Below are 72,089 nucleotides of genomic sequence, written 5' to 3'. Positions count from 1 at the left end.
TAAAGAGATGTGATGGCTCTCATCCATAACCCCAGCACCATGGAGGCTGAGGCAGGAGGATCACACAGTTTGAGGCTTGCAGGGCCACAAAGTGAGACTTCTCTAAAAAAACAAACCAAAGTCAGTTGTGGTAGCACACACCTTTAATCGAAGCACTAGGAAGGCAGAGGCAAGAAGATCCCTGTGAGTTTGAGGCCAGACTGGCCTATACAGTGAGTTCCAGGAAAACTAGAGCTACATAGTGAGATCCTGTCTCATAAAAGCAACAACAACAACAACAAACATAACCAAAACAAAGATATAAACATTTGCCAGTGTGATAGTGTGTACCTGGGATTCTAACACTCATGACAGGAGGTCTAGCCTGAGCTACATGAGACCCTGTATCAAAAACAACGTCAAAATACAAACAAAACAAGGCAAACAGACAAAATAATGAAAACTGGATGTGGTTAAAAACACACCTGTGATTCCAACGATTGGGAGGATAAGGCTGAAAGGCGAGGAGTTCAAGACTAGCCTGGGCTACCTAGTAACACCCTATTTTAAAAGTAGTAATGAATATAGGTAAAAATGTAATATCATATCTTCATTGTGGAGAATTTAGAACAAAAGAAAGGCTATCTCTCTCAAATGCACCACTCAAACAGTTAATATTTTACTCTGTTTCTGAATGTTTACATTTATTCCATGCATAGTCGATTTTGAAGGGCTTAGTGCATTTTAGACAAGCACTCTACCTCTGAGCCACACTTGGCTACACACAAAGGCACATACTCATGTGTTAAACTTTACTTATTTATCTGTGTGTCACGACAGGCATATAGAAGTCAGAGGACAACTTTAGGGAGTTAGTGGGTCCTCAGACTTGGTGTCTGTAACATTTACCCACTGAGCCATCTCACCAGCCCTGCGTGTGTCTTTGGAGACAGGGGCTCACTATGCAGCCCGGGTTACCCTTGAACTTGTGATCCTCAGACTTCCATGTTGCATCATTTTCTGAGGAGAAATGAACAAACACCCGCTCACTCTCAATAGAGTACCCATGACAGAACCAGAGTCTATTGCACTTACTAATAGGAGTATGTGATCCCCAAAATGGCTGCATCACAAAAAAAAAAAAAAAAAAAAAAAAAAAAAAAAAATTCCCAACCCAGCATCAGTGATGACCTCTGCAAAGCTCCGTAGACAAAGTTTTCTGTGTTAGTTACTTTTCTCATTGCTTCGACGGATACCTGACAAAGCTACTTAAGCAGGAAAGGGTCTATTTGGTTCACAGATCGGAGGGAAGATGTGATGGCTGGAGAGTGAGGTGGCTGGTCACATGGCATCCATAGTCAGGAAGCAGAGAGAGAGCTCGCTCTCTGTGGTCTGGGACCCCAGCCAACTCCTTCTGTGAGGGGATGTTAACAGGTTAGATACAGTCACCTGGTGATGTTGTGCCTCAAGCCCATGGTACTTCTCCTTGGCTCTCTCAAACGCTGGGATTGTGCGTGCCGCCGCACCCAGTCCTGCCTATTTTCTGTTGCATCTTATGAAAATCCTGTAAAAGCGCCATTGTCCTTTCTCTGCACGTGTATTCCAGCCTTTCACATCAGTAAATGATGAACTGCTACACGATTCAGTATAAAACCTTTTAGATGGGCATTAGGTGGCCTTAAGAATAGTGACTACAGATAACAACACGAAAATGGTGTGCCTGTCACTATGGCTTCTGGCATATGTTTTCAAGCTATTCTTTCTTTCTTTTTTTTGTTGTTGTTTGCTTTTTTTTTCTTAACAGAGTTCTCTGTGCAGCCCTGGCTGTCCTAGAACTCACTCTGTAGACCAGGCTGACCTTGAACTCATAGATTCACCTGCCTTTGCCTCCCAAGTGTTGGGATTAAAGGCATATGACACCATAGCCTGGCTTCAAGCTACTCTTTAGCTGCGTATTTGAGACCAAAAGAATGGCCACCAATATCATAGCATGCAGAGATAGTCAGCCATGAGTAGTGCTCCAACCTGCCCAGTGTGGGTGCTGGGAGCTGAACTCATGTCCTCTGGAAACACAGGATGTGATCTTCATCTCTGAGCCATCTCCCCAGCTCTCACACTGCTTTTTGAGACGGGGTCTCTATTGGCCTGGGCCTCCCTAACTTGGCTGGGCTGCCTGGCCAGGAAACCTCTGAGATCACCCTGTTTCTACTTACCTACAGCTGAGATTACAAGTGTGAGTCACTCATCTGGCTTTTATTTATTTAACACAGGTCCTGGGGCTCAAACTCAAGTCCCCATAGGGCTGAGTTATCTTGCCACCCCTATTTGTTTGTTTGCTTGTTTTGAGGCCTGGTTTCCTGAAACCCAGGCTTGCCTCAAGTTTGCTGTGTAATTGAAGATGACCTTAAACTGCTGGTCCTGATACCTCCACCTCTCCAGTTCTTAGGTTACAGGAATGTGTTGTCAAGCCTGGCTGCCAGCGAGGATCGAGGATCGCCAGGCTTGCATTGACCAGCTTTGTTTCCTGGCAAGGTTTATTTACTTTTCTCACTCTCAGAAGCTTCTTGGCTGCTTGTGTTTCTCTGGAGGAGAAATGTGCTTTTGCAGCCAGGCGTCTTCCCCAGAATCCCTGTAGTAACAACCCTCAATGTAAGGAATAGAGAGAAGAGAGTCCCTGGAGCTCCAGGGTCAAGCAGTCTGAAGCAATTGAGCTCCAGGTTCAGTGAGAGACCCTGTCTCAAGACAAAACAAGGTGGGGATTGGAAGAGGAAGACATCTTACGTTAACCTCTGACCTCTGGCCTCCACAGACATATACACAAGCTAGCACACCCTTACATGCAGGAGCATACACCCCTACACAGACACACACACACACACACACACACACACACACACACAGGCGAGGGGCTTTGACTGACTGCCTTCCTAAGGCAGCATGCTGAGCCTTGGAGGTTGACCTGGGGGGACTGATTTTCCTGCTCTGCCCCATGCTTGGATATAACCACCTCTCAGAAGCCAAGCTAGGGAGAGTCTGATTCTTTTCACACAATGCCCTCATCCCCTGTCCCTTCTCCAAGGGAGTGAGAAGAGCTCCAGTAGGAGAGGTCGCCTGGAGAAACATGGCAAGAGACAGAGTCCAAGTTTCCCCTTAGACAGAACAAGGAAGAAGAGCAGGGTGATTAGGGGCTGGGGCTGTAGCTCAGTTGGTAGAATGCTTGCCTAGCATGCATGGGGTCCTGAGTTCAATCCCCAGCACTGCATAAACCCAGCATGGTAGTACATATGCTTCACTCCTGAGAGGGAGGAAGAGGAGCAGAAGTTCAATGTTATTCTTAGCTATATAACAAATCTGAGTCCTGCCTGGGCTACAAAAACAAACAAAAGGAAGAAAAAAAAAACCATGTCAAAAAAAGTAAAACCAACACAAAGAAAAGAAACCAAAAATCAACCAACCAACCAACAAGCAAAAAAGTCACAAAGGACCGTTAAGAATTAAGAATATCTTGGCTACTAACAACGACAAGAGATTTTAGAAAAAGAAGTGTTATTGGGCACTGGGCACCCAGCACTTGGCAACTTCTCCTGTATCAAAAAGAAGGTAGGAAGTAGAAATTGATGGAGGGAGATGAGATTTACTTATTGCTGGGCCACTGCTTGTCTGCGGTGGTCGTGCCAGAGATCTGAGGACGTGGCACAGTTAACAGAATTGGTTGCTTTCCGGGAACTGCCTGGTGGCGCATGCCTACAATCACAGCACTTGGCAGTCTGAGGCAGGAGGGTCGTGAGTTTGAGGTCAGCCCAGGTTGGGCTGGGTTCAACCTGGGTTGCACAGCAACACTGCTTTTTTGTTTGTGTTTTAACTCTCTCTGTGTAGCCTTGGCTGTCCTGGAACTTGCTATGGAGACCAGGCTGGCCTTGCCCAGCAAAAGTTTTATTATCTTTGCGTGTTTTGCCTGAATGTAATGTATGTCTGTGTACCCCACGACCCAGAAGAGGACTTGGGTCTCCTGGAGCTGGAGTTACACACAGTGAGCTACCCTGTCCATGCTGGGAATTGAACCCGGGTCCTTTTGAAGAACAGCCAGTGCTCTTGATGGACTTTTGGTCCCCTGCATAGACATAATGCTCTTTTTTCTGAAGGTATTTACAGCCTGGAGTGACAAAGGCATTCCCTAAAATGGAAGGAAGTCAGTGAGCTTGATTTGCACCTCCTCTTCACACAGGTCGAAGGCTGGGACTCTGGCGGGTCCTCAGTAAAAGATGCCTCTCTTCCTTTCTATTCACTCTTTGTGAGTCAGTTAGGAAAAACAGTCATAAACTGCACTTATATCCTTTTTATTGTTTGACTTGTTACAACAATAATGTTTCAGTGCAAAAAGTCCAGTAAAATTCATGAATATATCTAGGAAACACCTTTTTTTTTTTTATGCAGGAGGGAAACACAATAGCTTAAGTATTACCTCCTCCTTTAAACCTTGGTGAATTACATCCTGGGGGACTGTGCCCTCCCTCACCTGCTCCTGATAGTGGCCTTTGCAATAGCTCTTCTCCCTCTTGCTCCCTCTCTCCCTCCCTCCTTCCTCCATCCCCTCCTGTCTCCTCTTCTCTCTCATTCTCACTCTTGCTTGCCTTTTCTGAGATAGAGCCTCCTGTAGCCCAGGCTGGCCTGGAGTGCACTATGTAGCAGAGGATGCTCTTGAACTCTCGCTCCTCTTGACTCCACCTAGAACCCAGGGCTAAGTACACGTAGCAAGCACTCTGCCAATCAAGTTACACCCACAGCTCTTCCTCTGAATCGTTGTTTGTTTGCTTTTAAACAGGATTTTAAAAATAATTTTTAAAAGATTTGTTTACGATGTTTATAGTGTTCTGCCCCATGTGTCCCTGCAGGCCAGAAGGGGGCACCAGATCTCATTACAGATGGTTGTGAGCTGCCATGTGGTTGCTAGGAATTGAACTCAGGACCTCTGGAAGAGTAGGCAGTACTCTTTACAGCCGAGCCATCTCTCCAGCCCTCCTCTAGACCTTTAAGCTAGGACCACACACTGGAGCTCAGGCTGGCCTTATGTCTACCACCCTCTTGCCTCAGCCACCCAAGTGCTTGAATTATAGGTGTGTCCCCACTCACCCCAACGCCTGGTTTAAATAGTGCTGAGGTTGGAACCCACCACTATGTACATGCTAAGCAAGCACTCTACGTGCCCCAACCTTCCTTAGGTTCTCTTGAGGACTTCACAAGCTCATGATCCTCCTGCATCAGCCCTGCAGATGCTGGGATTACAGGAGTAAGTCACCATGCCTGGCCTCTCCTACTTCACCATCAGAGGATTTCCGACTGATTTGTTCTTGATTCCAGGGCCGGGTGTGGTTCCTGTGGTTGGTCCCAAGCAACAGAGTGCAGTGGAGATATGGACAGTGTGGGCACAGAGCTGAGCAGGGGCTTGCCTGGAGATGCACAAGGCCAGGGTGACTTTGGAAGGTGGTTGCCTCTGGAGAAGAGGCAGGTGGGCTTTGTAAATGAGAGCTGTGGGAGGAGACAGGGAGAGCTTGTTCCTTGAAGACCAAGAAGGGAAGAAAGAACAGGGCATTATGTGGGAAGGCACACACCTCTGAGACTCAGCAGTCAGGTAGGAAACGACTGGTTTGCAGTTATGCAACCCAGACCCTCTCACTTGATGGAAAGAAACCATTTGTGATCTTTTTATCTATCTGCCGATCTGTATATGCCATTGAGGGAGGCTCGGCTCTATCCTGGCAAGATAGACTCACCTCCAGGCTGAAAGAGAAAAGCCTTAGCTCAGGGAGACCAGACAAAGCAAAATCAAACATTTACTCCTTCTTTTTTTAAAAGTAGAGACAGAAGGTGTGTCTCAGTGGTGAAATGTTTGCCTAGCAGGAAAGGAAACCAAACCAAACCAAACACAAACCCAACATAAAAAACTAATGAAAACCAAGCTGGGCCTAGTGGCACAGGCCCATCAGCCCAGCTACTTGGGAGGTCAAGGCAGGTGGACTGAGAAGCAGCTTAAGGCCAGTCTGGACAACCTAGTCAGACCTTGTCTCAAACTAAAAGTAAAAAGAGGGCTGGCTTCAACTCAGGTGCCACTTGCCTCTGTTTCCCCAAGCCAGACATACATCTTTGTCACCTCTGAGACTAACAGCCACCAGGAGAGAGGTGTTCTCTGTCATCACAGGCAGCCCTGTTATCACAGCGCCATGAGAGAGACCATCACGGACAGAGGTACCAAGGCCGCAGGCCACAGTACTGTGTGGACATTTCCTCCCAGTCCACGCTTTTGAATCTTGTGCTTTGTAGAACATTAGAGTATGTTAACCAGGGAACAGCCAATCAGTGTGATTCAGGTAGAAGGTACAAGGAACTATAAATCATGAATTATAAATTCAGGAAAAAGATAGCAAGATTGTTTTTTGTTTCCTTTCCCATTTGAGGTTTTGTTTCGTTTTATTTAGAGTGCTGGGACTCGAATCTAGGGCTTTATTTATGGTAGACAAGCGCTCTACCACCCAGATCCAGCACAAGTCTCAGCCCCAACTGAGAGATTCCAGGCAGGAGCTCTACCACTGAGCCCCAGCACTAGCTCCAGCCCCCTCACTAGGGGAGTCTAGGTAAACTTCCTACTGAGCCACATCTCTAGCAAATTCTTAAGTAGATGTATGGGAATCAAGCACTGTATTAACATCTGTATGAGATACTTTGTGTGTGTGTATATATGCTGTGTGTGTGTGTGTGTGTGTGTGTGTGTGTGTGTGTGTATTCGTGTGTTTGTGGAAGGCAGAGGTTAACATAGAGATCTTCCTCAATTATATCCCACTATTTTGAGTCTCTTATTCCACATGGAGCTTGCTGCTTTAGCTGTACTGTAAGTCAGCCCTTATCATTCTCCTGTCTCTGCCTCCTCAATGCTGGAATTATAGGTGTGTGCTACCTGGCTTTTCATGTAGATATTGAGGACCCAAACTCATGTCTTCATGTTCACACTGCAAGCATTTTTCAGACTGAGAAATGTCCACAGCACCTAGCCACTTTTCTTGTTGCTGTGACAAATTACCTGACACAGCAACCTAAGAGAAGAAAGGTTTATTTTATTCAGTCTGAGATCTTAGCTCATATGGATGGTGCCACTCATACCCAAGGTAAGAGTCCTTCCTGAGCTAAAATTCTCTAGAAACTCTCTCAAGACAGAATGCAATAGTATTTCTAGTTGGTTCTAAATCCAGTAAAGTTGACAGTGAAGATTAGCCACCACAATATGTGACATAGAAATCATGTTGGTGGCTGGAGAGATGGCTCAGAGGTTAAGAGCACTGGCTGCTCTTCCAGAGGTCCTAAGTTCAATTCCCAGCAACCATATGGGTCTCACAATCATCTGTAATGAGATCTGGTGCCCTCTTCTGGCCTGCAGGGATACAAGCAGACAGAACATTGTATATATAATCAACCAATCAATCAAACTTTTTTTTTTTTTGTTTAAAGAAATTGTGCTGCACGCACAATTGCATGTCCTACCCAAGAAGGTGCTGTGAGCCATCCAGTCATGGGACCACAGTAAGCGCTGAGCTCTGTTACTTCAGCACAGTCATAGCCCATAAGTGGGGTGTGGGACTGAGAATGGAGAAGGAGGCTATTGCTGGTGGCAGTGAGGACCACAGGAAATACAGCAGGACTGGCAGTATTTCACAAAGGGTGGTATGACCTTGCATATGCAAGTGTGTCCAGAGAGAAAGGACACAGAGAGAATTGCCCAGAGAATTAGGTGACTGCATCAGTCCTCCAGTGCCTTCTGGGTCTGAGGTGTACATGTTCAATGTAAAGAATGAGGAAGAGGAGATGGTTGGCTAGCCATAAGCCGGAGGACATATGGCAGGTGTGACCTATAAGGTGATGGAAAGTGTAAAGTCAAAGGAATGTAAATCAAAGGAATGTGCCTGGAACCTGAGAGACTTGGTGTCGGAGCACCAGGGACAATGACCATAGTCCCAGGCAATGAGGAAGAAGAGTGTGGGAAATACTGGGTTGAGGTGAGTAAATGTGGTTCTAGCTAACGCACAGGGGTTTATGATATATCTATCACATACTACAAACCCAAGTCATAAATTACCTTGTGACACAGTCACCACTAGACAAAATTTTATTTTGCTCAGAAGAGAAAGGAGGTGCAGGGGACCCTTGGCTATTTGGTCAAGTTTACAGGGTCATGTGTCAATTCCTACACACTAGGGAGGACAGTCCAACTGTACTTTGTGGGAGATACAGCTAGCTCCCATCCCTTCCTCCGGAATAACAGAGGAAAAAATGATGAGAGATTGATGAGTCATCCTGTCTTCTCTGATTTCTTTCAAATTAAAGAGCTAACGACAAGTGACTCAACCCAAGGACAAGACCACACAGCAGCATCAGCTACAGGTTACTGGGCTGTAAACTCTGGTGTGTATGGATCTACAGCACTGCCAAGCTCCACAAATTCAACACACACAACAGTGCCTACTGGGAGCAACCAAGCAGCACACCTAACCGCATCCACAAGTGCTTCAGCAAACACTTCTCTAACCACTGAAGACCCTCAGACTACAATCCCAGGAAAGGCACTGACAACTGAAATAGGAGGAAGTTCAACACCCACACAGGTGACCACTAGAAACTCCCCAAGTACAGCCCCAGATGAAGCACCTAACCAAAGCACCCCAAGATCAACCATCACATCAAAGACAGTAGATGTCTCTCAAAAATCAGTCCGAACAACCCATGCAGCTCCAAACCCTGAAATTTCTGAGACAACAGTCCTCATTACAGAAGCTGAAACCTTCCCAGGAAGCTCAATTTTAGCAGACACAGCTGTACCTTCCAAGACCTTCCACATCACAGGCCTGACTCAGGAACCTACAACCTCTCCAAATTCAAAACATGCAACTCAAGTTTCTGAGACCTCCCAAACAGAGGTCTTCACTCAGGAGTCTACAGCCTTCCCAAACAGCTCAGTTGCCATAAAAACAGCTGTCCCTCCTGAGAGCTCCTACACCTCAGCCCTGGCTGAGGAATCTACAACCTTCCCATACAGCCTGAATTTGACACAAGCAACTCAAGGAATTGAAACATTACCAAGAATCTCCACTCAAGAATCTATAATCTTCACAACTCCTTCAATTCCATCAGAAACTGCTGTCTCCCCTGAGATCACCCACACCACATTGCAAACTGAGGCATCTACAGCTTCCCCAGGCAGCCTGATTTCCACACAAGATACTCAGAGAACTGAGACATCCCTAGTAGACTTCACTCAGGAATCTAGGACCTCTGCAACCAGCATAATTTCATCAGAAACAGCTATCCCTTCTGAGAGTTCCCACACCACATACCAACCTGAAGCAACTACAACAGACCCAAGCAGCCTGATTACAACACATGGAACTCAAGCGATAGAAACCTGGAAAACAATATTTACTCAGGAGTCTACAACCTTCTCAAGCAGTTCAGTTTCTACAGAAACAGCTGTTCCTCCTGACACCTCACCCACTACAGGACAGTCTGAGGCATACACATCCTCCCCTAGCAACTTGATATCAACACAAACAACTCAAGCAACTGAGACATCCCAAACAACAGTCTTCACTCAGGAATTTACAACTCTCCAAAGAACCTCAATTTCAACAGAAACTGCTCTACCTTCTGAGAGCTTCCATACCAGAGTTCATCCTGAGGCATCCACAGCCTCCCAAAGTGGCCCAGTTTTAACACAAGCAAGTCAATTGCCTGAGACTTCTGAAACAACAGTCTTTTCTCAGGAATCTACAATCTCCCCAAGTAGCCTTATTCCGACCCAAGGAACTCAAGCAACTCAGACATCCCCAACATTCTTCAGTCAGGAATCTACACCATCCACAACTCCCTCAATTTCAACAGAAACAGTTCTACCTCTTGAGACCACTCACACCACTTCTTACATTGAAGAATATACAAACTCCTCAAGCAGCCTGACAACAACACATGCAGCCCAACAACACACTGAGATATTGAAAACAACAGTCTTCACCCAGGAATCTACCACCTCCCCCACAAGCATGATTTCCACAGAAACAGTTGTAACTCCTGCGGACTCCCACACCTCCTCCCTGACTGAGGCACCTACAGCTTCCCCAAGCAGACCCATTTCAACACATACAAATCGACAAACTGAGAGTTCTCAAATGACAGTCTTTACTCAGAAACCTACAAACTTCTCAACCAGCCCAATTTCAATAGGAACCACTATACCTCCTGAAATCACTCACACCACATCCCAAACTGAAGAACCTACAACCTACCCAAGCAGCCTTACTATGACACATGAAACTCATCACACTGAGTCCTCTCAATCAATAGTCCTCACTCAGGAATCTACAACCTCCACAACTAGCTCAAATTCCACAGAAAAAGCTGTAACTCCTGAGAGCTCTCATACCACATTTAAGACTGAGGTATCTATAAACATCTCAACATCAACACATGCAACTCCACCAACTGAAACCTCCAAAACAGAGTTCAGTCAGGAATCTGCAACCTTGCCTAGCAGCTCAATTGCCACAGAGACAGCTGTAATTCCTGAAACCTCCTACACCTCAGCTGTTCCTGAGGAGTTTACAACCTCACCATATAGCCCAGTTTCTACACAGACATCTCAACTGTCTGAGACATCACCAAGAATCTTCACTCAGGAATCTACAATATTGACATTCCCTGCAATCTCAACAGAAACAGCTGTGCCTTCTGAGACCTCCTACACCTCAGCTGTAAATGAGGCATCTACAACATATTCAAGGACCCTGATTTCAACACATGTAACTCAACCAACTGAAAACTCCAAAACAGTGTTCCCTCAGGAAACTACAACCTTTCCAAGCAGTTCAGTTTCCTCAGAAACTGATGTCACTCCTGAGATCACCCATGCCACATCTCTATCTGAGACATCTACTACTTTCCCAAGCAGCCTGATTTCCACACAAGATGCACAACCAACTGAAACCTTCAAAACAGTCTTCACCCAGAAATCTACAACATTCCCAAGCAGCTCAGTAACTCCTAAAGCAATTGTCCTTCCTGACACCTCAATCTTCACAGCTGTGAAGGAGGCATCTACAATCTCTCCAAGCAGTTCAGTTTTGAAACCTGTAACTCAAGGAACTGAGACATCCCAAACTCCATTCTTCACTCAGGAATCTACAATTTTCCCAACCAGCTCAATTTCCACAGAAATATCTGTACCACCTAAGAGCTCTCACACCACATACCAAACTACAGCATCCACAACATTCCAAAGCAGCCCAGTTACCAAAAATGAAGCTCAAACCACAGAGTCATTCCAAACAACAGTCTTCATTCTGGAACCTACAACCTTCTCTAGCAGCCAAATTTCAACAAAAACCACTATACTTCCTATGACCACACACACCACATCCCAAAGTGAGGAATCTACAATGTCCTCAAACAGCCCAATTACAACACATTCAATGCAACCATCGGTAACAACCCAAATAACAGTCTTTGCTAAGGAGTCTATGACCTTCCCAACCAACTCAATTTCCACAGAAACAGCAGCTCTCATTCCTGAGATTTCCTACACTTCAAATCTGAGTGAGGAATCTACAACCTCCCCAAGTATTCTTATTTCCACACAAGCAACTTTAGCAACTGAGACATCCCCAATAGAATTCAGTCAGGAATCTACAATCTTCAGAACACCCTCATTTTCAACACAAACAGCTGTGCCTCTTGATATCACCCACATCACATCCAAAAATGAGGCATCTACAACATCCCTAAGCAGCCCAGTTATGACACAAGAAACTCAAGATCCTGAGACAACCAAAACAGTTTTCACTCGGGAATCTACAATAGTCAAAAGCACCTCAACTTCAACAGAAACTTTGGTACCTTCTGAGAGCTCCCACACCACAGTGCAAACTGAGGTAGCTACAACTTCCCCCAGCAGCTCAGTTTCAATGAATGTGACTCAACCAACTGAAACTTCCAAAACAGAGTTCACTAAGGAAACTATAACCTTCCCAACCAGCTCAGTTTCCACAGAAACAGCTCTAACTCCTGAGATCTCCTACACCTCAGCTTTGACTGAAAAGTCCACAACTTTCCAAGGTAGCCTGATTTCTACACAAGCAACTCAAGCAACTGAGACAACAAAAACAGCAGTCTCCATTCAGGAATCTACAACTTTCCAGAACATCTCATCTTCCACAGAAACTGCAGTCCTTCCTGAGAGTTCCCACACCATAATCTACACTGACGCAGCTACAAACACCCCAAACAGCTCATCTTCAACATATGGATTTCAAGCCACAGAGTCATTCCCAACAACTATTTTTACTGTGGAACCTACAACCTTCTCTAGCAGCCCAGTGTTGACAGAAACCACTGTACCTCCTCAGATCACTCATACAACAGTCCAAACTGAGGCATCTACAGCCTCCCCAAGCAGCCCAGCTTTGTCACAAGAGAATCACACTACTCAATCCTCTCAGACAATAGTCTTCACTCAGGAATCTACAACCTTTCCAACAAGCAAAATTTCAACAGAAAAAGCTGTAATTCCAGAAACCTCCTACACCTTAGGTGTTAGCGAGGAGAATACAACTTCACCACATAACCCAATTTCTACACAAACAACTCAAACAACTGAGTCATCCCCATCACTCTTTACTCAGGAATCCACATCACCCTCAATTGCAAAAGAAACAGCTGTACCTCCTGAGGCCTCTTACACATCAGCTGTAAATGAGGAATTTACAACATACTCTTGGACTCCAATTTCAACACATGTAACTCAACCAACAGAAACCTTTGAAATAAAGTTCCCGCAGGAGACTACAACCTTCTCAAGCAGGTCAGTTTCCAAAGAAACATCTGTTCCTCCTAACACCTCACCCACAACTGGACAGTCTGAGACATATGCAACATCCTGGGGCAGCTTAGTTTTGACACAAGCAACTCAAGCAAACGAGACATCACAAACGACAGTCTTCACTCAGGAATTTACAATTCTCCATAGCACCTCAATTTCCTCAGAAACTGTTGTACCTCGTGAGATCACCCATGCCACATCGCAATCTGAGGCATCTACTACTTCGCCAAGCAACCTGATTTCCACACAAGATACTCAGGGAACTCAGACATCCTCAGATTTCACTAAAGAATCTACGACCTTTGCAACCAGCACAAGTTCATCACAGACATCTGTCCTTCCTCAAAACTCCCACACCACATACAAACCTCAGGCATCTACCTCATATCTGAGTGGGCCAACTTCCACACAATCAACTCAAGCTCCTGAGACATCTCAAACAACACCCTACACTAAGGAATCTACAAATTTCCCAAGCATCTCTGTTTCCACAGAAACAGCTGTACCTCCTGACACCTCCCACAATACTGTCCCAACTGAGGCATCTACAGCTTTCCAAAGCACCTCCATTTCAACACATGCAAATCATCCAACTGATTCCTCCATAACAGACTTTACTAAGGAATCTACAACCTCCCCAAGAAGCTCAATTTCCACAGAAACAGCTGTATCTTCTGAGACCACCAATACCTCTGTTGTAACTGAGCCTTCTACAGTCTCCCAAAGAAGCTCAATTTATACATATTCAACTCAACCCCCTGATACCTTGCAAACTACAGTCTTCAGCCAGGAATTTACAACCAGCTCAGTTTCCTCAGAAACAGCTCTACCACCTGAGACATCTTTTACTTCATCCCTAAAGGAAGATTCTACAGCCTCTCCAAGCCACGCAATTTTAACAGATGGAATTCAGACCACTGAGATCCCACAAACGACAGTCTTCATTAGGGAATATACAACTTTGCCAATGAGATCAATTTCCCCAGAAAGTTCTCTATCTACTGATGACTCTCACAATTCAGTTGTTACTGACCCATCTACCATATTCCCAAGCAGCAAAACAGTGATTCAAACAACTCAAGCTCCTGAAAAGTCTAAATCAACGGTCTATATTCAGGAATCTACAACCTTCCCAATCAACGCAATTTCCACAGAAACAGATATAGCAGCTGAGACCTCCTATACCTCAGCTGTAAAAGAGGCATTTACAACATACCCATGGAAACCATCTACAACACACATAACTCAACCACAGGAAACATCCAAAGCAGAGTTCACTAAGGAGTCTACAACCTTCCCAAGCAGTTCAGTTCCCACAGAAACAGCTGCTCCTCCTGACACCTCACCCACTATAGGACAGTCTGAAACATACACAACCTCGCCAGGCAGCTTGGTTTCAACACGAGTAACTCAAGCAACGGAGACCTCACAAACAACATCCTTCACTCATGAGACTACAGCTCTCCAGAGTACCTCGATTTCCTCAGAAACTGCTGTACCTCCTGAGATCACCCACACCACGTCACAATCTGAGGCATCTACTACCTACCCAGGGAGGCTGATTTCCACACTAGACACTCAGGGAACTGAGACATCACCAAGAGTCATCACTCAGGAATCTACCACCTTTGCAACCAGCTTAGTTTCCTCAGAGACAGCGGTCTCTCCTCAGGGCTCCCACACCACATACCAACCTGAGGCAACCACCACATTCCTGAGCAGCCCAGTTTCTGCACAAACAACTCAAGCTCCTGAGATATCTCAAACAACAGCCTACACTCGGGAATCTACAGCCTTTCCAAGCAGCTCAATTACCACAGGAGTGCTTGTGTCTCTTGGGACCTCCTACACCTCTTCCTTGACTGAGGGGGCTACAACCCCCCAGGGCAGCCCGATCTCAACTCATGCAACTCAAGCCCCCGAGACTTCACAGATTACACTGCTCACTCAAGAATCTACAACCTTCTCAGTCAGCTCTGTTTCCACGAAAGAAACGGCTGTACCTCCTGACACCTCCCACAGTACCATCCCAACCGAGGCATCCACAGCATCCCAAAACAGCTCCGTCTCAACACATGCAACTCATCCAACTGAATCCTCCATAACGGTCTTCACTCAGGAATCTACCACCTCCCAAAGAAGCTCACTTTCCACAGAAACAGCTGTACCTCCCGACACCGCCCAGCCCTCGGCCATCACTGAGGCCACTGGAACATCATCAAGCAGCCTGTTTTCAACACAAGCAACTCAAACAACTGACATCCCGGAAACAGTCATCACCCAGAAATCTACAACCTTCTCAAGCGGCTCAGCATCCCCAGAAAACGTTTTCCCTCCCAACACCTCACTCTCCACAGCCCCGACGGAGGCGTCTACAAACCCCCTCAAGCAGCCCAATTATGAAACCTGTAACTCAGGCAACTGAGACCGCCCGGACACCACTCTTCACTGAGGAATCTACAACCTTCCCAAGCAGCTCAGTCTCCACAGACACAGCTGTATCTGCTGAGGCTACCCTCACTTCAGCCCTCACTGGGCCTTCTACAGTCTCACCAAGAAGCCCCATTTCCCCCATATTCCTCCCAAGCCCCTGGCACTTGGCAAACATCAGTCTTCACTCAGGAATCCGCAACCAGCTCAGGTTTCTCAGAAACAGCCCTGCCACCTGAGACATCCTCCACTTCAGCCCCACCCGAAGCTTCTACAGCCTCCCCAAGCCACCCCATTTCTACAGATGGAACCCAGACCACTGGGATGTCACATGCCACAGTCTTCACTCAGGAACCTACAACCTTGCCAACCAGCACAGTTTCCACAGAAACAGCTGTCATTCCTGAAACCTCCCACACCTCAGCTGTCACTGAGGAGGAGTCTACAACCTCACCATACAGCCCTCCTTCTACACAGACAGCTCAAGGAACTGAGGCATCCCCCAAGTGTATTCACTCCAGAATCTACCATCTTCACTTCTCCCTCAAGTTCAAGAGAAACAGCTGCGCCTTCTGAGACCTCCTCCACCTCACCAGTAAATGAGGCATCTACCACTTATTCCTGGTCATTGATTTCCACACATGCCCACCAACCAACAGAAACCTCTGAAACAAAGTTCACTCAGGAGTCTACAACCTTCCCAAGCAGTTCAGTTCCCACAGAAACAGCTGCTCCTCCTGACACCTCACCCACTATAGGACAGTCTGAAACATACACAACCTCGCCAGGCAGCTTGGTTTCAACACGAGTAACTCAAGCAACGGAGACCTCACAAACAACATCCTTCACTCATGAGACTACAGCTCTCCAGAGTACCTCGATTTCCTCAGAAACTGCTGTACCTCCTGAGATCACCCACACCACGTCACAATCTGAGGCATCTACTACCTACCCAGGGAGGCTGATTTCCACACTAGACACTCAGGGAACTGAGACATCACCAAGAGTCATCACTCAGGAATCTACCACCTTTGCAACCAGCTTAGTTTCCTCAGAGACAGCGGTCTCTCCTCAGGGCTCCCACACCACATACCAACCTGAGGCAACCACCACATTCCTGAGCAGCCCAGTTTCTGCACAAACAACTCAAGCTCCTGAGATATCTCAAACAACAGCCTACACTCGGGAATCTACAGCCTTTCCAAGCAGCTCAATTACCACAGGAGTGCTTGTATCTCTTGGGACCTCCTACACCTCTTCCTTGACTGAGGGGGCTACAACCCCCAGGGCAGCCCGATCTCAACTCATGCAACTCAAGCCCCCGAGACTTCACAGATTACACTGCTCACTCAAGAATCTACAACCTTCTCAGTCAGCTCTGTTTCCACGAAAGAAACGGCTGTACCTCCTGACACCTCCCACAGTACCATCCCAACCAAGGCATCCACAGCATCCCAAAACAGCTCCGTCTCAACACATGCAACTCATCCAACTGAATCCTCCATAACGGTCTTCACTCAGGAATCTACCACCTCCCAAAGAAGCTCACTTTCCACAGAAACAGCTGTACCTCCCGACACCGCCCAGCCCTCGGCCATCACTGAGGCCACTGGAACATCATCAAGCAGCCTGTTTTCAACACAAGCAACTCAAACAACTGACATCCCGGAAACAGTCATCACCCAGAAATCTACAACCTTCTCAAGCGGCTCAGCATCCCCAGAAAACGTTTTCCCTCCCAACACCTCACTCTCCACAGCCCCGACGGAGGCGTCTACAACCCCCTCAAGCAGCCCAATTATGAAACCTGTAACTCAGGCAACTGAGACCGCCCAGACTCCACTCTTCACTGAGGAATCTACAACCTTCCCAAGCAGCTCAGTCTCCACAGACACAGCTGTATCTGCTGAGGCTACCCTCACTTCAGCCCTCACTGGGCCTTCTACAGTCTCACCAAGAAGCCCCATTTCCCCATATTCCTCCCAAGCCCCTGACACTTGGCAAACATCAGTCTTCACTCAGGAATCCGCAACCAGCTCAGGTTTCTCAGAAACAGCCCTGCCACCTGAGACATCCTCCACTTCAGCCCCACCCGAAGCTTCTACAGCCTCCCCAAGCCACCCCATTTCTACAGATGGAACCCAGACCACTGGGATGTCACATGCCACAGTCTTCACTCAGGAACCTACAACCTTGCCAACCAGCACAGTTTCCACAGAAACAGCTGTCATTCCTGAAACCTCCCACACCTCAGCTGTCACTGAGGAGGAGTCTACAACCTCACCATACAGCCCTCCTTCTACACAGACAGCTCAAGGAACTGAGGCATCCCCAAGTGTATTCACTCCAGAATCTACCATCTTCACTTCTCCCTCAAGTTCAAGAGAAACAGCTGCGCCTTCTGAGACCTCCTCCACCTCACCAGTAAATGAGGCATCTACCACTTATTCCTGGTCATTGATTTCCACACATGCCCACCAACCAACAGAAACCTCTGAAACAAAGTTCACTCAGGAGTCTACAACCTTCCCAAGCAGTTCAGTTCCCACAGAAACAGCTGCTCCTCCTGACACCTCACCCACTATAGGACAGTCTGAAACATACACAACCTCGCCAGGCAGCTTGGTTTCAACACGAGTAACTCAAGCAACGGAGACCTCACAAACAACATCCTTCACTCATGAGACTACAGCTCTCCAGAGTACCTCGATTTCCTCAGAAACTGCTGTACCTCCTGAGATCACCCACACCACGTCACAATCTGAGGCATCTACTACCTACCCAGGGAGGCTGATTTCCACACTAGACACTCAGGGAACTGAGACATCACCAAGAGTCATCACTCAGGAATCTACCACCTTTGCAACCAGCTTAGTTTCCTCAGAGACAGCGGTCTCTCCTCAGGGCTCCCACACCACATACCAACCTGAGGCAACCACCACATTCCTGAGCAGCCCAGTTTCTGCACAAACAACTCAAGCTCCTGAGATATCTCAAACAACAGCCTACACTCGGGAATCTACAGCCTTTCCAAGCAGCTCAATTACCACAGGAGTGCTTGTATCTCTTGGGACCTCCTACACCTCTTCCTTGACTGAGGGGGCTACAACCCCCCAGGGCAGCCCGATCTCAACTCATGCAACTCAAGCCCCCGAGACTTCACAGATTACACTGCTCACTCAAGAATCTACAACCTTCTCAGTCAGCTCTGTTTCCACGAAAGAAACGGCTGTACCTCCTGACACCTCCCACAGTACCATCCCAACCGAGGCATCCACAGCATCCCAAAACAGCTCCGTCTCAACACATGCAACTCATCCAACTGAATCCTCCATAACGGTCTTCACTCAGGAATCTACCACCTCCCAAAGAAGCTCACTTTCCACAGAAACAGCTGTACCTCCCGACACCGCCCAGCCCTCGGCCATCACTGAGGCCACTGGAACATCATCAAGCAGCCTGTTTTCAACACAAGCAACTCAAACAACTGACATCCCGGAAACAGTCATCACCCAGAAATCTACAACCTTCTCAAGCGGCTCAGCATCCCCAGAAAACGTTTTCCCTCCCAACACCTCACTCTCCACAGCCCCGACGGAGGCGTCTACAACCCCCTCAAGCAGCCCAATTATGAAACCTGTAACTCGGGCAACTGAGACCGCCCAGACACCACTCTTCACTGAGGAATCTACAACCTTCCCAAGCAGCTCAGTCTCCACAGACACAGCTGTATCTGCTGAGGCTACCCTCACTTCAGCCCTCACTGGGCCTTCTACAGTCTCACCAAGAAGCCCCATTTCCCCATATTCCTCCCAAGCCCCTGGCACTTGGCAAACATCAGTCTTCACTCAGGAATCCGCAACCAGCTCAGGTTTCTCAGAAACAGCCCCTGCCACCTGAGACATCCTCCACTTCAGCCCCACCCGAAGCTTCTACAGCCTCCCCAAGCCACCCCATTTCTACAGATGGAACCCAGACCACTGGGATGTCACATGCCACAGTCTTCACTCAGGAACCTACAACCTTGCCAACCAGCACAGTTTCCACAGAAACAGCTGTCATTCCTGAAACCTCCCACACCTCAGCTGTCACTGAGGAGGAGTCTACAACCTCACCATACAGCCCTCCTTCTACACAGACAGCTCAAGGAACTGAGGCATCCCCAAGTGTATTCACTCCAGAATCTACCATCTTCACTTCTCCCTCAAGTTCAAGAGAAACAGCTGCGCCTTCTGAGACCTCCTCCACCTCACCAGTAAATGAGGCATCTACCACTTATTCCTGGTCATTGATTTCCACACATGCCCACCAACCAACAGAAACCTCTGAAACAAAGTTCACTCAGGAGTCTACAACCTTCCCAAGCAGTTCAGTTCCCACAGAAACAGCTGCTCCTCCTGACACCTCACCCACTATAGGACAGTCTGAAACATACACAACCTCGCCAGGCAGCTTGGTTTCAACACGAGTAACTCAAGCAACGGAGACCTCACAAACAACATCCTTCACTCATGAGACTACAGCTCTCCAGAGTACCTCGATTTCCTCAGAAACTGCTGTACCTCCTGAGATCACCCACACCACGTCACAATCTGAGGCATCTACTACCTACCCAGGGAGGCTGATTTCCACACTAGACACTCAGGGAACTGAGACATCACCAAGAGTCATCACTCAGGAATCTACCACCTTTGCAACCAGCTTAGTTTCCTCAGAGACAGCGGTCTCTCCTCAGGGCTCCCACACCACATACCAACCTGAGGCAACCACCACATTCCTGAGCAGCCCAGTTTCTGCACAAACAACTCAAGCTCCTGAGATATCTCAAACAACAGCCTACACTCGGGAATCTACAGCCTTTCCAAGCAGCTCAATTACCACAGGAGTGCTTGTATCTCTTGGGACCTCCTACACCTCTTCCTTGACTGAGGGGGCTACAACCCCCCAGGGCAGCCCGATCTCAACTCATGCAACTCAAGCCCCCGAGACTTCACAGATTACACTGCTCACTCAAGAATCTACAACCTTCTCAGTCAGCTCTGTTTCCACGAAAGAAACGGCTGTACCTCCTGACACCTCCCACAGTACCATCCCAACCGAGGCATCCACAGCATCCCAAAACAGCTCCGTCTCAACACATGCAACTCATCCAACTGAATCCTCCATAACGGTCTTCACTCAGGAATCTACCACCTCCCAAAGAAGCTCACTTTCCACAGAAACAGCTGTACCTCCCGACACCGCCCAGCCCTCGGCCATCACTGAGGCCACTGGAACATCATCAAGCAGCCTGTTTTCAACACAAGCAACTCAAACAACTGACATCCCGGAAACAGTCATCACCCAGAAATCTACAACCTTCTCAAGCGGCTCAGCATCCCCAGAAAACGTTTTCCCTCCCAACACCTCACTCTCCACAGCCCCGACGGAGGCGTCTACAACCCCCTCAAGCAGCCCAATTATGAAACCTGTAACTCAGGCAACTGAGACCGCCCAGACTCCACTCTTCACTGAGGAATCTACAACCTTCCCAAGCAGCTCAGTCTCCACAGACACAGCTGTATCTGCTGAGGCTACCCTCACTTCAGCCCTCACTGGGCCTTCTACAGTCTCACCAAGAAGCCCCATTTCCCCATATTCCTCCCAAGCCCCTGGCACTTGGCAAACATCAGTCTTCACTCAGGAATCCGCAACCAGCTCAGGTTTCTCAGAAACAGCCCTGCCACCTGAGACATCCTCCACTTCAGCCCCACCCGAAGCTTCTACAGCCTCCCCAAGCCACCCCATTTCTACAGATGGAACCCAGACCACTGGGATGTCACATGCCACAGTCTTCACTCAGGAACCTACAACCTTGCCAACCAGCACAGTTTCCACAGAAACAGCTGTCATTCCTGAAACCTCCCACACCTCAGCTGTCACTGAGGAGGAGTCTACAACCTCACCATACAGCCCTCCTTCTACACAGACAGCTCAAGGAACTGAGGCATCCCCAAGTGTATTCACTCCAGAATCTACCATCTTCACTTCTCCCTCAAGTTCAAGAGAAACAGCTGCGCCTTCTGAGACCTCCTCCACCTCACCAGTAAATGAGGCATCTACCACTTATTCCTGGTCATTGATTTCCACACATGCCCACCAACCAACAGAAACCTCTGAAACAAAGTTCACTCAGGAGTCTACAACCTTCCCAAGCAGTTCAGTTCCCACAGAAACAGCTGCTCCTCCTGACACCTCACCCACTATAGGACAGTCTGAAACATACACAACCTCGCCAGGCAGCTTGGTTTCAACACGAGTAACTCAAGCAACGGAGACCTCACAAACAACATCCTTCACTCATGAGACTACAGCTCTCCAGAGTACCTCGATTTCCTCAGAAACTGCTGTACCTCCTGAGATCACCCACACCACGTCACAATCTGAGGCATCTACTACCTACCCAGGGAGGCTGATTTCCACACTAGACACTCAGGGAACTGAGACATCACCAAGAGTCATCACTCAGGAATCTACCACCTTTGCAACCAGCTTAGTTTCCTCAGAGACAGCGGTCTCTCCTCAGGGCTCCCACACCACATACCAACCTGAGGCAACCACCACATTCCTGAGCAGCCCAGTTTCTGCACAAACAACTCAAGCTCCTGAGATATCTCAAACAACAGCCTACACTCGGGAATCTACAGCCTTTCCAAGCAGCTCAATTACCACAGGAGTGCTTGTATCTCTTGGGACCTCCTACACCTCTTCCTTGACTGAGGGGGCTACAACCCCCAGGGCAGCCCGATCTCAACTCATGCAACTCAAGCCCCCGAGACTTCACAGATTACACTGCTCACTCAAGAATCTACAACCTTCTCAGTCAGCTCTGTTTCCACGAAAGAAACGGCTGTACCTCCTGACACCTCCCACAGTACCATCCCAACCGAGGCATCCACAGCATCCCAAAACAGCTCCGTCTCAACACATGCAACTCATCCAACTGAATCCTCCATAACGGTCTTCACTCAGGAATCTACCACCTCCCAAAGAAGCTCATTTTCCACAGAAACAGCTGTACCTCCCGACACCGCCCAGCCCTCGGCCATCACTGAGGCCACTGGAACATCATCAAGCAGCCTGTTTTCAACACAAGCAACTCAAACAACTGACATCCCGGAAACAGTCATCACCCAGAAATCTACAACCTTCTCAAGCGGCTCAGCATCCCCAGAAAACGTTTTCCCTCCCAACACCTCACTCTCCACAGCCCCGACGGAGGCGTCTACAACCCCCTCAAGCAGCCCAATTATGAAACCTGTAACTCGGGCAACTGAGACCGCCCAGACACCACTCTTCACTGAGGAATCTACAACCTTCCCAAGCAGCTCAGTCTCCACAGACACAGCTGTATCTGCTGAGGCTACCCTCACTTCAGCCCTCACTGGGCCTTCTACAGTCTCACCAAGAAGCCCCATTTCCCCATATTCCTCCCAAGCCCCTGACACTTGGCAAACATCAGTCTTCACTCAGGAATCCGCAACCAGCTCAGGTTTCTCAGAAACAGCCCTGCCACCTGAGACATCCTCCACTTCAGCCCCACCCGAAGCTTCTACAGCCTCCCCAAGCCACCCCATTTCTACAGATGGAACCCAGACCACTGGGATGTCACATGCCACAGTCTTCACTCAGGAACCTACAACCTTGCCAACCAGCACAGTTTCCACAGAAACAGCTGTCATTCCTGAAACCTCCCACACCTCAGCTGTCACTGAGGAGGAGTCTACAACCTCACCATACAGCCCTCCTTCTACACAGACAGCTCAAGGAACTGAGGCATCCCCAAGTGTATTCACTCCAGAATCTACCATCTTCACTTCTCCCTCAAGTTCAAGAGAAACAGCTGCGCCTTCTGAGACCTCCTCCACCTCACCAGTAAATGAGGCATCTACCACTTATTCCTGGTCATTGATTTCCACACATGCCCACCAACCAACAGAAACCTCTGAAACAAAGTTCACTCAGGAGTCTACAACCTTCCCAAGCAGTTCAGTTCCCACAGAAACAGCTGCTCCTCCTGACACCTCACCCACTATAGGACAGTCTGAAACATACACAACCTCGCCAGGCAGCTTGGTTTCAACACGAGTAACTCAAGCAACGGAGACCTCACAAACAACATCCTTCACTCATGAGACTACAGCTCTCCAGAGTACCTCGATTTCCTCAGAAACTGCTGTACCTCCTGAGATCACCCACACCACGTCACAATCTGAGGCATCTACTACCTACCCAGGGAGGCTGATTTCCACACTAGACACTCAGGGAACTGAGACATCACCAAGAGTCATCACTCAGGAATCTACCACCTTTGCAACCAGCTTAGTTTCCTCAGAGACAGCGGTCTCTCCTCAGGGCTCCCACACCACATACCAACCTGAGGCAACCACCACATTCCTGAGCAGCCCAGTTTCTGCACAAACAACTCAAGCTCCTGAGATATCTCAAACAACAGCCTACACTCGGGAATCTACAGCCTTTCCAAGCAGCTCAATTACCACAGGAGTGCTTGTATCTCTTGGGACCTCCTACACCTCTTCCTTGACTGAGGGGGCTACAACCCCCCAGGGCAGCCCGATCTCAACTCATGCAACTCAAGCCCCCGAGACTTCACAGATTACACTGCTCACTCAAGAATCTACAACCTTCTCAGTCAGCTCTGTTTCCACGAAAGAAACGGCTGTACCTCCTGACACCTCCCACAGTACCATCCCAACCGAGGCATCCACAGCATCCCAAAACAGCTCCGTCTCAACACATGCAACTCATCCAACTGAATCCTCCATAACGGTCTTCACTCAGGAATCTACCACCTCCCAAAGAAGCTCACTTTCCACAGAAACAGCTGTACCTCCCGACACCACCCACCCCCCGGCCATCACTGAGGCCACTGGAACATCATCAAGCAGCCTGTTTTCAACACAAGCAACTCAAACAACTGACATCCCGGAAACAGTCATCACCCAGAAATCTACAACCTTCTCAAGCGGCTCAGCATCCCCAGAAAACGTTTTCCCTCCCAACACCTCACTCTCCACAGCCCCGATGGAGGCGTCTACAACCCCCTCAAGCAGCCCAATTATGAAACCTGTAACTCAGGCAACTGAGACCGCCCAGACTCCACTCTTCACTGAGGAATCTACAACCTTCCCAAGCAGCTCAGTCTCCACAGACACAGCTGTATCTGCTGAGGCTACCCTCACTTCAGCCCTCACTGGGCCTTCTACAGTCTTATCAAGAAGCCCCATTTCCCCATATTCATCCCAACCCTCTGACATTTGGCAAACATCAGTCTTCACTCAGGAATCCTCAACCAGCTCAGGGTTCTCAGAAACAGCCCTGCCACCTGAGACCTCCTCCACTTCAGCCCCACCCGAAGCTTCTACAGCCTCCCCAAGCCACCCCATTTCTACAGATGGAACTTTGTCCACTGATACTTCCCTAATGACAGCCTTTTCTCAGGGACCTACATCTTTTCCAAGCAGTACAGCTTCATCACAAACAACTTCACCTTCTGATACCTACCTCACCACAGTCAGAACACATCATGCATCTTCACCTGTTTCTTACAGCCCATTTTCTACTCCACTAACTCAAGCAACTGAGTCCTCCAAAGCAGTCCTCACTCAACAATCCACCATCTTTCCAAGCAGTAGCACTCTAGTGGTAACTAGTCATCCCTTCCCGAGCTCTTCCTCTACCATTATTAATGAAGAATCCTCAATCCCAAGTACGCCATCATCAGAGCCAGCCTCAACTACTTTAATAACAGAAGGGCTTTCATTCCCTCCACACAGTTCTAACTCACCCCTGCCTCCTGCATCATCTGACAACTCCCCATCCCCAGTCTCATCTTCGTCGCCCACTTTTTTTAGCAGCCCATCTTCAGCGCGTTCCCCAACATCAACAGGTAGCCCTGAGACCACATTTCACCTTGCTGCCTCTTTGACTTCAGCACCTCATTTCCCATTCTTGCCAGTGTCTGACTCCTCTTCATCTCAGACAGGGCCTCTTGCTTCTTCTCCTCCGTCCTCCACCTCACTTCACTCCCCTTACAGCACCATCCCTATGTTCAGCAGCAGCTCTACTGCCCACCCTCCGTTCACCAGCATACACCCTACTTCCATGAGGACTCAATACACGTCTTTGCCACCAAGTAAGTTTCATGTAGTTGATTCTGTGTTTCTCCCTCAGGTCTCAGCTCTCAATCTTCTTTTCCTATGTGGGCTCATGTTGCATGTTTTCTGACATTACAGATACCAGTGCATATTTCTCTCGTTGATATGTGTTGTCTTTGGCATGGGGTTGGTAATACTGTAACAGCTCTCACTATGCATCTCGGGCTAGGTTTAATCTTGTGATCCATCTGCCTCTTCCTCTTGAGTATTGTGATTATAAGTGTAGGTTCATCATGCTTATCATTCTGTTGGTTCTTTTGATTCATAGGGTTCCTTCCTTCTTTCTTTCCTCTCTTGTGTTTCTTGTATCCTTAAACCCATTTCTGTCTCCTTTCTCCTCTAGTTTCCTGGAATAAGGCAGGAATGAAAGGTTTTTTTTAAAACTTGTGCCATCATTTAGTCTTATTGCCTGTCAAGTTCAGGGCTTTGATGACACCTGGATGGGAGCAAATTTTTTTTTGTTCCCAGAGCTTTTTCAATGATCTTTTTTAATTCTGTCATTTTCCAGGCAACTGCAAGAATGGAAAGTGGAATGGAAGACAGTGTGAATGCAAGTCAGGCTACACTGGTCAGCTCTGTGACTCCATCCTGTATTCCTTCCCAGTAGGTAATGACCACTCTCTGTGTCTCTTGACATTTGAGGTGAGTTGGGCATTGTGGAATGATTAATCAACCATTCCCATGGCATCACTGCCGGAAGAGGTGGTAATGTCACTTTTGTTCTGGTCCTCCTGCCTCTAACTTCTGATCTACCCTCCCTGACCCTCCTTCTTTTCTATCAGGAGGTCTCTACCCTAACTCTTTGAGAATCCTTCCACCTGACTCCCTGGGTCTCCATCAGGCCATTAGCTCTCTCTGAATTCAAAAGACAGGGGCTGGGGTGTAGGGGGATAGTTCCATCAGTAAAGTATTCACAGCGCAAATGGAGATCTGCAATTGGTTCCCCAGAACCCATGTCGAACTCTGGACACAGTGCTGTGAACATGTAATCTTAGCCCTCAGGAGGAGACATGCAGATCCCTGAAGGTTCTCTGACCATCCAGTCTAGCCAGATTGGTGAGAGACTGTCTCAAACACTAAAGTGGAGAGAGAGAGGAAGATGAGCAACACAGATGTCTGAACTCCATACATGTGTATACACACACAAAAATTCCCAGTATATACACATACATACACATGGGTAGAGACAGAAGTCTTATCCACCCTCAGCTACTCTTGAGTTTCTATCCTCCTTTCTACTCTTTTCTTTCTCCTCCGTGGTACCAATAGGCAGGAACACTTACTTCCCCCAGAGACATTCCTGCAGGTCCTCAGGGTCACTGTCTCACGCACCTTGTTGCCTGGTCCCACAGAAATCCCGAATGTTATCAACGCTACAGTGACCATGATGGTAAAAGTGACTCACCGGAACTTCACAAGTGACTTAAAGAACACATCCTCTGAGGCCTACAAGAACTTCCAAAACCTCTTCCTGAGCCAGGTAGGAGCAGTGGCACTCAGTCGAGTGAGGGGCAATGGGTGCCTATCACACTTTGTCATCTTCCGCCAGCCCTTTGCCTCCCAGAGTTCTAAGGTAGACTCCTCCCAGAGCAGCCACCCTTGAGCCCTACCCTACTCAGATCCCTTCTGCCCCTTCCCTTTCTTTCCTATGGGCTCCACCCACACCAGCGTGGAGCTGTCCAAAGATGGGTCATACTCCAGCTCTGAATGATCTGTTTTTTTTTTTCCAGATGGATAAAGTTTACGAGGGCGATGACCTTCCCCAGTACAAAGAAGTGATCATTAAAGAACTGCTGTGAGTGTTGAGGGCGGAGGGGACCTCTTTCTTGCTCTGCTACTTCCTCCTATCCCGAGGTTAGGCTATCAGCATCTGTCTGGGACTGGGGGACTCCTGAGAGCCCTGACTCATTCATCATTTGTTCTTCAAGGTTAGTCATTTATAATTTGCTCATTCACTCATTCATAAAATTTGCCATGCACTCATAAATTCATCGATTCATTTCTTTATCATCATGGTTACACATTCATTCATTCATTCATCCCCAGTTTGCCCCTTCATTTGTTCATATGGTTACTCAGTTAGTTGTTCATGTAAGTTCTGTCATCATCATTCATTTGCTCATGACAGCCGTTCGTTCAGCATATGTTCATCCGTGCTTGCCTCTCTCATTTATTCATCATGCTTGTTCACTGTTTATGCTTATTCATTTTCATTATTTACCATGTTTCTTCATTCCCCATTAGTGCATTTATTCATCTACTCCTTCATCTTTATAGTCATTGATTTTTCATTTGGCAAATTTTTATTAAAAGCCAACCCTAGCTGAGTGCTACACACTTGTAATACTAGTCTTGAATGCTTAAGACAGGAGTGGTCAGAAGTTGAAGGCCAGCCTGGGCTACACAGTGAGTTCCAGGCCAACCTGGGCTATGCAAAGAAAGCCTGCTTTAACAAAAGAAGAAAACCAAAATGAACGAATTGTGTTAGATGCTTGGAACACGCGGTAGCCCTGGATACAGAATGGCAGAGCACAGGGGGTCCCAAGAGTGCAGAGTGCCTGGGAAAGATCCCAGAGGCAAACGTGGTCAGCTGCAGAGAATTCTTCCCAGGAGGAGGGTTCATAAGTAGGGAGGCTAGGGAAAGAGTTGCAGTGGGGGAGGCACTGGCGGGGAGCCCAGAGCAGTGGTGGTGGTGGTGGTGGAGGAGGGAATTCTAGAAACTTGGAAGTGCACTTAATAGTGGCAGCAGAGGTGGAGAAATGACTCGTGCCAAGCAATGAGACCGTCCATATCAGCAGCTGTCCTGCAAGGGACAGGATCTGACTTGCAGACCTGATAGCTGTGTCTGGCCGCAGGGTAGAGGAAGGTGGGCAGATGTCCACACTGGAGGTGATGGTGTCAATGACTAGAGAGGGAAAAGGGGGTCCCGATCTCCCCACCACACTGTGGGGATTCGTGGAGTGAATGAAGGGAGAGTTTAGGAAATAACGGATTTCTGAGCTGCTGAGGAACAGGGTGCCTGGACTTGGATGAGGAGTACGAAGGCTGCTGGCTTCTGCTGGCAGGGACCATGACAGATGACTTCCTTTGTCCCAAAATTGTTCCCTGCAGCAGTATCACCGGCCACTTAGTGAGAGGCTTCAAGGGTAGAGTCCCACTTTTTAATAGGAACTCATGATTTCGTCCTTCTCATCTCCTCTTTCTTTTCCCTCCCCCTCCCCCCTTCACTCGCATCTCCCTCCTCTTCTCCCCCCTCCTCCCTCCTTCAAGCACTGAGATTGTAGACATTAGCCACCACATTCAACTGCTTTTAATTTCTGGAAACTCTGCCATTTTGCTTTCCTCCATTTTCCATTGCCAGCGACACATCTTCACTCAAGAGTCCCTATATTTTGGGTTTTTTTTAAAAATTACATTATTGTGTGTGTTATGTGTGCAACAAATGTGTGCTTGTACCACTGCACACACATGGAGGAATGGAGGTCACAGGATAACTGGCAGGAGTTGTATCTCTCCTTCTGCCATTGGATCCCAGAACTGAACTCAAGTCAGGAGGCTTGGCTGCAAGTGCCTCTACCCACAGAGCCACCTTGATGATCCAACCCTCTATTTTCAGAGATAAACTTCATCCGTTAGCTTTTGTGAGAAACACTGAGATTTGCTGATCTTGAATTGTCTTACTCACCTAGCTCTTTGGAATTTATTAGCTGCCCGAGGGTGGGGGCCCTCATTTCTTCTCTTTTGTTCCTTTTCTTTTCCTTTCCCTCTTCCCTTCCTTCCTCCCCCACCCTCCATCCTTTTGCTTCTTTTGGATTTTTGTAGCCCAGGTTGGCCTTGAACCTATGACCCTCCTACCCCAGCCTTGCAGGTGTACATCATCACACCCCGCAGGAACCCTCTTCTCTCCAACCCATGGGCCACCTGGTTTCCTTGCCTCCTATCTTGCTGCTTTCGTCTTCCTTGCTGGGTGTTGGTGCTGTGGAGGAGACGCTGAAGTCTTTCCTGCTTGCAGCAACGGCAGCATCGTGGTGGAAAGTGATGTCATCCTAGAAGCAAACTACACCCCAGAGTATCAGACACTGTTCAGAAACCTCACAAAGATTGTGAAGGACAAGATCACAAAGGAGACCGGAACATATGAAACTGACATGTCCCTTTGTCAAAGTAAGTCCTTCTGAAACTCCTTGACACTGGTGGGAAGGAAGTCTGGGTGTTCCTGGGATTTTTGTTTTTTACTCTTTGGGGGCCCACCACCCAGACGCCAGCTTTTCTAACTTAAATTATTCCCTTTCTCTTTAACTACATTTTGCCTCTGGGCTTGTGCTTTCTTCCTTCTTGCCTTTATTTTCTTCCTTACTTTGTGGCTGGCTGTTGGCCAGCCCCTGGCATCCCTCCTCTTCTCTTTTTCTCACTCTTCTCTTGAGCCTAGATTTCTCCTCCTGTTTATGCTCTCTGCCTGCCAGCCCCGCCTACCCTTGCTCCTGCCTCACTATTGGCCGTTCAGCTCTTTATTAGCCCATCAGGTGTTTTAGACAGGCAAAGAATCACAGCTTCACAGAGTTAAACAAATGTAACATAAGAGAATACAACTCATCTTTGCATCATTACACAAATGTTTCACAGCATAAACTAATGTAACACATCTTCAATTAATATCCCACAACACCTGGGTCTTCACGTCTCTCTCTCTCTCTCTCCTCATTTGGAATAGCAGAGTCCCCACCATAGAGATCTAGAAATCAGCCCTGTGTGTTAGCTCACACCTGTAATCTCAGCAGTAAGGAAGCTAAGGCAGAGGATTGTCATGGATTCAGAGCTGGTCTGGGCTCCACAGTGAACTCCAGGCTTATAGTCCTTTTTCAACAAAAGGCAGGGGATGCTGGAGAGATGGCTTAGAAGTTGAGAACACTTGCTGCTCTTGCAGAGGACCTGAGTTCAGTTCTCAAAGCTGCCTGTAACTCCAGCTCCAGAAGATCCAATACCTTCTTACCCTTTTCTGGTCTCCACAGCCATCCCTACACACATGTGAAAACACACACACACACATACACACACACACTCTCTCTCTCTCTCTCTCACACACACATACACACACACACACACTCTCTCTCTCACACACCCACAGAGAGGTAAAAATGAAATAAAAAAATAAATCTTAAGGGGTTGGGGATATAATTCAGTAGTAGGTAGTAATGCTTGCCTAGCAAGTGCAAAGCCCTTAGCTCTGAAAAAACAAAACAACAGAAAAGAAACCCCAACAAAAACAAAACAAAAAACAAGATAACAGGCACAGACCGCCACAGTAGTGGTGGCACACGCCTTTAATCCCAGGCAGGTGGATCTCCATGAGTTTGAGGCCAGCCTGGTCTACACATTGAGTTTAAGGACAGCCAGGTCTGTTACATAGAGAAATCCTGTCTTAGAAAACAACAAATAAAAATATAAATAAATTTTAATAAGCAAATTATTAATAAAGAAATCTTTTGAAAATCCACAACAAAACAAAGCCATCCCTAGTGCCTCCCCTGACTCCATCCTGCTCCCTGCCACCCTGATATGATCCTCAGGGCATGGTGTAGCAGGGAGCACCTCCCATCAGGGGAAGGAGGCTGAAGCTGTCGCCTCCATGTCCATGTGTGAGCCTGCTCACAGGATATGGCTGTCTATCTGGAGCTCTCACATTGGTTCAGTATGGACCGCTAATACAGAAGGGGAAGTTGAGGGAGATGTGGGGAGGAAGGACGAGGGGAAGCAGATGAAGGGAGGGGAAGGAGGGAAAAAGGGAGAGAAGTAGTAGGAGGAGGGGAGTGGCAGGGGTGGGGGGTGGGGTGGAGGGAGGAGAAAGGGGAGGAGCCCTGGTGGGAGAAGGGGAGGGGCCTAGTGGGAGAAGGGGAGGGGCTTGGGTGGGGGAAGGGGAAGAGCCTGGGTGGGAGAAGGAGGCCTGACTGTTGACAAAGAGGCAGAAAGAAGTTTGTGTGGTTTTCACTGTGTTTTTCTGTTCCCTTTATCGTGGGCAGACTCCAAACTGTGCTACAATGGTAACTTCACCACTGTGGGTGTGGAGACTCTAAAGTTCAGCTTCAACCCTGCCGGTGAGCAGCCCCTTGGAGCTGTGGGCCGGAGCGGGTGGAGTGCGGATGGTAAACAGGGACCCAGGGAGAGTTCTAGCCCTGCTGTACTGACTCTAGCTGTCCTTCCTCACCCTGTAGATCTTTGCATCCAGAAGGCTGCCGAGGACTTTGGCAGATACTTCTACCCGGAGCTTGTGGAGGGAAGGTTGACCTGCGTGAACAATTGCACTCAGGGGACAAAGTCACAACTCAACTGCAACCTGGGCCAGTGCCAGCTGCTACGCTCAGGGCCCCATTGTGTGTGAGTGCCTACCTCCTTCCCCTGATGGGAGGTGCTCCCTGCTACACCTTGCCCTGAGGATCATATACCATTCCGCACCCCCCTCCAGTGCCTGAGTAACTAGGTGCGTGGATGACACCTACCACCCCCCAGTGCCTGAGTAACTAGGTGGGTGGATGACGTGGGTAAATAACAAAGCAACTGTATCTAGCAATGGAGATGCTTGGAAGGCACCTCTGCTGTCTTCTACATCTCTCTCCCCTCTACAGGGATCTTCCCGCACCCTCGGTCATCATGAGAGTGATGGGTGGCCATGTGTTCTTAGATTCCGGCATTCTCCAGTGCAGCCAGGGCTTTTTCTGAGAAGATTCAAGTTATTTGCCTCGTCTCCTTGTGACCCAGTCACATCCTCTATTCCCTCTTCCCTCCTTTCCCTTCTTTATTTCCTTCCTTCCCTCCCCCTTTTCTTCATTTCTTTCTCAGACTGGGTCTCGGTAGTCCAGATTGGACTGGAACTCACTGTGTAGCCCAAGCTGCCTCCATTTTGAACAAATCTTCCCTCCACAACCTCCCCGAGTTCTGGGATTCTGGACCTGACCTATCATGCCTAGCTCCGTCATTAATTTCTGTTGTGACATTTCAGCCGTGAACACTTCTAGCTGCAACCTGGGCGTACTAGTTTCCATGATCATAAATTAATGTACAAAATAGTAAGCATGATAAGAGGTCCTTTCGGGTGCCAGCTGCTTTGAGATTAGATATGCAAGCAAGGGCATAGCTAGGACAAAACACTCAGGTTCCTGGAGTCCCTCTGAGGTCTGGCATACTGAGCTCCCCCTCTCCCACACTTTACAGACTCAGGGACCCTGGCTTCCCCAGACACACATACATCCCTACCTTTAGGAGAGGTCCCTGGGCTTTAGGTATTTAATTTCCCCTCAGGAGACCTGATATAAGGGGCCTAGCCTGAGCCTCTGTGTGTGTGTGTCTCTTCAGGTGCCCGAACACAGACACCCACTGGTACTGGGGGAAGACCTGCACGTCTAGAACCAGCAAGAGACTTGTGTATGGACTCGTGGGCACCGGGCTGGCAGTGCTGCTGGTCCTAGTGGTCTTGGCTGTCTTCCTTAGTCGAGCCCAGAAAAAACAACACAGGTGAGAGCTCATGAGCCCAGCCACCATGGTCCCAGAGAGAGGGACCAATTGGGGAGTGAGGACACTTCCCCCCAGAAGTCACTGTTAATGCTCTGCAATTCTTCGGTTCCCAGTCTTGCGGTGAAGAAGTTGGCTGAAGCCAAACAGGGTGTCTAGCCCCACCCACCGCTGCACATCACCAGTGGCAGCTTTTGTTTTTTTAAATCTGATAGGGTAGGGTAGTCACTTTGAGTGAGAAATGGAAACAGAAACTTAAGCACCGAAATTAGATGATACAATAAAATTGTATTTTATTATCTAGGCTGCCTTAGAGAGTGAGTAATGAGGGGGGGCTGGGACTGAGCCAGACAGGGTGAGATGCACATTTGAAGAACTGTCAAGAGACAGGCACTAGAACACCTGGGCTAGAAGTGAGCAGAAGGGATTATTGCAATGCTCCTATTTCATACCTGAGGAGCCTGAGGGATGTTGAGGGAGCCGGGTCTCTGCCTGTGGAGACAGAGAGACCAGAGTGAGTCTAGTTGTCACCCCCCATGGCCATTACTTTAGTCATCGCTTCCCATGACCGTTACTTTGAAGGGAAGAGATGCTATCGCCCCCTTCAGGGTCAGGGTCTGCCATGGCCCCTCCTACTCCTCTAATATGAAGCCTCTCACTCATGACACTGCTGTCTGCAGGGCAAAATACGACCCATCTCAAGCATGGCGGAGAGAAGCCCTCCCTGGAACCTTCCAGAGCACAGGTGTCTGGGAAGGTAACTGTTCTTGGGGGAAGGGTGAAAGCGGGAAAGCTACAGTGGCTATGGGGGTAGGACACGAGTCCTGCCATGCTGTGACCTGATGATAGCTCTTGTCACCTGTGCCCCTGCATCTCAGTGCACCCACCCCCTGCCCTTCTGTGGTCCCTTGGTCCCTTCTCCTTCCCTGGCATCATCAGGCTTCGCACTGGCCTCGTCGCGTTTTTGTTTTAAGCTACATTTATTTAGTAGGCACTTGTGTGTGATGCTATGAGGGCAGAGATCAGAGGAAGCTGTGGAGAGCCAGTTCTTCCCTTCCACAGTGAGTCCCTGCATGGGACTCTGGTCACCTTACCCATCTCACTAGCCTGACCTCTGGTCCTTTTTCAGCTTCTCCCCCATCAAATTCCCAGGGCCTCTGTGGAGTAATTCCCTCCCCTCCACATTTCTATATACATCACACCACTGTCTGGTAGGATCCACTCCCAGCCACCTATCCCAGACCCAAACTTACTGCTTCTATAACCTATGATCCCTCCCCTCTCCAGGGACCTCCACTTTGTCCTTAATCTTCCCTGATTCCTGAGCAACTCAGGGGCCCCTGTGCTGTGTCTGCCAGCTCTGTCCATGCTACCTAACTTCTTCTCTAATCTGTATGGCTGCCTCTGCCCAATTCCTCCCCGGAGCAGGCTTAGACTTCCCACCTTCCCAGCGCACATTTGGGGAGTTGTGCTAGCATGCACTCGTGTGCATTCGTGTGCAGAGGTCAGTCTCGGGTGTTGATTCCCTAGAAGCTGTACAGTTGTTTTGGAGGACAAGTCTTTCATAGGAACTTGGGACTCATGGATTGGGTCAGACTGGCTGGCTAGAGTCACAGGGATCCGCCAGTCTGTTTCCCTGGCACTGGGGTCGTGAGCGAGTATCAGCTGTGCTTAGCTTTTCATGTGCAATTCTGGGGATCAAACTCAGGTCCCAAGTATTTTTGAGGCAAGCATTTTACCAACCGATTCATCACATCAGTTACCCCCACAGCTGTTTGCTGTCACTGTGTAGTCCAGGGTGATCTCAAGCAAGCCACAGTGTAGCATAGGTTGGCCTTGAATTTAGAGATCCTCCTAATTTAGCCTCTCGAGTGTTGGGATTACAGGTGTGCACCGCCACACCCACAGTTCCTGCTTCCTCGGTTTTATTTTTATGAATCCTTATGTGCCTCCCTTTTCCTAGTGATTCAGGGTAGACTCAGAGTCATTTCATGCCTGTGAGACAAGGGTGTCAGGTACACAGCCACTCTCTGAAGTGCCAGCACATAGCAGTGCACAGGTTATAACCATAGCACCTGGCCAGGAATAACCCAGACTGAGCTTCGGGGTCACTGAAGGCTTCCAGTTTAAGTTTGAGTCTCCAAGCAGTGACTCAGAGGTCAGCTTCTGCTCCTGAATATATAGAGTGAGGCCCTTCTCAGGCATGAGTCCACACTCCTGTAATCCCAGCATTAGGGAGGTGGGCGAAGAAGCATCAAAATTTCAAGATCATTTTATGCTACATAGCAAGTTTGAGACTAACTGGTCTATGTGCCCTCCCCCCCCCCCCCGCCCCTAAAAGAAATGATGGCTTTGGAAGGCTTTGATCAAGAGCTGGGTGTGTAGTGTTGCGTATTTGTTTATTTATCTGGTGCAGGGTCTAACTATGTAGCCCAGGCTAGCTTTGAACCCATGTGCCAGCCAAGTCTCTGAGCTGACAGGTATATAAATCACCAAGTCCACAGATGAGTTTTAAGTGGGTCACTCAGATGGGTCTGAGGGGGACAGTATGGGAGACAAGGACAAGGAGTTAGGATGAGTAGGCTCAGGAGATGAGAAATAGATGGGCAACCAGACGAGGCTGGGGAGCTGGGGTTGCTGGCAGGCTGAGGAGGGGATTGTGTAGGACAGAGCATCTGAGGCTGATCTTAGGAGTATGGCGGCTGCTGCGTTGGGCATCCAAGAGAGAAGCCTGTGGGGCACACTGACGCCCTGGAAGGGGAGGGCTCTTGGACCTCAAGGTAGCACCAGGAGTGGGCAAAGGGAGGGTTGGCAATTACAGAGGGAAAGGGGGCAGGCCTCCTAGGACCCCTTAGAAGTGCAGCCATTGCAGGAAGCACCCTAAGACGTCCACTGGGGAATGGCCAAGATGATAAGGGAAACAACTACAACTACAAACAAAACAGTGGAGTCCAGGAAGACAAGAAGAGCTGCAGGATTCAGGAAGAGGAAGTAGCTATTGCTGATGAATAACAGGGCCACAGTAACAATTTCCCGAAAACCTGGGTTGTCTGCGTGTTTACACAGTTGCTAAGGGCTGGCAGGTGAGGGGCGGTATATGACTCAATGACTCAAGAGGCTGCTAGCTGTCTACTCCCATCTGTTCCTCACACCGATGGCAATGACTCCCCATGGGTATGACCTGTGACCCATGATACATAGGTCACAAGTGGGTAGGAAGGCTATTCTCTCTCTCTGGTGTCCCTGCATCACCCCAGAGCAGCTTCCAGGCTCAAGTCAAGTCCACTAAGACTCCATCACGGATTAGAAAAGCAGTTAACTTCGTTTTCCTGGAGCCCGCACCCTACCCCATACACACTCCACCTGCCCATGGCTGCCCCGGCCTCCTCCAGGGAAACCCTTCTTACACCATACCTTTCCCTGCAGACCGGGATCTGAAAGAGGACAAATTTGGCCTGGAGAAAGGGTACAGACACTTCCAGCCAAACCTGCAGCATGTGGACCCCAATACTAAGGTGACATGGCTAAGAGATTCCCCCACCTTGGGGCTGCCCACTCTTCTACTCCGGGTTTCCCTACCCTGTTCCCCACCCCCACTCCTCCTATCCCTACTTGATTGCATCTGTCTCTCCCATCCCCCAGCTCAACTTTCAGAGGCCCAAGGTGGTGAAATCAGAAGCTCCGTGAGAACAACAGTGTCTACCCATCATGCCCCATCCAGATTTAGACACAGGTATTCCTGGCTGGTTAAGACGAAGCTGACACCAGGTCCCAAAGCTTTGAGTGTCTAATCTCAGGTGACCAGAGTTGGTCCATAGGTCATTGCCAGAAGACTGGAGCAAAGAGCCAGGCGCCACCTCCTCCTCAGCGTCACCTCCATGTTCGGGAAGCCCAAGGTCTCTGAACACTCTTGGCATCTTTATCTTTGTGTAGGTTCCACCCTGCTCTGGAATTTCCCTATCAATAAATCTCTTCAGTGCAGAACCTTAAGTTTTCCTCTCTTCCTGATGTGTGTGCTGGGGGAGGAGGGGGGCGGGCCGGCAGGGTGGCCTGGTGGGTTGCATCTGGAAGTAATGGAGGGAAATGTCTTATGCCCTTCTCTGGGCAGAACAACCTTCCCAGGGGTTAAACATTCCCATCCCAGTGTCTGGAGCACTTACCTCTTCCAGCTGGAGCAGGGCAGGCCCACCTCTGCCAGAAGACACTGAGGACGGACAGACCCAAGGCCAGACCTTAGGGACAGAGAGCAACAGGTGGGAACCTCCAGAAGGCTGAGGACTAAGCACTTGGTTCCATGTCCTTCAAGGCGGACAAGACCACTCCAGGTGGCCATAGTGATGGCGAGAGGGCCTTGCTGACCTCTGCACTCACACATTTAAGAGTTCCCGATGGACAGGGGGAGAGCACTGAAAGAGACTACTGGAAGGAGTGGGGCATTTCACTGTCAGATAAAACCCTGGCACAAGGGAATTTAATCCCCCAGGTATCCACAAGGATGACCCAGCTAAGATTCCTAGCAATAGTGGTTACGTAGCCCCAACTGGTCCTCCCCTGTGACCAGATTGGTGCCTAGCCCAATTGTCATCAGAGAGCTGTCATCCAGCAACTAATGAAAGCAGACGCAGACGCACAGCCAAACATTAGGCAGAGCTAGGGAATCCTGCAGAAGAGGGGGAGAAAGATTGTAGGAGCCAGAGGGGTCACAGCCACCACAAGAAAACTCACAGAATCAAGTAACTGGGCTCATAGGGGCTCACGGAGACTGAACCAGCAACCAGGGAGCCTGCACGGGACTGACCTAGGCCCTCTGCATATATGTTACAGTTGTGGCTTGGTCCTTTTGTGGGACTCCTAATAGTGGTAGCAGAGGCTGTCTTTGACTGTTTTGCTGGTTTGGGACCCTACTCCTCATACTGGGTGGCCTTGCCCAGCCTTAATACATGGGGAGGTGCTTAGTCTTACTGCAACTTGATATGCTGTGCTGTTTTGATACTCATGGGAGACCTGCCCTTTCCTAATGGGGGAGTGGGTTGGGGGTTGGGAAGAGAGGGGACTAAGCAAGGGGGACTGGAAGGAGAGGAAGGAGGGAAATCTGTGGCCAGGATGTTAAATATGTATATACATATTCCTGATCATCTCAGGGTGTCATAACTTAAACCCCATGTCCTTCTGGGGTGCCTATAGGACAGAAAGAGGGTCAGCTTGAGGGATGTTCTGTAGATATTCTCTCTGTGGAAGGGCCAAGAGCACCACCCTTCTGCTGGGGTGATAAATCTCATTACCTACCTGAACACCTATACACTTGTCTGGCTGGGAATGGGGACCGCTCCCCTTTGCTCTTTGGCCCAGAGTGGCCAGCCCCCACCCTTCATCATATGGGAAGCTGCCAGATTGACTCCCTATTCACACTAACCCCCTGGCACTCTCAGTATCTCAGAGGTCAAAGGTCTCTTGGCCTTTTTTATTTCTGGGGTTCCGTGGCTCACATTCATTTTGCCAGCAGTCAGGAGGACTACCTGCCCTGTGCGCGATGTCGGGGAAGATGAGAAAAACTGTGGCGCTCTGCCTGCTGGCTCTCATCCTCCACTTCCAGCCCCAGTCCACTGCTGCTGAGGAGGGTAAGTAGCTTCCCAGTCCCACTGCCCCTTCCCTACAAGCCTGCATCTGTGAGCTGCCAGGCTCCGTGCAGAGCTCCCTTTGCCTTCCACGGCAGCTGAGACATCTTCCACTCTCTCGGCTCTCAGCTTTAGACTTCCCTGAATATCTTTCCTTCCCTAAAGCTCATTTGGGGAAGGACCAGTTTCCTCTCTGGGCTGCCAGCACTAGCGGGAGTGCAGGAACAGGTGTCAGTTGACCCGGCTGCTTGGATTAAGCAGAATCATCCCTTTGAAGAGGGGTAGACACCCAGCCATGTTAAACAGAGCCCGTGTTTAGTGTTTATCTTCGGAGTGTCCCTGTCAGACTCTCTTATCCCCCGTCTCTATGCCGATTGCCCCCAAGGTCTTTGTGAGCGAGGAGAGGGTGTGAAGACAGAGTCTGCTCATGATTTAGGCCAAGCTCACCTAACACTCACCATGTGACCATTTCTGATCCTCCTCCCTCAGCCTCCCGAGACTGGGTTGGTAGGGTTGTCTTCACATAACATACAACACATGCTTCCTTGTTCCTCTCTAACTTCTGTCCTGACGTGTGTGTGTGTGTGTGTGTGTGTGTGTGTGTGTGTGCACCTACAAGCAGAGGAAGCCATAGGACCACAGCAAAGTGTGGGATGTCAGGAACCCCAGATCTTTATCACAAACTGTGTCAGTAATCTGTTCAACTCCTCTGGTCTCAGCTTTCTCCTCGGAAAAGACAAGGGTTAGTCTGTCCTAGGTGGGAAAAGCCTACCACCCCTGTCACTCAGAAAGAATTGAAAGTTCAAGACTGCTACAGAGTGAGTTCAAGGACAGCCTCGACAACTTAGTGAGAGCCTGTCCCAAAATAAAAATTTTAAATAGGACTGGGAGCCGGATAGGGTGGCATGAGCCTTTAGGACTTGGGAGGCAGAGACAGGTGGTTCTCTATGAGTTTGAGGCCATCCTGATCTACATCGTGAGTTCCAGGCCAGCCTGGGTTACTTAGAGAGACCCTAAAACAAATCAGACAAACCAGCAAAGACTGGGAAGCTGGGCATGGTAGCAAGTACTTTTAGTCCCAGCACTCAGGAGGCAGAGGCGGATCTAGTGAGTGAGTTTCATAGCAGCCAGGGCTACACAGTGAGATTCCATCTCAAAAAACCATTAAAAAACAAATAACAAGATAAAGCAAAAAGGGGGGGGGCTGTGCTTGCCTAGAATTCTCTAGAGAGGCTAGCTGACTCAGCAGTAGTGTGGCACCGAAGGGCCAGGCTGCTATGATGTAGAGTGCTTGCTTAGCATGTGGGAAGCCCTTTTTAAACTCATTTTACACATGTGTATGTGTGTCTGCACATGGGTACCCCAGACAGCACAGGGGATGTTGGATTCCTTGAGTTGCAATTACAGACGTTTGTGAATTGCCCTGATGTGGGATGCTGGGATCTGAACTCCAGTCTCCAACAGAACAGCAAATGCTCCTAACCCCAGAGCCATCTCTCCAGCCCCTAGCATTTGGGATTTCTAATTTAGTTGCTAAGAACTCCTCAAAGAGATGAGAGAGGCTCGCAGCCAGACTGCCTCTCTGCCTGGCCCCAGAGAAGGAAGAGAAGCTGAAGCAGAAACAAAAGCCACAGACCCCAGCACTCACTCCTCCCCCGATTAGATGACACCTAGGGAGGGTCAGAGGGGACAGAAGAGATCTTACAGTAACGAGCGAGCGGAGTTCCCTTGTTCAAGATGCCATCTTTATAAAGACCTGCTTTAGACTTTGTTCTGCCTTGGAACTCGCTTTGCCAGGGACTGCCCCTTGGGCCATGCCCCCGCCAGCTCTTCTCTGTGAGGACTTGGCATGGAGGGGCAGGACAGATGAGGGCAGCTCTTTCGCTGGTAGCATTTAAACTCCTATAGGGTCCCAGCAGGGCAGGAGCTTCCCAGGGTCCTGTCTTCCATCCACCCCATTCTCTCTCTCCTCTACCCTCTCTCCTCTTTCTGTATCTCCTCTCCACGACTTTCTTACCCCCACCTTGGTCTACCCCCTATGCTATATATGACCCATTCATCTCTATTCTCGATTTCCCCCTCTGTAGAATGGAAATTTCCAGATTCTTTCTGCTCTGCTGAGTTTTATACACTCCCTCCTCCTCGAGGCCTGGTCTCTAGGATCCTGATCAGAGTCCATTAGCATCTGGTTCCTACTATGATCCTTATCCAGGGACCCAGGGCACTACGCCTCTTCAAGGCCACTGGACTTGGCTATGACAGGGTAGGGTGTAGCTACAGAAAAACCCAGTGAACTCAGCTAAGCCCTGCCTGGAAGATGCCCTCTTATCTTCTTAGGTATCAATGAGACACAGTTTCCTCTGGGCTTGCCTACAACTATTCAGCCTTAGCAATCACACCCTCCTGTCCCCGCATCCATGATGACAGTGACTAAGGCTCAGAGTCTCCCGTCCATAAGTGCCATCTCACTCACTACCTTTCACTAGTCCCAGACACTTGACCCATCTTTTATTACTATCACTGTCCCACCCCCGAGTTGCCATAGTGACAATCCACAACCTGGGTGGCTTAGAATGGCAGAGAATTCTCATCTCACATTTCTGGTTGGAGGGGTCAAGCAGGGTGGCCATCTTTGTTGTTACTGTTGCTTTAATTTATTTTGTGTGTGTTGAAGGGATGGTCAGAGGGCTGGGATCCAGGGATGCGACTCAGGCCATCATATTAGTTGCCAAGTGTCTTTACCTGCCGAGCCATTTCACCAGCCCACCTCATTCATTTAGAAGGCACTCTGCAAGGGTCTGTCCCCCGAGAGCCTGATGGCTGCTGGCAAATCTCTGCGTTCTTCGTCTCCGTGACATTCTCCCCACATTCACACCTGTGTTGGGTCCAGGTATCTTCCCAAGAATAAGGACACTGGTGATGCTGGGTTAGGGATCACGTGATGATGCTGGGTTAGGGATCACGTGAATGACCTGTTTGACACGATGCCTTGCAAGGTTGCCACAGCAAAACAAAACTTAACAGACAGGGATCTCCCGAGGTGCTGGGGGTTAGGGCTTCAATGCAAATAACAGAAAAATGAGGGGAGGTGGGCAGATGAGGTAGCTGGGTTTGATTCTTCCCCGATTTCCTCCCCCCCTCCCCCTTTCTCCTTTCTTTCCTTCCTCCCTCCCTTATTTTCTTTCTTTTTTTTCTCCTGTGGTGCTGGGTTCCAACTCAGGGCCTCATGCTAGCTAGGCAAGCATTTTACACTGAGCTGCAGCCCCAGTTCAAGGGCTTCCTTTACAGTAGCAATTGCTGAGCCAGTGAGATGGCTCAACAGGTAAAGGCATTTGCTCAAGCCTGACCACCTGAGTCTGATCCCTGGGTCCTACACGATGGAAGGAGGGAACCAACTTCTGAAAGTTGTCCTCGGACTTCCACCCACGTGTGGGGGGCACATGAGACCATCCCCAAATAAATAAATAAGTCATAAATAAATAGAGATGAAAATAATTGTTGTTAGCCAGAAATAACATTGGGAAGATGGATGTGGAGAGCTACACCTTTAATCCCAGCACTAGGAAGGCATAGGCAGGTGGATCTCTATGAGTTAGAGACCAGCCTGCTCTACAGAGTGAGTACCAGGACAGTCAGAGCTACACAGAGAAACCCTGCCTCAAAAAAAAAAAAGAAAGGAATTGAGAGAGAGAATGAATTAATGAATGAATGTGTGAATGAATGAATAAATTTGGGGGAGGTGAGCTGGTGGTGGAGAGAGGCAGATGTTCACTGAGATACATACAATACATAGCCCTTAGACCTGGCAGATGTTTGAGTAGCTTCCTTAAAGTGGCTGTGTGATCTTTTTATTTGTGAGTTCTATATAATAAGGTGACTTTATTATATACAAAAAACAAAAAAGAAAGCAAAACAGGGAGGTAGGTAGCTGAGTCAGGAAAGGCAAGCACAGTGAACCTAAGCTTGCTTCTCGGAAGCCACAGAAAAAAGCTGGGGAGGGGGCTGAAGGGAGAGCTCAAGTGGGTAAGAGCTTCCACATTGGGAGGCTCACCATCACCTGTAGCTTGAGGTGCAAGGGGAATCCACTGCCCTCTTCTGGCCTCCTCGGGTACCTGGACACCCATGGACTCGTAGCCACATACACAAAAATAGATAGCATCTTTAAAAATAAAAGTCAGACTCGGTGGTGCAGCTTATAATCAGAAAGGCAGAGTCAGGGGGGACCCCAGGGTTCCTGACTTAGACAGCTCAGCCTACTTGGCAATTTTAGACCAATGGGAGTCCCTGTCTCAAAAAACCAAAATGCATGGCACCTGAGGAATGATAGTCAAGTTTGTCCTCTGGCCTCCACAGGCGTGTGCGTGTGCGTGTGTGTGTGTGTGTGTGTGTGTGTGTGTGTGTGTGTGTGTGTGTGTGTAAATGAACTGGCAGGGTCTTCCCGTGCATCAGCCTCCCGCACCTGTCCACAGCCTGGTCCAATCTCCTTGCTCCACCATCCCTGTCCCCTTTGTCCTACCAGCTGGCACTTCCTTGTGCTCTTCCCCCACTGAGGAGTCAGCAGGGTCAGGGCTACTGAGGATGGTGCAGGGGTGACTGGATGTGAACACTTGGACTCTGGTATCTGACACAGCTTCCTTTTAAGTGTCAGGCACGGACACACTGGGTGGGACTAGAAACTCCTTTGGTCCATCTCTGCTATAAAAACAATTAGTTCTGGGAGCTGATAGGACCATGCCCTGACCTGTCCAACAGTGTCCTTTGCACTGAGAGACCTCAATAAGTTCACAGTCTTCAGATAACAAGTCTGGGAACTCTCACCTGCCCTCAAACCAATCATGTACTCAAGGTTCACCTTGAACTTAAGATTGCCTTGTCTCCACCTCCCAAGGGCTGGGAGGGCAGGGAGTTGAACTTGGATTGTTAAGTCTTGGAGGCAATCACCTTTAGGTAATGAGCCATCTTGCTGTTCCCTAATCTGATTCTTTTTTAGTGAGCTTTTGTTGTTTATATTTCAGGGTATCTGTTCATTTAGTCTAAGCTGTAAAATGTACTGGAGACAGCTGTTAATAGCTATAGAATAGGAACATTTTGGATGGAATAGGAAGACATTTCCTCTGTGTGTTTTGTGTTTGGAGGGGTTGAACTCCTTGAACGAGTGAACTTAGAGTTATTTTGTGTTTGTTATTTCAGGGACATTATTTTTTACATACTTTTTGGTTCCCTTACTTTTCTTGAATTCAAATTATTTCATGTGCATTATGCTGTTTAAAGTTGTCCAAAAGAATTATCATAACTAATAAATTTTTTGTGCGGTGTTGGAGATTGAACCCTGGGGACCTTAGCACATGCTAAGCAAGCAAGAACTCTTTCTCCCTGAGCCACACCCCAACCCCTCACTGGGGGATTCTAGGCAGGTGTTCTACCACTGAGCCATACCCCAGCCCCTCACTAGGTGATTCTAGGCAGTGCTCTACCACTGAGCCACATCCCAGCCCCTCACTGGGAGATTCTAAGCCAGAGCTCTACCACTGAGCCACAGCCCAGCCCCTCACTGGGGGATTCTAGGCAGGTGCTCTACCACTGAGCCACAGCCCAGCCCCTCACTGGGGGATTCTAGGCAGGTGCTCTACCACTGAGCCACACCCCAGCCCCTCACTGGGGGATTCTAGGCAGGTGCTCTACCACTGAGCCATGTCCCCCTACCCTCATTCTGCTTCCCCTAACTCTTCTAACCTCTATTTTCAGATAGGATAGTCCATGCTAGCTTCAAACTTATGTGATCCTCCTGCCTCAGCCTGTTGTGTATTGAGGATTGATGTTCCAAGTCACCACGCCCTGCTGTCATTTTCTTTTAGTGAAGCAAAACCATCGCATGTCCTTTCTTCAGTGTCCTGTGAGCTTCAGGCTTCTCTAGCCTGACCCCTAGGAGCAGTACTCTTTCCTATGTGACAGTGAGCTCAAGCTCCTGTTCCTTCTCATCTCCTCCTACACAGTCTCTCTGGCCTCGGGCACTTTGTTCAGAGTTGTGTACTAACTAGCACTGAGCTTAATCATCCACAAGGAGAAGCCAGTGCTCATCTCTACAGTCTCTGTATCTCTCTGCCCTACTTAGAGTTTCTCTTGCTGTGATGAAACACCATGACCAAAGAAACTTGGGGAGGAAAAAGCTGATTTGGCTTACATTTCCAAATCACTGTCCATTGTGGAAGGAGATCAGGGTAGAAACTCAAGCAGGGCAGGAACCTGGAGGCAGGAGCTGAGGCAGGAGAGATGCTGCTTACTGGCTTGTTCCCTGGCTTACTCAGCCTGCTTTCTTATAGAACCCAGGACAACAGCAGGGATGGCTCCACCCTTCCCACATCAATCTCTAATTAAGAAAATACTCTACACGCTTGCCTACAGCCTGAGCTTATACAACAAAGTCCTCAACTGTGGGTCACAACCTCTTTGGGAGTTGAAAGACCCTATCAAGGGTCACCTATGACCATCGGAAAAACACAGATATTTACATTACGATTCATAACAGGAGCAAACTCACAGTTATGAAGTAGTAACGAAAGTTTTATGGTTGGGGCTCGCCACAACACGATGAACTGCATTACAGGGTCACAGCATTAGGAAGGTTGAGAACCACTGTTAAGGAGGCATCTTCTCTAGCCAGCAAGCTCTCTCTGTTGAGGAAGCTCTGCATCGTGAGCTCTAGGTGGCTGCATCTCTCAAGACGCTTGCCATAGCATCTCCCCAGCTCAGGGAATCTTTATGCTCCAACCTGTGTTCACCTCTCCCATCACTTCCAGGAAATCCTGAGGTGATCGTAGGTTCTCTTCGCATCTCCCAGGAACCATTGTCCTTTTCTGTCCGGTGATACTGAAACATCATTTTCCGGGGCAGGGGAGTCAGCACCGCCCTGTAAAGGGTCCAGGTTTTCATGTGGGTCCTGGGGATTGAACTCAGGTCCTCATGCTTGCACAGCAAGTACTTTTACCACCTAGGACATCTCTCCAAGTTCCAAGAGCAAAAGCTTCAAATGCATAGTAAAAATGCTACGATTTATAGGCTAGAATGTGGTGAATCGGGGCTGAGGTGTTGCAGACAGCATTGTTGTTAGACAGACAACGGCACACAGGGCACAAAGAGGTCTGTGCTCACATCCAAGGCTACAGGAGTGAGTTGCCACAAACGTTTCAGGGTTATTACGCTTTGATTTTGAATAACTTTTTGGTCATTACTTGTTTAGAAACACATAAAGGTCAATTTTTTGGTGATTCATAAATTAAGACTTTGTTCTAGATAGGCTTCTTTGGTGGACAAGGTCAGTGCATATTTCCTGACTCCCTGGCCCCATGGTTAACTCTTTTTCTGGAGTAGGAAGTAAGAGCTCAGCGGGAGTGAAAGCGAGAAGGACTCAGTAAAGAAAGGAGGTTGGTGATTCATGAGGACCAACAACCCTGTCTCTCTTTCAGAGATCACCGGAAGCAGGGATGTGTGGGATGGAGGAGGATGCAGCTCCCAAGAGGACGGCCAGAACACTCAGTGCCAGACGACAATGAAGAGTGAACACAAAGGTATTTTAATGTGCTTCCTATTGCTACGATAAATATCACCGCCAGCAGCAACTTGGGGAGGAAATGATTTATTTGGCACACACTTCCAGTTGTACTTAATATGTGGCTGTGGTGTCAGAGGGTTGGGATCCATGCCTGTCATCACAGGGAGCATGGCGGCAGGCAGGCAGCAGGCAGGCACTGGAGCAAGAGTTGAGGGTTCACATTGTCAGACACAACCACGAGGCAGAGAGACACACCCTGGGAATGATGTCTGTCTCTTGAAACCTCCAAGCCCATCCCCAGGGGCATACCTCCTTCAACAAGGCACACCTCTGACCCCTTCCCAAATAGTCCCACTACTGTGACCAGCAAGGAGAAGAGGCATTGAAGCACAGGAAGGGGGGACCCTCATTCGACACAGTCAGTTGGGGAAGCCCCAGCAAGGATTTCAAGGCAGGAATGTAGTGGCAGGAGCTGGAGCAGCGCTTCTGGAGGACAGTGGCTCCATCAGATTTCTTATGCTACCCAGGATCACTCTCCCAAGGGAGGGACCACCCATGCTGGGCTGGATCCTCGGACACCAATCATTAAACAAGGAAAAAAAAAAAACCTTGCAAACCAGTTGCAATGGACAGTTTCTTTAATCACAGCACTTGAGGGGCAAAATCAGGTGGGTTGCTGTGAGTTCCAGTACAAATAGAATTACTTGGTGAGACCCTGCCTCAAATTTAAAAAAGAAAAAGAAAAATGAAAGGGTGAAAATGGAAGAAAAGGCCTGACACACTTGCTTACTATGTAGAATGTGACAGAGGCACGAATTATGCAAGTTTCTCCTCCCAAATAATTCCGACATGCATGTGTGAGCTTGACAAAAAACAAGCCAGGAAAGCAGATGGAGCAAGGCCATTGCAGAGAGACGCAGGCAAGGGGTCCATTCCCCAAAACAGAGGAATCAAGAGGGGACAAAAGAGACCACAGTTTGCACAGTGTAACTGATGGAAACATGCAAAGGACAAAGAAAAGATGTGGGACTAGAAAGACAGACAGGGAGGGTGGAAAGGAACCCATGGAACTTGATAGGCTAAGAAGGCAGAACAGAGAGGGTTTGCAGTCAAGAAAGCAACCCACAATTAATCCATAGGACCTAAGGGTAGAGGTCAGGAAAACCTCTTCCAAGAGGTCCTCTGACTGTAATATGAAGATCATGCACACATAGCAACACCTCCTGAAACTTCAGGTACATAAATGTGAAAGAAACATAACAAAATAGGTAAACACAGTTACAATAACATTGCCGTTGAAAACTGAGATAACCATATTTCAGTTGATTAATAGAATGAAGTAACAATGAAAGAAATAAAAGGATTTCTTTTTACATAAAGAATGGATCCATGATTAAGGCTGCTACTGCTAAGGAAAACCATTAAAGAGTGATGAACAATAGTAAGGAGACATGATTGAAAAATCTTACGACCTAGACAAGGAAAACAAGATAATCCATTGTGATAACTACAGAAATTAAACAGAAACAAAAAATAAGACACACAAATTAACAGGTAAAAACCATAAACCTACACAAACTAATACCAGAAAAAAGGACTAAAATTATTTTTATATTTCAATATTCTGTGCCAATGAATAACAAGAAACCAGACTAAGGAAATCACAGAGACTAGGATTAGAATGAAAAAACAAGGTTCATAATATCACTAAATTAGCTTTAACAAAATATCCACTCCTACAACAGAGAGGAGTTACAAATTAACAGACTTGGATGATGAAGAAAAAGGTAGAAGCAAAACCACTGATTTCACCACCAAAACAGATGTCACGACAACCACTAATGCCACGACAACCACTGATGTCACCACCACTCCTGATGTCACGACAAAAACTGACGTCATGACAACCACTGATGTCACCACCAAAACAGATGTCACCATAACCACTGATGTCACCACAACCACCGATGTCACCACCACTCCTGATGTCACCACTACTCCTGATGTCACCACAACCACTGATGTCACCACCACTCCTGATGTCACCACAACCACTGATGTCACCACCAAAACAGATGTCACGACAACCACTGATGTCACCACAACCACCGATGTCACCACCACTCCTGATGTCACCACTACTCCTGATGTCACCACAACCACTGATGCCACCAAAACCACTGATGCCACCAAAACCACTGATGCCAACACTACTCGTGATGTCACAACCACTGATGTCACCACCAAAACAGATGTCACGACAACCACTAATGTCACCACCACTCCTGATGTCACGACAACCACTGATGTCACGACAACCACTGATGTCACGACCACTCCTGACATCACGACAACCACCGATGTCACCACCACTCCTGATGTCACCACTACTCCTGATGTCACCACAGCCACTGATGTCACCACCACTCCTGATGTCACCACAACCACTGATGCCACCACAACCACTGATGGCACCACCACTCCTGATGTCACCACCACTCCTGATGTCACAACAACCACTGATGCCACCACCACTCCAGATGCCACCACAACCACTGATGCCACCACAACCACTGATGTCACCACCACTCCTGATGTCACCACAACCACTGATGGCACCACCACTCCTGATGCCACCACAACCACTGATGCCACCACAACCACTGATGCCATCACCACACCTGATGTCACCACAACCACTGATGCCACCACTCCTCATGTCACGACAACCACTGATGTCATGACAACCACTGATGCCACCACAACCACTGATGCCACCACTACTCCTGATGCCACCACAACCACTGATGCCACCACAACCACTGATGTCACCACCACTCCAGATGTCACCACAACCACTGATGTCACCACCACTCCTGATGTCACCACAAGCACTGATGTCACCACCACTCCTGATGTCACCACCACTCCTGATGTCACCACAACCACTGATGTCACCACAACCACTGATGCCACCACTCCTCATGTCATGACAACCACTGATGGCACTACCACTCCTGATGTCACCACCACTCCTGATGTCACCACAACCACTGATGCCACCACAACCACTGATGCCACCACAACTACTGATGCCACAACAACTGATGTTACATCCGCTCCAGATGTCACCACAACCACTGATGCCACCACCACTCCTGATGCCACCACAACCACTGATGCCACCACCACTCCTGATGCCACCACAACCACTGATGCCACCACAACCACTGATGTCACCACCACTCCTGATGTCACCACAACCACTGATGTCACCACCACTCCTGGTGTCACCACCACTCCTGATGTCACCACAACCACTGATGTCACCACAACCACTGATATCACCACAACCACTGATGTCACCACCACTGCTGATGTCACCACCACTCCTGATGTCACCACAACCACTGATGCCACCACAACCACTGATGCCACCACAACTACTGATGCCACAACAACTGATGTTACATCCGCTCCAGATGTCACCACAACCACTGATGCCACCACCACTCCTGATGCCACCACAACCACTGATGCCACCACCACTCCTGATGCCACCACAACCACTGATGCCACCACAACCACTGATGTCACCACCACTCCTGATGTCACCACAACCACTGATGTCACCACCACTCCTGATGCCACCACAACCACTGATGCCACCACAACCACTGATGTCACCACCACTCCTGATGTCACCACAACCACTGATGTCACCACCACTCCTGGTGTCACCACCACTCCTGATGTCACCACAACCACTGATGTCACCACAACCACTGATATCACTACAACCACTGATGTCACCACCACTGCTGATGTCACCACCACTTCTGATGTCACCACAACCACTGATGTCACCACCACTGCTGATGTCACCACCACTCCTGATGTCACCACAACCACTGATGCAACCACCACCGCTGATGTCACCACCACTCCTGATGTCACCACAATCACTGATGTCACGACAACCACTGAAGTCACCACCACTGCTGATATCACCACCACTCCCGATGTCACCACAACCACTGATGCCACCACCACACCTGATGTCACCACAACCACTGATGCCACCACCACTCCTGATGGCACCACAACCACTGATGCCACCACCACTCCTGATGCCACCACAACCACTGATGCCACCACAACCACTGATGTCACCACCACTCCTGATGTCACCACAATCACTGATGGCACCATCACTCCTGATGTCACAACAACAACTGATGTCACCACAACCACTGGTGTCACCACCACCGCTGATTTCACCACCACTCCTGATGTCACCACAACCACTGATGTCACTACAACCACTGATGTCACCACCACTGCTGATGTCACCACCACTCCTGATGTCACCACAATCACTGATGCCACCACCACTCCTGATGTCACCACAACCACTGATGTCACCACAACCACTGATGTCACTACCACTGCTGATGTCACAACAACCACCGATGTCACCACCACTCCTGATGCCACCACAACCACTGATGCCACCACCACTCCTGATGCCACCACAACCACTGATGCCACCACCACTCCTGATGCCACCACAACCACTGATGCCACCACAACCACTGATGTCACCACCACTCCTGATGTCACCACAATCACTGATGGCACCATCACTCCTGATGTCACAACAACCACTGATGCCACCACAACCACTGATGTCACCACCACTCCTGATGTCACCACAATCACTGATGGCACCATCACTCCTGATGTCACCACAACCACTGATGTCATCACAACCACTGATGCCACCACAACTACTGATGCCACAACAACTGATGTTACATCTACTCCAGATGTCACCACAACCACTGATGCCACCACCACTCCTGATGCCACCACAACCACTGATGCCACCACCACTCCTGATGTCACAACAACTGCTGATGTCACCACAATCACTGGTGTCACCACCACTGCTGATGTCACCACCACTCCTGATGTCACCACAACCACTGATGCAACCACCACCGCTGATGTCACCACCACTCCTGATGTCACCACAACCACTGATGCCACCACAACCACTGATGCCACCACAACCACTGATGCCACCACAACCACTGATGCCACAACAACTGATGTTGCATCCACTCCTGATGCCACCACAACCACTGATGCCACCACCACTCCAGATGCCACCACAACCACTGATGCCACCACAACCACTGATGTCACCACCATTCCTGATGTCACCACAACCACTGATGGCACCACCACTCCTGATGTCGCCACAACCACTGATGTCACCACAACCACTGATGTCACTACCACTGCTGATGTCACAACAACCACTGATGTCACCACAACCACTGATGCCACCACAACCACTGATGTCATGACAACCACTGATGCCACCACAACAACTGATGTTACATCCTCTCCAGTTGTCACCACAACCACTGATGCCACCACCACTCCTGATGCCACCACAACCACTGATGCCACCACCACCACTCCTGATGTCACCACAACCACTGATGCCACCACAACCACTGATGCCACCACCACTCCTGATGTCACCACAACCACTGATACCACCACCACTCCTGATGTCACAACAACCGCTGATGTCACCACAACCACTGGTGTCACCACCACTGCTGATGTCACCACCACTCCTGATGTCACCACAACCACTGATGTCACTACAACCACTGATGTCACTACAACCACTGATGTCACCACCACTCCTGATGTCACCACAACCACTGATGCCACCACCACTCCTGATGCCACCACAACCACTGATGCCACCACAACCACTGATGCCACAACAACTGATGTTACATCCACTCCTGACGCCACCACAACCACTGATGCCACCACCACTCCTGATGCCACCACAACCACTGATATCACTACAACCACTGATGTCACCACCACTCCTGATGTCACCACAACCACTGATGGCACCACCACTCCTGATGTCACCACAACCACTGATGTCACCACAACCACTGATGTCACCACCACTCCTGATGCCACCACAACCACTGATGCCACCACAACCACTGATGTCACCACCACTGCTGATGTCACCCCCACTCCTGATGTCACCACAACCACTGATGTCACCACCACTCCTGATGCCACCACAACCACTGATGCCACCACAACCACTGATGTCACCACCACTCCTGATGTCACCACAACCACTGATACCACCACCACTCCTGATGTCACCACCACTCCTGATGCCACCACAACCACTGATGTCACCACAACCACTGATGTCACCACAACCACTGATGTCACTACCACTGCTGATGTCACAACAACCACTGATGTCACCACCACTCCTGATGCCACCACAACCACTGATGCCACCACAACCACTGATGTCACCACCACTGCTGATGTCACCCCCACTCCTGATGTCACCACAACCACTGATGTCACCACCACTCCTGATGCCACCACAACCACTGATGCCACCACCACTCCTGATGCCACCACAACCACTGATGCCACCACAACCACTGATGTCACTACCACTGCTGATGTCACAACAACCACTGATGTCACCACCACTCCTGATGCCACCACAACCACTGATGCCACCACAACCACTGATGTCACCACCACTGCTGATGTCACCCCCACTCCTGATGTCACCACAACCACTGATGTCACCACCACTCCTGATGCCACCACAACCACTGATGCCACCACAACCACTGATGTCACCACCACTCCTGATGTCACCACAACCACTGATACCACCACCACTCCTGATGTCACCACCACTCCTGATGCCACCACAACCACTGATGCCACCACAACCACTGATGCCACCACCATTCCTGATGCCACCACAACCACTGATGTCACCACAACCACTGATGTCACCACCACACCTGATGTCACGACAACCACTGATGTCACCACAACCACTGATGTCACCACAACCACCGATGTCACCACCACTCCTGATGTCACCACCACACCTGATGTCACCACAACCACTGATGTCACCACAACCACTGATGCCACCACAACAACTGATGTTACATCCACTCCAGATGTCACCACCACAACAGATGTCACCACCACTCCTGATGTCACCACAATCACTGATGGCACCACCACTCCTGATGTCACAACAACCGCTGATGTCACCACAACCACTGGTGTCACCACCACTGCTGATGTCACCACCACTCCTGATGTCACCACAACCACTGATGTCACTACAACCACTGATGTCACTACAACCACTGATGTCACCACCACTCCTGATGTCACCACAACCACTGATGTCACCACAACAGATGTCACCACCACTCCTGATGTCACCACCCCTCCTGAACTGACCACCACCACTCAATCTACGACTACTCTGAAACGTACCACCACCTCTGTGTCTACCACAGCTGCAGGTAATGTGGATTCATTTTATTTTCTTGTACATATATTTTTATTATGATTTGTGTGTATATTCTTTCATATGAGTCATCCTTTTCATTATTTTCATTTTTCTTTTCATTATTTTCCTCTTCAGGTCTTATATTTAATTTCTTTCCTATAGTGCAATATCTTATTTCATTTCTCTCATTTTTTGTTTCCTCTATGTGTTTCCTCTCTATTATTTGGCACAGTCTTTCTTATTTGTCATTTGTATTTTCACTTTTTTTTAGTCATATAATCCTAACATAAACTTTGTCTTCTTCTGCCTCTTTTCCTAATCCTTTGCTTTCTACAGCAGGCCACCCAACTGTGTTTCATCTTCACCTACATACATAGACACAGTCACAGACATAGGCAGGCACACACACACACACACACACACACACACACTCATACACACACATATGCATTCACACACACACACACACACACATACAGGCATTTTTGTTGCAAACACCTCGAGGTGTTATTTTCTTTTGATTTTCTGTGTTTCTCTCTCTGCATCACTTACTTTTTAAATTTTTCTGTGATATCACCAAACCTGATCTGACTCACCCCCGCCCCCAACTTTGGTCCTTGTTTGTACTTAAATATTAAGGGTTTGGGTTTTTTTGTTTTGTTTTGGTTTGGTTTGGTTTTTCTGTTTTGCAAGACCTGTTTGTCAGTGACAATCACAGGTACCTTAGCTCCTGTCTTCCATCATTATCTCTTATTTGCTTTTCTTATCAAAAGTTTGACTCCATTCTATGCAGTCTTTACTCTCCAGTGATCTCTTTGGAGGAACCTGAATCTTACCAATTTTTCTTATGTTTTGCCTATAGACTCTTCTCTCTAGTTTTGATGTGATGGGCTCCCATGAAACTCTCTCTCCCAGCAGTCTACACTTGTTCCATTATATATTCTATAATTTATATTTTATATGAAGGATTCATTTTCAAGTGTAAGGTTTTCTTTATCACCATCCTTCTTTGGAAAGGGATATATATATATATATATATATATATATATATATATATATATATATATAATGCAAATGCTTTAAAACCTTAACTGACATTGAACATTATGACTGGAGCCAGTAATCCATCCACTCAGGAGGCCAAAGCCAGAAAATTGAAAGCTTGAAGATAACCTTGGTTACATAGTATGTTTCAGCCTAGTTCAGACTATATATGAGAGAGAGAAGCAGAGGGGAGAGAGAGAAAGAGAGAGAGAGAGAGAGAGAGAGAGAGAGAGAGATCCTGAAAATGAGTGAGGAAATAGATGAATGAGGTTTGGGAAGATGGCTCAGTCACTAAAGCGGAGCTGTGGAAGGATGTGGGCTTCCCAAATTCTCAGAACCCACATAAAAAGCTGAGCAGGCTAGTCAGAGGCAGCCACAGGAGGATCCCTGAGGTTAGCTGGCCAGCAAGACTAGTGACATCAGAGAGCTCTAGGCTCAGTGAGACATGACCTAAATATAAAGATATAAGTACTGAGTGTGGGGAGCAGCTGATAAAGACACTTGACACAAGCACTGGCCTACACACACACACACACACACACACACACACACACACACACACACACTGCATTAAGTAAAATTAGACAAAGAGAATTTCAGCTATTTCAAGCTGACCTGCACAGAGCATGTGGAGTATAAGTAACTACCAACTATCTAACACTGTCTCTCTATCAAGCTCTATGTCTCTGGCTGGCAGAAACTATAAGCAGTTGTAACAGCCCAACGTTCCAGCCCAGACTCTTCCTGGGTGTTGAAGGGTGTTGAAGCTTGATGCCTCTCTTAACCTTGGGGAACTCTCCACTGGTCCAGCAGCCCAGATTCACCCAGTCTCTGTCTCTGCTTCCAATATAATGTCACTTACTTCACAACTGTCTTCTCCTCTGTGCTTTTGAGATTATGTGGTGGGGCTGGACTCCAGGACAGGGTCAAGTCAAGCTCTCTGGACGCTTGGACAGGATTCTGTCTACTCTGCTTCTGTCTGTGAAGTGAGGGTAACGCTGACTGCCCTGTGAATGTAGGGTCTGGTCAGAATGTCTGACATTGCAAGATTGCTGGGTGTAAACCAGACATGGTGGCACATTCCTGACCTCTCATCCTAGGAGGCAATAGGATTGCAAGTCCAAAGCCAACCTAAGCTACATAGTGAGAAACTGTCTCAGAAAATAGGGGAGGAAGGGAAAGAAAGGAATTTTTAAAAGGAGAAAGAAACGAGAATAAAGGAAAAAGAAAAAGAGGAAAGAAAGAGTAAGAGGCAACAGTGTCTGGAACATGTCAAGTTGTAGCTTACTGTACAAATGTGTGTGCTGCATCTTGCCTTGGTCTCTTGCAGTGACCTGCATGAATGGAGGGTCCTGGAATGGAGAAATCTGTCTTTGCCCCAATGGCTTCACAGGGGATCGCTGTCAGAATAGAGTCCCCACTGTCGCCTGCCAGAATGGAGGCATGTGGGATGGGCTCAAATGTCAGTGCACCAGCCTCTTCCATGGGCCAAGGTGTGAGGAGGTGGTGGATAGCATTGAGATAGGTAAGTGAAAATTCAACAGAACCACAAAGTGCCAGGCCCCCAGCAGGCACCTGTCCTTGTCCTACCTCTATGGCTTATGGTTTTAAAAAATATCTATTTATGTGTGTGAGCATGTGTGTGTGTGTATGGGTGTGTTCACACATGCATGTGCCATATGTGTGAGCACCCACAGAGGCCAGAACAAAGTGTTGGATCACCTAAAACTTGAGTTACAGGTGATTGTGAGCTGCCTCACCAGGCTTCTGGGAACTGAACCCCGGTCTCCCACAAATGCAATATACCCTGCTAATCACTGAACTATCTATCACTCCGGTCACCAAATATCACACTTTCACCTAGTGGTAAAAATGCTTTAAAAATATTTTTTACAAAGTAGCTAAATATACATACATACATACATACATACATATGAAGAGACACCTCAGTTGGTAAAGTGCTCAGTCCCCAGCACCCAAGCAAAAAGCTGGGTGTGGCAGTGTGTACCCCTAATCCCAGATGGGGGAAGGCAGGGAACAATGGGTTCTTAGAGCTCGTTGGCCACCCAGCCTACCCAAACTGGCTCTCTCCAAGTCCCATGAGACCCTATCTTATAAAATAAGGTGGAAATCGATGAAGAAAGATACTTGATGTTGACCTCTGACCTCCAGGTGCAGGTGCACGTGGTGCTCACATCCTCACAGGACCACATGCACACACCACACCAACAGTACACACACAAGAATAAATAAGTAGGGGCTGGAGAGGTGGCTCAGTGGTTAGAGCACTGGCTGCTCTTGCAAAGGACCCAGGTTCAGTTCCTAGCATCGACATGGTGGTTAACAATCATCTGTAACTCCAGTTCCAGGAGATCCAAGACTCTCTCTCGCCTCCATGTGCACCATGTGTAGGCACGGTGCACAGATATACATGCACACAGCACACCTACATGTGTAAAATAAAATAAACCTCCAAAATGCTTAATAAAAGTAAATAAGAATCGATCAAGAAGGTATGTCTTGAAACAAAATATAAATTCATCACAGAATTTTAACAGAAATGTAGTTAAATGAGTACAAAGGTAGACATAGTGGCTTAGACCTATAAACCCAGCACTCGGGAGGCTGAGACAGGATAGTCAAAAGTTCAAGACCAGCCTGAGCTACATTGTAACATCCTGTCTCAAACATGTTACTGTTTCCTTTTATTTATTCTTCTCTCATAGAATAAATCCCGACCATATCTTCCCCTCCCTTCAATCCTTCCAGTCCCTCCTGACACCTCCCCTTTCCCCCAGATCCATTCCTCCTCTGTTTCCCTGAAAAAAAAAAAAAAAAAAAGAGCAGGCCTCCCAGGGACATCAACCAAACAAAACATAGCAAGTTACAATAAGACTAGGCACACACCCTCATATCAAGGCTAGTAGAGGCAGCCCAGTGGGAGGAAATGGGTCCTAAGAGCATGAAAAAGAGTCAGAATACCCCAATGGTAGGCATCCTACAAAAACTCCAACCTAAATAACCACAATGTATTTGCAGAGGGGTGGTCCCCGGTTTACCACCCCGGAGTTGTAGCTTTTTTACTTTGGGCTGGAAGGATAGCTTGGTTGGTAACATGCTTGCCATAAAAGCGTGAGGGCCTGAGTTAAATCCCTAGAACCTAATGTAGAAAAAAAGAGGGGGCGTGGTTGTGCCTCCTTGTGGTACCAGCCCTGGGGGAGGCAGAGCCAAGCAGATCCCTGGGGCTAGCTGACCAGCCAGCCTGCCTACTTGCCCATTTCCATGGCAGTGAGAGACCCTATATCAGAAAACAAAGTCAATGGTGTCTGAGTAGCAATAGTGGATGCTGTCCTCTGGCCTCAACACACAGCTACAGGTGCACACCCAACCAGGGTTGGAATTTATTTTATTTTAGGGGTGGGTTTCAAGACAGGGTTTCTCTATGTAACAGTCCTGGCTATCCTGGAACTTGATTTGTAGACCAGGCTGGCCTCAAACTCACTGAGATCCACCTGCCTCTTCCTTCCCAGTGCAGGGATTAAAGGCGTGTGCCATCACCACCCAGCTCAGAATTTATTTTTACTTTATCATGCTTAAAAAGTAATAGCTGTTCAGTGGAATGCCTACTTCAAATTTTGAACACAGGTCTTCTCCTGGGCTTGAGTCATGTGACGCTATCCTCTCTTTAAATGCTGGTGTAGCTCCCACAGGCAGACACATGGGCACAGAAAACCATCAGACTAGATATGGTGGTGCACACTTTTAATCCCAAGACTTGGGAGGCAGAGGCAGGAGAATCTCTATGAGCTCGAGCTTGACCTCCTCTACATAGTGAGTTCCAGGACAGCCAAGGATATATAGACCCTGTCTCCCCACAAAGTCACCCCCCCAAAAAAAAAAGAAAACAGAAGTAATCATCTGACATTCACAGTGGGTTGTGTTCCTAAACAGGAATGCGTTGAAGATGGATTGAATGCTCTGTGTACATGACTGCATGCAGGAGTATGTGTGTGTATGTGTTGCTGGAGACAAAACCCAAGCTTTGTCCTTGCTAAGCAAACATTCTACCACTGAGTTCCCTCCCCAGATGAATGCCCAGGTTAAATGCAATTTTCATTTATGAACTGTTTGATATGTAGTGGACTTATCAGGATGTCACTCTACCGTAAGCTTGGGGGCATCCTAGGTCCCATCAAGTTGTCATCCATAAGCCCTAAGGAATACAGTATGCCTCCCTTCCTCCAGGGGACAGAATGCTGGAGGAGGCCTGTGTCACCCCCTGCCTCCAGTGTGGGGCTTCCGGGGGTGAGGATTTCATTGGTAAAGGTCCCTCTCAACCAATGGTGGGTGCTTCTGTCTGTTCCTCTTAGATAACACAGTCTCTGCAACCGTGGAAGTGAGTGTGACAGTAACCAACCACAACTACTCTGAAGAGCTACAGAACAAAACATCCGAAGAATTCAAGGAGTTCAATAAAACATTCACCGAACAGGTAACCCTGCGAGAACCCCCACCCCGCACCTGGAGCGGTTAAGGGGGCAGCTGAGCATGTTGCATGCTTCTCAGCTACCAGGGCAGGTGAGGGATGCAAAGCACGATTGGCCTGGGAGCTGCAAGAGGAAGGGGGCGTTCCGTGTCTCTGTGTCACTGCCAGGTGGGATGAGGACTGGGGAGGACTGAAGTCCCACAGAACGTCCCCCAGGTGGGACTTCTGGGATGACGCCTTGGCCCCTCACCTTTCAGATGGAGCACATTTATGATGGAATCCCTGAGTATGAAGGGGTTGTTATCAAATTGCTGAGGTGAGTACCTGGGTCTGGCAGGAAGGTCTTTTGCATGGGAAAAATGGTCATGATTACAGAGATCATTTGGGGGATGGGGGCTACCTGCATTAATCCACTGTGGGTGGTGCACAGGAACACCAATGGTTGTAGCTTGAACAACAGAAATCTCTGGAGCCCGGAGATCAAGGGATGGTGTCTTTTTCCTGGGTCCTCTGTCTATCCAAATTCTTGTGTGTTTGTCATATATACATATTTGTGTGGTGTGTGTGTGTGTGTGTGTGTGTGTGTGTGTGTGTGTGTGTGTAGGTACATGTGCACATACGTGAGAATGTATTTGGAAACTAGAGGTCTATACTGGGTGTCATCTTCAATTTCTGTCTCTGCCCTATTTGTAGTGACCAGGTCTCTCACTTAGCCAGGGATTCACCAATTCAACTAGTCTCACTGGCCAAGGAGATCAAGGGATCCAGCAGCCTCTGCTCTACCTGGTGCCGGGGTTACTTGAATACCTGAATTCTGTTTGTGCAACCAAGACATTGTTAACTAGCTGAGATATCTCCCCAGTGTTCCCCGATAGATATGTGTATGTGTATGCATGTGTCTGTCTCTGTCTCTCTCTATCTCCCTCTGTCTCTGTCTTTCCTGATAAAGTCCTGCTCTGTACTCCAGGCCAGCTTGAACTCACTATTATAGCCCAGGTTAGCCCTGAGCTCTCAATCCTCTTGCCTGGAATCCCTCCCAAGAATTGTAGAGGAGGCAAGGGATGTCAAAGATGAGTAGCAGGGGTGGCCATAGGAGGATGCTCAAGGGTACTATCCTCTCTCCCCAGGAAAGGCAGTATCGTGGTGGATTATGATGTAATCCTGAAGGCCAAGTACACTGATAAATATGAAAGTGTGTTACAGAACGCCAGCAGTACTGTGAGGGAAAAAATCGAGAATGCAACCAAATATTATGTAGCTATTAATATCAACTGCTCAGGTAAAGTACTTCTGGAGGGAAGTGTCCTCATAGGATGATTCATTAATCTCCCCACCTCCCTGGTTTTTGACCCTGGGACAGATAAGGTGCAGTGAAGGAAGGTGGTGGAGATTATGGGACACTGGGATCTCTGACCAGAGCTAGGTCTTGTCACTCCTGTTAATACTCCAAGAAAGTTTTGGAAGGGAAGACACAGAGCAGTATAGAGATGGAGAATTCCTCTAAAGTGTCAATATTAAGCGGAGTTGGGACAGATGGGGCATCCCATGACTGACTACATAGTGAATCTTCTAAATACAATGAGTAGTGTGTGGACCCTCTGAGACTCATTAAGGCCCTTTGAGACACATGACCCTCTGAGTGTGGCCCATCAGAGCCTAGCATCTCCTCCTGCAATTTCTGGCTTCCATGCCCACTAGTTAAGTGCTGTGGCCAAACCTGGTAGAAAAAAAAAACAAGACAAAAGAGGAGGGAGGTATTTGGGTTCCTGGTTTTCGGGGATACAGTATCCCCTGGATGGGCAGGCATGGCTCAGGCAGCCCTGTGGCAGCAGAAGCCTGCTCTGTGCCGTTCCTTATGAAGTCCTTAGCTGGCCTATGTGGTGGTATATGTCCTTAAACACAGCCCTTGGAGAGTCAGAGGCAGTCAATCTCTGAGTTCCAGGCCAACCTGGTCATGTATTGCATTCCAGGACAGCCAGAGCTATCCACACAGTGAGACATTGTCTTAAAAAAGAAAAATATTCCTCAAACTAGAAGGCTCAGGTTAAAGTGAAGTAGCCTACCTAGCCTTCCAGCCTGGCTCCTACATTGACCAGGGAAGCCCCGACCATAAAGATCCCACAGTCTCCGCAAACAGGGTCATCATCTGGAAACCAAGGGTTCAAACACACAAGCCTGCTGAGAACACATCACACAGCACTGTCTCAGCCCTTCCCCTCTCCCACACACCCGGAAGCTGCTAAAGGAAGCTGCTAAAGGAGCCTCCATGATCCCCACGATGACAGTGTCAATGTGTTTCCTTTACAGAGTCACTGTGTTTCAACTCTTCTGCCACCAATGTGCAAAATGTTTCCAACTTTGTCACTCCTGAAGGTAAGTAATATGACCGGTTCTGGGAAAGGCCAGAAAGGTGGGGGGAGGGAGGGAGCAGTGCATGGCAAAGCCAGACCTCCTGATTCTTAACTCTTCCATGTTCCCCTCAGAGCAATGCCAGAAACAGGCTGGAGAGGAGTATGCAAAGTATGTCTTCTTGGAGTCCAAGGACAATAAGCTGCAGTGTGTCACAGCCTGCTCAACGGGCTACAAAAACTCCTTGGACTGCCACTATGGCAAATGCCAACTGCAGCGAAGTGGCCCTCAGTGCATGTGAGTATGGCGCTCTGCCTGTGGGGTGGCTCCTCTCCTGGAGGCCAAGGTCATGAGATTATCATATACATTACACTGCACCTCTTAAAAGGATACAGTTGTCAAAGAATCAGGTTGCAGGGTTAAAGGGATGGGACACGCATGACGTCCAGAGGGCACTAAAGTGGGTCAGGAAATGTCCAAACTGGTAGGAAAACCTCCAAGACAGAATGAGCGATGGCGGCTCCAGCTTCAGGAGGCTCCCAGTATAGCAGAGAACACAGGGCCTCCTTCTCAGAGAAAGAACATGTGCCCCACAGCCTGAGAGGTGTCTCAGTGGATAAAGGCACTTGCCCCTAAACCTGATGACCTGAGTTCAATCCCTGGGATCCACATGGTAGAAGGTGAGAACCAACATTTGCAAGTTGTTCTCTGACCTCCACAGTACACACACACAAACACACACACACACACAGTAAGTAAATGTAATTTTATAATTTTTAAATGTCCTCTGCAATTGAATAGGTAAAGAAAGCTCTACGTGTCTCCATGGGGACAGGGACCCTGAATAGTCTAGTCATAGACATAGAAAAATGAAGAAAGGCATTGCAAACTGAACACTGAGTGTGGTGATGCATGTCTGTGATACCAGCATGTGGGAGGCCAAAGGCTCCAGGAAGATCATGAATTCAGTCGGTCTGAGTTGCCCTTAGAGGCTCTGTCTCAATCATCAAGCAAACAAACAAATAAACAAAAGCAGCTGGTTAAAAGCACCAGCTGCTCTCCCAGAGGTCCTGAGTTCAATTCCCAGCAATCTCATGGTGGCATACAACCATATATAATGAGATCTGGTGCCCTCTTCTGGCCCAAAGGCATACATGCAGGCAGAACACTGTACACATAATAGATAAATAGACCTTTAAAAAAAAGAAAAAGAAATCAAGGGCTAGAAAGATGGTTCAGTTAGTAACGTGTTTGCCATGCAAGCATAAGGACCTGAGTTCGGATCCCAGAACCCATGTAAAAGTCAGGCATGGGCTAGAAACTTGTCTTGGAAGTTCTGGGCACTTGCTATTCTTGAAGAGGACTCAGCGCCCACCTGGTGGTGTACCATCTGTAACTCCAGTTCCAAGGAATAGCATGCCCTTTTCTGGTTGCTATGGGTACTACATGAATGTGGTACACAAGCTACAAACCAGATTATTAATTACTTTTTGCTGCTGTGATAAAACTTGCAGAAGAGGGTTTGTTTTGCTTTTTGGTTCTGGGGGTGGGCTCATAAGGTTGAGGAAGGCATGGTTGCAGGTGGCCGGAGCAGAAGGAAGCTGAGGGAGCAATCTGGAAATGGGAACAGGCCATAAGCCCTCCACGTCCTACAGGTCCCAAAACCTCCCTAACACAGCACCACCAACGGGGGCCAAATATTCAATACTATGGGGGACAATTTTCACTCAAACCACTACAACCACATGGAGAGCGTGTCCCAAAAAAAAAAAAAATGTGGACAGTGCCTGCGGTTTGTCTCCACACACAAAACATCAGGGATAACGGAAGGAGCAATCCATAGGCAGAGGCCTGACTGCTTATTCTGGGATGGCTTTTTGGAGAAGTTCCCAAGCTGATTCAAGGTGCATTTGTAGACGTGGTGGGTATAGAGAGGGCAGTTTGGGTGAGGAGCACTCAGGACAGGGAGCACAGGTTCTGGATCAGAAATGGGGATGGGGTGTTTGCACATCGGGCTGAAAATGAAAACACTGGGTGGGCAGGCAGATGGGCCAGCTTGGAGTGCAGACCAAGGAATCTCGGGGTTTGAACAACTGCCTTGGGCCCTGGACTGCTGCTGGGGGCAAAGGGCCTAGAACTGGACTCGTGCTAGGACCAGCTTAGAGGCTGCACTTGGGTCTGCTGTCCGTTCATCTCCTCAGAGCTCTACTCACCTCTCAATACTTTCCCATGAGGCCAGAGCATGACTGACTCCTTTCTCCTCTGCCCATCTCCCGTCAGCTGCCTGACCACAGACACTCACTGGTACAGTGGGGAAACCTGCGATCGGGGCATCCAGAAAAGCCTGGTGTATGGGCTCGTGGGAGCTGGGGTGGCAGTGTTGTTGGTGATCCTTGTTGTCCTCAGTGTGTTCTCCATGCGCTTCAGAAGAGAGGCAAAAAGGTAAGTGGCTGGTGCCTCCTTCCTTCACCATCCTAATCCTTCCCGTTCTACCTTCTCTCTCCGTCCTGCAATCTCGGTTCTCGCGGTGGACTGTGAGTTGCCGGAAGCAGAGATGTAGCTCGTCCTGGGTCTTTGTCGCTACTCTGTGGTCATAACTGGGTCCCATGGTGTCTCCTACCAACAGGCAAACGTTCAAAGTGTCTCAGATGCAGAAGTGGAATGAAGAGGAAGGCAAAACTCCTGGAGCCGTCCACAATGTCGGGTTTGACCACAACGAAGGTATTGGCAATCTCTGTGGAGCTCAGACTTGGAATGATGGGTATAGGGTGGGGATACAGGAGACCCGGGCAAGGTACTGGGATGATCTCCCCTCTCAGAGCACCCCATTTCAGGTTCAAAAGCTTCCCTGGAACCTGAGTGGGATATAACATGGGTACTGTACCCTAGAGGAGGCATGGAGCAAACGGATGGTGTACGTTCCTCTGGAACATAAAACTCTGCCTATAGGGACCTAGATGAGGGCTCAGGGGTGAGTATGCTCACCAACAAGTGACTTACATCTCAGGACAGAGGCTAACATTGCAGTTTGTTAGATGCAAGCACTATAATTTCTAGGAATGGGCTGGGGATGTGAGTTAGTGGGTGGAGGGAGCGCTTGCTTAGCGTGTATGGTCTCCGGTACCACATAAATCAGACATGGGTTCACATGTGTAATCCCAGTAGACAGAAGGGTCATCCTTGACTACATAGTGAATTTGAGGCCAGCGGAGACACATAGGATGGCTGTCTCCAAATGCAAACTATGGCCAGCCTGGTCGTGGCTACCTTTAATTCTAGCACCAGGGAAGGTTGAAGGAGGGGGATCTGTGAAGTTCAAACCCGGTCTTGCCTACGTAATTTTTGAGACATAGTCTTTCTGTGTAGCCCAAATGACTTCAAACTTGTCATCCTCCTGCCTCTGCCTCTCAAGTGCTGTTATTACAGGCATGCTCCCCCCCCCACACACACACCTGAGCTCACACTAGGGAGCTGTTGTGGAGCAAATTATTCAAGCAGTTTACCAAACTCGCATTGGTTTTTTTTTGTTTCGTGGGCATGGGATGAACACCCCCCCCCATCAGTGGAGCTCGAGGGACTGATGAACATTTTCTAACCACCTGTTTCGTTGGGCTTCCTCCTCCCTTAGAAGGAGAAAATTATGTTCATTTGGACTCCATGTACAGCAACTTCGAGGCCTCCCTACGCCATATAAACCCTGAAGAAAAGGTAAGAATGAGCCAGAAGAACCACCCACCTCCTGTGCCCTGAGTCCTCTATCATCCTTCCTACCTGGTAGGACCCTCAGGCAAGCAAAGCCATAGTGTCTATGGCCAGGGATCCAGGCAGTGGTCTCCAGAACACACAACAGTAAGGCAGGAACTAGGGGACAGGAAGCCCACACTTTCCCAGGCTTCAGACTCCGTTTCTTTCTGTGCCTTAGATGCATCCTTGGTGTCCTAGTTACTGAAGAGTTAATTTTGTGGGGAGGGTCTGGAGAGTGGTGCAGTGAGAAACAGTACTTGCTGCTCCTACAGGGACCGTATTTAGTTCCCAAAACATCATGGCTCACAACCATCCACTACTCTAGTCCCAGGGGATCTGACACCCTCATTGAGCCCCCACAGGCACCAGGCGTGTGCGTGGTGCATTTACATCCATGTAGGCAAACACCCATACATGTGAAATATAAAATGAATACGTCTCTTTTTAAAAACAAATTTAAGAACTTTTGAGACAGGGTCTTACTGGCAGCATCAAACTTGTGCTCCTGCAGCCCCAACCTCTTGAGTGCTGGGAGATGGGTGTGTGTCACCTGAGTGCTGGGAGATGGGTGTGTGTCACCTGAGTGCTGGGACGATGGGTGTGTGTCACCTGAGTGCTGGGACGATGGGTGTGTGTCACCAAGTCATTAGACTCTTTGAAGTCAGTTGGTTGTTGGGCATGTGGCTCAGTTGGTAGAGTGGCTGCTTATCAGTGTACAAATCCCTGGGTTCCAATCCACCTTTTCATAAGCTGGGGGTGCACACCTGTCTTTCCAGCACTGGGGAGGTAGAAGCAAAAGGATCAAAAATTCGTGGTCCTCCTTGGTTTGAGTTTAGGGCTAGTCTGGGCTACTTGAGACTGTCCCCAAACATTTCTTTTCAAATATGCAGAATATTTGAGGATAGGAAAAACCTTGTGGGGTGGAAAAGAGATCAACCATTGGACAAATTATTACTAAATCCAACTGGCTGGGAAGGGAGGATGCAACTTGTTTGTACCAGACTTCAAGAAATGGATAAATTCCAGTGTTGGCGAAATGGATCAGTGGGTAAAGATGCTTACCGTCAAGCCTGATGACCTGATTTCAATCCCCAGGACCCACACAGTAGAAGGAGGAAAGTGATTTCCACTTATTGTTCTTGGATCTCCGTATGCATGCCCTGGCACACATGCATGTCCCCCCCAAAAATAAATTGTAGGCCCAACACGGTGACCCACATCTTTAATCCCAGCACTTGGGAGGCAGAGGCAGGTGGATCGCTGTGAATTTGAAGCCAGCCTGGTCTACAGAGTGAGTTCTAGGGCTACACAGTGAAACCCTGACTCCAAAAAAAAAAAAAAAAAAAAAGAAAGAAAGAATATGTGATAATTTTTTTAGATACAAGCTTCACCTGTGCTTCTATAGACCTGTCCTTTTTTTTTTTTTTAACTTTCTTTTCTCTGAGTCTTTCACATCTTGCATCTCGATCCCATTCATTTCCTGTCCCCACCCTTGCGACACCCCCCCCATAAAATTTAAGAGAAAAGAAAAAGGGGGAGGGGAATCTCATCATGGAAGCTGTTGTGAACCACGAAGTAAACCTTTTTAATCCACACAATCTTTACTGGCAAATGTTAGTTGCAAAGAGTCATTGGTCTGGTTCAAAGTCTCTGGTTTCTGCTACACAGTCATGCTGGGCCCTCACTAGGACTCCTCTTGGTTAGCCTGCTGTTGCTCTGTGTTGTGGAGATCCTGCAGCTTTGGGTATGCAGGACCAGGTCCCCTCACATGCTCCAGCAGACCACAGATGGGATGGACAATGGGGTGGGCCAACCGATAACCCTAGTTCTAGGCCAGGGAAGTTGCAGGGTTATAAATCTGAGTCTTAAGTGCTTCCAACACTAGATTTCTCCGGGCTCAACCCTCACCCGTTTCTGTTTCTTTTTTCAGATCCAGATTCAGAGGCCAGAGATAGTCATGACATCACTGTAACACTAACACAACAGCGTCTGGCATGGGTCCTTGGAGCTGAGGACTGAGAACCCCTGCTGTGTTGAGTGTGGGGGACACACCCTCCATTGAGAACTCCCCATTGGGGACTTACTGAGAAATAGATCCTGTAGTTAGCAAGGATGAATAACAGAGAGACAGCAGTGCTGGGAACTCAAAGTATGGAAACTGCAGTGGGCATGTCATGATGGCAGGAGACAGCTCCCGGAACCCCATGTCCAGAGATGTTCTTCTAGCCCCAAGTCTGATTCAGCACCAAGGACAGTGCCCTGTACCCATTGCTGATGATTGCTTTGACACTGGATTTGCATTTTATCATCTGCAAAACACTCTTCTAAGAAAGATTACATCCCATTTCCACAGAAAATACTGTCTTTAATAGACTATCTGTCTTCACAAGGTCATGATTAATCTTGAATTTCTTTCTGAGACTGGGTATAATTAAAGCTTTTATTTTGGTGCATTCTAATTTTTCCTATGTAAATACAATTACATACTTTTTTAAGATTTATTTTGTTTTTAATTACGTGTACGTGTGTATCTGTGTGTATGTGAACATGAGTACAATTGCCAGTGATGGCCAGAAGTGGGCATCAGATCCTCTGGGAGTAACAGGCTATTATGAGTGTTTGATTCTGAGAAGTGAACTCAAGTTCCCCTGTAAGAGCAGTCACATTCTTAACCAGCTCTCTATCTTTCATGTGTGCTTATAATAACTAAAAGCAACAAAAGCAAATTTGTTGCAAGTTCTACAGATTCTAGAACTTTCTCTCCTTGCCACATTATCCTGGCTCCTGGGCCACATCTACTAGGCTGTCTGTCATCCCCTTCCCTCCAGGATGTAATTCATTCCTCAATACCAGGAGAGGGAATATCTTCACCCAAGAAAGGTAAAACCCACACCTTTCCCCAGCATCATTTGCTGATCTCTGGGGATGTCATGAGGCAAGATCACAACTGTTCACACACAGGAGGCAGAAAGAGAAAGCTCTTTAGGGGCTGGACAGATAGCTCAGTGAATAACAACAGCTTTTGGGCAAGCATGAAGACCTGAGTTCAAATCCCCAGAAGCCAGGTTAAGAGTCAGAAAATTGGTGAAATAGTTTAATGGCTTGCGGGGTCTCTGTCAAGCCAAACCTGAGAGAAGGAGAGAATCAACTCCAGCGAGCTATCCTCTGACCTTCACATGTGTGCGCACACGGGAGTATACATATACATACACAAAATAAGTAATTAAAATGTACTAAGTGTTTTCAGAAGCTGTGATTGCCAGGTGTGGTGGTTCACAACTTCAATCCTAGCTCTCGGGAAACAGAGGCAAGTAGATCTTTTCGAGTTCAAGGCCAGCATGGTCCAGACCAGTCAAAGCCATGTATGTAACCCTGTCTCAAAAAAATAAAAATAAAAAACCCTAGAAGCTGTGCATGGATGGTTCCTCACACGGGTGGGTCTATAACCCCAGCTGCCAGCCTCGCTGCAGATTCAGGGTCCTATCTGAAAGAAATTAAACAGAGTGAAAGTACAGGAACCCTGACTTTCTCCTCCAGTCTCCATGTGTGACTCACATACACACACACACATGCACACACAGATACACACACATACATACACACATATACACACACATACACACACAAACACACACATATATATACACACATATGTACATACACGCACACACACACACATGCACACACGTAGAGGCACACAGGCACAAGCACACACACACAGGCACACACACACAGGGATACATATGCACATATATTCACACAGGCACACAAGCACACTCATCCTACATACACACAATAATAACACATTTTTAAAAAAAAAGAACATAGTCCCCTGCTTCCCCCTAGGACAAAGTTCATGTTTCTTTGCAGAGTCCCTAAGCGATGGGCGCCCTAAACTTTATTTGCAGCTCCAGCTCTCCCATCAACTCTGGGGGAAATCATGTGACCATTTGGACCTAGTCCAACCTTCTGCCAAATGAGAATGAGATCATGCCTCAAGTCCACTTTGCTACCACAAGTCTGAACATTTTGGAGATGTCTTATTTCACATGTGTTTGTATGTGTGCAGCGAGCACACAGTGAACTCTACTGCATTAGTGAGGAGGTCAGAGGGCAACTTGTGGGAGTTGATCCTCTCCTTCCATCGTGTGGGTCTGGCACTGAACTCAGTTGTCAAGCTTGGCAGCAAGCACCTTTATCTGCGGAGACATCTTTGCTGGCCTGTTGGGTATACGTTTTAAATTTTATTCTTTTCATCTTTGCATGTGTGCGCATGTGTGCCTGTGTGTGCGTGTGTGAGAGTTCGGTCACATGTGTGCCACAGAACATGAGGATAACCTCTGGTGTCCTCTGACTTTCTTTCCACCTGGCTTGAGACAAGATGTCCATCTTGTTCTCTGCTGCCTATGCCAGACCAGCTGAGCCCACAGTGTCCAGGCATTCTTCAACCGCTGACTCCTATCTCACCGAAGGAACACACGGTGCACGCTGCTGACCCCTCTACATGTGATTCTGTGGGTCCTGCTCAAGTCTTCACGCGTGTGCAGCAAGCACTTTCCCATGGAGTCCTCCCTCCAGCCCTTGGGGATGGTTTCCTTTTATTTTTACTTTATTTATTCTTAATTGTATGTGCATTGTTGCTTTGCTGGCATATGTCTGTGTGAGGGTGCCGGGTCCCCTGGAACTGGAGTTACAGACAGTTGTGAGCTGCCATATGGTTGGTGGGAATTGAATCCAGGTCCTCTGGAAGAACAGCCAGTGCTCTTAACCACTAAACCATCTCTCCAGCCCCCTTACTTGTTTGTGTGCTTGCTTGCTTGTTTGTTTTTTAGACAAAGTCTCACTATGATGGGCCTGGAACTCGCTATGTCGAACAGGCTGGCCCTAACTTACAGAAATCCACCTGCCATCTAAGTGCTGGGATTAAAGGCGTGGCCCAGCAAGAAAGGGATGCTTATTTTCTATGCTTCCCATCCATTTTGCTCTTAAACTTCAAGCCACCATGCTGCCTAAATTTAAGACAGCCTGGACTCTGCCACCCCCTTGTGGGCATCCTCAGCATCTGCAGGCATTGGTCACTTTCTCAACCATTCCCTTAGAAAACCTGTAGCCTACACTTGGTTCATTTTTTCATTTACCCTGAAAATCCTTAGCTAGCTGAATCTAGATGTCTTCACTTTAAGAATTGCCTCTCAGGGAGATGGCAAGATGGACCAACTGGTAAAGGCACGTGCTGCATAGCCTGATGGCTTGAGTTTGAGTCCTGGGAGCCACAGGGCAGGGGAGAAACCAACTCCTCCTACAAGTTGCTTCTGGCCTTGCTTGCCATGGCAGGTGAGCTTGAGGAGTTTGAGCACACTAGCATGTGCATATGCACATGCACACACACACATACTCATGCCCACATGCACACACATGCACATACATGCACAGGCACACGATACATGCACATAAATAAAACTAGTGACTTTTGTTTATTTGTTTTTATTTTCTATAAGACAGTGTTTCTCTGTGTAGCTCTGGCTGTCCAGGAACTTGCTCTGTAGGCCTTAAACTCATAAAGACCCACCCGCCTCTGCCTCTCAAGTGCAGGGATTAAAGGCATGCCCCACCACCGCCTGGCTGAGACACAGTCTCTCGTGGGCCAGGCTGGTTTCCCACCTGAGATGTAATTGAGAATAGCCTTGAACTTCTGGTTCTCCTGCCTCTGCCTCCTGAGTGCTGAGATTCCAGGCGTGGAGCACGCACCAAAAGGAGGACTTTGACAGGGCTAAGGGCTCTGCTTCCCACTCCCCATGTCAGCGCATTTCCCTCTGCTCAGTCGTCAAGCAGCCACCGTCCCCACAAGCACACACTGGCTGCCTGGGTGAGTGAGCAAAGGTCACGTCTCCCGCCAAATCCTGTTGTCTCACTCGTAAAAATGGAGTGAGTGACCAGAGCAGGCAAGATGGCTCTGCAGGCAAAGGCTCGGGTCAACCCTGACAAGCTGAGAGTCGATGCCTGAGACCCACACGGTAGCTGTTGTTTGACTTCCACACATGCACTCAGACATGTGCACAAAAACTAGTCATGGGTTAATTAAATGGGAAAACGGAGTGACCAATATCTCATAAATGAGAGCACTGGAGGTAAAGACCAGTGATTTGCCCACAGTTCTAAAGCAATAATCTAAGGAGACTTGGCAGGCTGAGGCAAGGGGACCGTAAGTTCAAGGACCACCTGGGTGTCACTGTGGGACCCTGTCTCTGAGAATTAGACAACAAAGGCCGGCAAGATGAAGGGGAGACTGCTTATGGAGGTGTTTGCTTGTTTGTTTGTGTTTTTCCCCTGTACCGGGATTGAAACTAGGGTCTCCTGTATGCTGAGCATGTTAACCACTAAGATAAGTCAGCCCTGATGCCTTCATTGGGGGTTTCTAGCCAAACACTTTAACATGGAGCCACACCCCAGCCCCTCACTGAGGGATTCTAGGCAGGTGCTCTACCACTGAGCCACACCCCAGCCCCTCACTGGGGGATTCTAGGCAGGTGCTCTACCTCTGAGCCACACCCCAGCCCTCTCTTTGCTTTTTGAGACAAGGGCTCACTAAGCAGCCAGGCTGGCCTTGAACTTTCTTCCATCCTCTTGCCTCCAGTCTCCCAAGTAGGATCTCAGCAGGCCTGTACCATCAGACCTTCCTGAGTCTTCCATCATGTCAGACCTGCCTTGTAAGCAGACACTCCAGCTCTGCCCACAGCTTTCCCCCAGCTCCGGGCTTTTTACCGTATGCCCAGTCTGTGGCCTGATAACCCCTCTGCACTCCGTCCCTCCTTGTCCGTTCGGGGTTTGCTCATCTGCACAGCCTCCCAAACCATTGTTCTT

General features: G+C 48.4%; 2 protein-coding genes across 2 annotated transcripts; both read left to right on the top strand.

The window, feature by feature from the left end:
• Positions 1-25,399: 25,399 nt before the first annotated feature.
• On the top strand, positions 25,400-36,919 carry LOC127236929 (mucin-12-like). The gene is made up of 11 exons (XM_051204904.1): positions 25,400-25,514; positions 26,045-26,143; positions 26,889-27,016; positions 27,267-27,331; positions 29,549-29,700; positions 31,494-31,628; positions 31,746-31,908; positions 32,884-33,042; positions 33,720-33,796; positions 36,466-36,554; positions 36,682-36,919. The coding sequence occupies exons 1-11, from the start codon at positions 25,427-25,429 to the stop codon at positions 36,724-36,726; spliced, it is 1,200 nt and encodes a 399-aa protein (XP_051060861.1). The 5' UTR covers positions 25,400-25,426; the 3' UTR covers positions 36,727-36,919.
• Positions 36,920-38,569: 1,650 nt separating this feature from the next.
• Positions 38,570-67,200, top strand: LOC127236928 (mucin-17-like). Its single transcript, XM_051204903.1, has 13 exons — positions 38,570-38,657; positions 46,118-46,219; positions 47,949-53,618; positions 55,980-56,174; positions 59,020-59,141; positions 59,393-59,451; positions 60,263-60,414; positions 61,443-61,508; positions 61,619-61,781; positions 63,765-63,926; positions 64,111-64,205; positions 65,113-65,192; positions 67,159-67,200. Exons 1-13 carry the CDS (start codon positions 38,570-38,572, stop codon positions 67,198-67,200), a joined length of 6,996 nt encoding a protein of 2,331 aa, XP_051060860.1.
• Positions 67,201-72,089: the final 4,889 nt, after the last annotated feature.

Source organism: Phodopus roborovskii, unplaced genomic scaffold (genome assembly GCF_943737965.1).
Source record: "Phodopus roborovskii unplaced genomic scaffold, PHOROB, whole genome shotgun sequence".
NCBI classification, from domain to species: domain Eukaryota; kingdom Metazoa; phylum Chordata; class Mammalia; order Rodentia; family Cricetidae; genus Phodopus; species Phodopus roborovskii.
This window is presented reverse-complemented; position numbering and strand designations above follow the sequence as displayed.

Excerpts from the sequence above, each read along its gene's own strand:
- LOC127236929 (XM_051204904.1), top strand. The coding sequence starts at position 25,427 with ATGTTCAGCAGCAGCTCTACTGCCCACCCTCCGTTCACCAGCATACAC. Across the intron at positions 25,515-26,044 it reads ATACACGTCTTTGCCACCAA|GCAACTGCAAGAATGGAAAG; the intron begins GTAAGTTTCATG and ends GTCATTTTCCAG. Across the intron at positions 27,332-29,548 it reads GTGATCATTAAAGAACTGCT|CAACGGCAGCATCGTGGTGG; the intron begins GTGAGTGTTGAG and ends TCCTGCTTGCAG.
- LOC127236928 (XM_051204903.1), top strand. The coding sequence starts at position 38,570 with ATGTCGGGGAAGATGAGAAAAACTGTGGCGCTCTGCCTGCTGGCTCTC. Across the intron at positions 56,175-59,019 it reads GGTGGATAGCATTGAGATAG|ATAACACAGTCTCTGCAACC; the intron begins GTAAGTGAAAAT and ends TGTTCCTCTTAG. Across the intron at positions 59,452-60,262 it reads GTTGTTATCAAATTGCTGAG|GAAAGGCAGTATCGTGGTGG; the intron begins GTGAGTACCTGG and ends CTCTCTCCCCAG.